This window comes from Mytilus edulis, chromosome 7 (assembly GCF_963676685.1).
Source record: "Mytilus edulis chromosome 7, xbMytEdul2.2, whole genome shotgun sequence".
Lineage (NCBI taxonomy): Eukaryota > Metazoa > Mollusca > Bivalvia > Mytilida > Mytilidae > Mytilus > Mytilus edulis.
This window is the reverse complement of record NC_092350.1, coordinates 78,771,088-78,843,176: the sequence shown is the minus strand read 5'-3', so window position 1 is coordinate 78,843,176 and position 72,089 is coordinate 78,771,088. Positions and strand designations below refer to the sequence as shown.

Sequence of the window (72,089 nt, the reverse complement as noted above, 5' to 3'; positions counted from 1 at the left end):
AACTAGCTAAACCTTTTATTTTTAAGTATTCATCAAACAAAACTATTGAAAACAAACATGTCCAGAGTTTCTTCTGGCTATCACCATTCTGGCACTTTGAGAAAGAAAACAAACATGTCCAGGGTTTCTGCTGGCTATCGCCATTCTGGCACTTTGAGAAAGAAAACAAATGGTTGTGATCTAATTCATTATTGTCGAAAGAAATATAACAATTCATTCATTACAATGCAGATTAAAACAAGAATGTGTCCATAGTACATGGATGCCCCACTTTCACTATCATTTGACATGTTCAGTGGACTGTGAAATTGGGGTCAATACTTTAATTTGGCCATTTAATTATAAAGATCATATCATAGGGAACATGTGAACTAAGTTTCAAGTTGATTGGACTTCAACTTCATCAAAAACTACCTTAACCAAAACTTTAACCTGAGCTTTGCACTCTTTTTTTCTTTGTTCAGTGGACCGTGAAATTGGGATCAAAACTTTAATTTGGCAATAAAATTAGAAAGATCATATCATGAAGAACATGTGTACTAAGTTTCAAGTTGATTGGACTTCAACTTCATCAAAAACTACCTTGACCAAAAACTTTAACCTGAAGCAGGACGAACAGACGAACGAACAGACGACCCAATGGAGGCACAGACCAGAAAACATAATGCCCTTCTACTATCGTAGGTGGGGCATAAAAAGGATATGTAAAATTATCATAGACAACAATGGCGCAAACTAATTATTTTTTTGCTAGAAAGAAGGAAAATTTTAAAGTAAAATATGTTGATGTTAGTTGTTAGTTGGTGAAAAATAAAAGTGAAAGTGACAAAACATATTTTGATTTGGGAATTGAGGTGGTGAAAAAAAGAAAATTGACCCCTGGGAAACCCTGAACATGTCACATGATATCATATGTCCTTCAGCACCTAAGCTGTACAGTACATTAAATACCTTGTAAAAGTTATTAATAGTTGACTGTCCAGTTTGTTGAGTGGCATAGTTATATCCAGCATATTTACTGACATAGTTTTCAAATATTGTTGTGTCTGTGATTAAACTTGGTATGTTGTAATAATTCCTCTCATCATCTGAAATATAAATTATTTCAATTCTGTTAAATATTAATAAAGAGCAAGGGCGATTCTATTGAAACATCCATGGTACCCAGGGAAGACACTTATGCAACAGGTGAATTATCTATAGAGGTCATTTAAGAATTTCTTTTACATTTTCACTTGAAAAAAATATATGAAATTATGAGATGATCCTTATTATGTTTGTATGGAACGGCCCCTAATCTATAAGCAGATTCATATATGTGAAGGTCAAATGTTTCTGATCTCTCAGAGTTGTGTTTTGTTTATTTTCTTACATACCAAGTTTGAAGGACCTATCATACGTTCAAATAATAGTGAATACATGTATAACAATTCATTTTATGTCTAACAATCTATTAAAAATATTCCAACCTTTTTTTTAATTAAAATTTCAGAAAATAAATTATTAGAACTATATTCAGAAATATTTTGCAATCTATTACAAAAAAAAATGAGACTGCCACTTGAAAAAGAGTGTGTTATGTAAATATTGTATGGATTTATGTACTTGCAGAGAAAAGGACATGCCCCAAAAATATAATAGAACTTATTTTAGAATTTTGTCCTGAATAAGCATGACATATTTGCAGCTATACACTAGCCTAATAATATTGAGAAGAATTTACATGTTTTCTACTAAATCAAAACTTACAATTATCGAAATATATACAGAACAATCCATCTTGTGTATAGTTCTTTGGAAATGGTGCATTCTCCAACAGCAAAATTTCTTTCTGTACACAGATTCTGTCGTCAACACTGTCAACCACAAAAAATGCAATAAAATGGTCAACAACCAGATAATTAATAGCATTTTTACAGTAATATTCCAGCCACTATCATACATGTATTTTCTATTTCCCTAGAGAGAGTACATTGGACTTATATTTAGGAATATACACTGTAATATTGATTATATGGCATTGTTGTTTCAGCTGTACTTGTGTTTTTCTACTTTTGACTGTTAATTATTTGTTTGTCCTTTTTGTTAGTCTATAGCTACTTTTCAAGTTTACAGGGAAGAGAGTTGGGATTTTCCGAGTTAAATGTAGTTTATCCCAACTTCATGTCTTTGTGTCCGTTCAAAGTCAGGATCATCTTTAGAGATTATCTTTTTTTCATGTTGGCATTGAAAACAGTTTTGTTATTGATTACGTTTATTTTTTTATAACTTTTCCCCCTGCTAATTATTGAAGACTATATTGATTTGACTGTGATATATAGTTTGGCTTTTTGTGTCATGGGTTGCTGTACAATTTGACATCGACTCTTTTTTTTATCTTTGGATTACTGTCATGTACTGTATACCAAACAAAATGCTTTTTTCCTTTCAGCTTGCATTGTTTATGCAGAAACCGGACAGCTAAAAATCTGCTTCATTTTTTCAATTTTTAGCAATACACCTGTCTGTCATAAATTTCTAATTCATAAATAAACGTAAAACTGAGTAACCCATTAATGTCTTAATACTTACTTTCCTGAGCTTTCTACACAGCCAGAAAATACTTCTCTATCATCTGATGTACAGTCCAAATCACAGCAACAATTAACATCACAAGCATTCCCAGTCAGATCACATGGACAAGGAGCGATATCTACAAAAAATAATAACCAGAAGTTATATCACATTGAAGACTGGTCTGTACGTTGCATCATTAAATTTCTGTTAAATAACAAGTCCTAACTCCTTTTTTAAGAATCCCATATTTTTATTGACCAGTCCAAGTATGAGTTATAAACTCTTAGTATAAGATGACTAATTTGATAATTGATGTATTTCTACTGGTGTGACACTGTGCTGTGAGAGATGTCACTAATACAATAAACAGTGTTGCTCACCTTGGTCTATGTGAATATTAAACAAAGGACGCAGATAGATTCATGACAAAATTGTGTTTTGGTGATGGTGATGTGTTTGTACATCTTACTTTACTGAACATTCTTGCTGCTTACAATTATCTCTATCTATAATGAACTTGGCCCAGTAGTTTCAGTGGAAAATGTAAGTAAAAATTTACAAATTTTAGGAAAATTGTTAAAAATTGACTATAAAGGGAAAAAAAATAACTCCTTAGGGGGTCAATTGACCATTTTGGTCATATTTGACTTATTTTAAGGTGTTACTTTGCTGTACATTATTGCTGTTTACAGTTTATCTCTATCTTTAATAATATTCAAAATAATAGCAAAAAACTGCAAATTTCCTTAAAATTACTAATTCAGGGGCAGCAACCTAACAACGAGTTGTCCGATCCATCTGAAAATTTCAGGGCAGATAGATCTTGACCTGATAAACAATTTAACCAGTCAGATTTGATCTAAATGCTTTGGTTTTTGAGTTATAAGCCAAAAACTACATTTTACCCCTATGTTCTATTTAGATACCCCAATGATGATTGTGGCCAAGTTTGGTTTAATGTGGCCCAGTAGTTTCAGAGGAAAAGTTTTTTGTAAAAGATAACTAAGATTTACGAAAAATGGTTAAAGATTGACTATAAAGGGCAATAACTCTTAAAGGGGTCAACTGACCATTTCGGGCATGTTGACTTATTTGTAAATCTTACTTTGCTGAACATTTTTGCTGTTTACAGTTTCTCTATCTATAATAATATTCATGATAATAACCAAAAACAGCATTTTACTCCTATGTTCTATACTTAGCCATGGCGGCCATCTTGGTTGGTTGATCGGGTCACCGGACACAATTTTTAAACTAGATACCCTAATAATGATTTTGGCCATGTTTGGTTAAATTTGGCCCAGTAGTTTCAGAGGAGAAGATTTTTGTAAAAGTTTACAGACGACGGACTCCAAGTGATGAGAAAAGCTAAAAAGGTAGCTGATTTACACAGAATTCAGAGGGAATACTCCGAAATATTTCAGAGAATTTAGTGAGGGATATAGTTGCTTGGTGTGACTCCTTGAATAATTAAAGGCATACTGTTTTGTTGTTCTGCTTTATTGTATTTGTAAATTGTAACTTTATATTGTCATATACATGTATGTATATATGCACTATGCCCATTGAGGGTACGTACCTCTTATCATTATGGAAATAAAAGATATTCTATTCTATTCTATTCTAAAGGCATGAAAGGCTGGTAATTTAATGATTTTTGATGTATTTGGACAAATCAAAAAAATATTATTTTGAAAATCATTTGAGAAATCCATACTTATTTTCAATGCTTTAATTGAAATTTACAAGTATTGTAATTATATATAATGAGACAAAATTTGATAGTTCTAAATCTGGCTAATACATATATACAGTCATAATCTGGAATAACACTCATGAATTAAAATTAGACAATAGAAATAAGAAACACACTAATGAGGACAAAGACAAAAAAAAGAAAACTAGAGGTTATCAAGAGCATGCGTCGCTCAATTTGGTCTATGGGCAAATCAAACATTAAGCACACTCTTCAACATTGTAGACGAAAAAATAGACTTCATGACAAAAATCATTCATCTCTATTTTGTTGATCTTTTATTACTGATCTTTCAGCCTGTTAGTTTCTTTGGCTTATTAATCATGTTAATAAATCTTGCCTTGCTGATCATTTTTTTTTTATTTAAAGTGTTTATTTTTCTATTATGTAAATCATATGAGGCATAACAATAAAAATATTTTTTAAATAAATGTTTTTCTCTAAAAATCATAGTTTTCATGATAATAGGCAAAAATTAAAAAAAACATTGACATTGATTTATGGGCCATAACTCCTGTAAGAATTTTTCCAACAGTTCTGACATATAAGGACAATTGGTAGAGCTCATTATTCTGAACATATTTGAATCACTTTAATTGTAATACAATATATATATATTTCATTGGTATATGAATCTGTTTTCATGTTCCCTTCCCTATGCTATTTTAAATTCAATATTAAATTTTGTGTTTTGTATAATTTGTGCTTGTATTGTAATTTATATTTCTGCTCCTTTGAGGCACTCATTTCAAAATAAAATCATTTGTAATGTATTTGTTCCTTTTAGATTTTCTCTAAATTCATAAAGGTTCAAAAAATTATAGACATAACTTGCATTTTACCCCCATGTTCTATTTTTAGCCACGACAGCCATGTTGGTTGATAATCAGGTCATATGACACATTTTTAACTAGATACCTTAATAATGATTGTGGCCAAGTTTTGATAATGAGTTATTCACTTGCAAGTAAATAATTCAACCTCATTAAATCCCTATTCATGTGAACTCCAATTTAACCCCTTACAAAGAGATAGTATAACGCATACATGGTCTGTGTATGGTTATTTAAAGGAAAAGAATGTCAACATTGAAAGTGAAACAAAGATAAATAATTTGAATAACTGATTCGATCCACCAAAAATTGTTCTTATAAAGTTAAAAACGACGATAAACATAAATTTTTAATCTATAATGTAAAATTTGACGGACCTATAAAAATCCAATTGCACGAGTTGCTTAATCTATTTATATCTTTGTTTATGTTTACATTGCTAATATGGTCATAGAAGGTCAACTTGATAGTTAATTAGATATTCACACGAAACGAAGCTAAATCTTATTACGACCATGTCCTGTAAATTATTTATTTAATACTTTTGATTGTTTTGAAAAATGTTTTACATTGTTATAAATAAAATATGAGAATTTGAGTCAAATCAGTGAACATGAATTTGGCAGCTAGTGCCCCTTTAAATTACAAATTATGGATTGACGCGAGATGGATCGACTTGGGACAAATCAACTTGGGGCCGGATCAGTTTGGGACAGAACAACCGGATACCGTTCAGCTGTGCTCAGTGGTGAAAAGACCAACCCAAAGTATAGTCCAGGATTACTCTGACGTCCAATGGCTGTTTTGCCAGAAAAGCTGGGCCAGTGGGACGTCAGAGCTCGTCCCATATCAAAAAGTGGATATTTGCCCGTCCAAAATAGATGCGCTGCTTCATCGCTTCATCGCTTCTGGTGCCAACAGACGGCCTTGGAATTATATAAATCGAGTATCAATTTGTTCATTTTTCATTTATCTCTTCACTTATGTAAGTTTCACCTACCTGCCACCCTTAATTTTCTCATATTGAGACAGTTTTTACACATGCTACAGTGACCCACCGATTCTCGCATTTTGACTTTCATTTTGAAAGATTGCCATGTGATCATGAGAAAAAAGTAAGGCACAATGGACTTTGAGAAATGATGTATGCAAATGACCCTACATTGTAGGTCAATATGAATATATAATCTAACACCTCACTCATTTACGATGCAAGCAATTTAAATATCCGTGCGCTTCCGATTGTTATCGTGGTAGGCACTAAATGCTAAATACCGATCTCCTGTAAAGGCGGTGAAAAATCGTGGTTGGCTACTGAATGTTAAATATCGATCTCCTATAAAGGAGGTAAAAAAAATATAAATATTTGCATATTTGAGTCTCGAGGTCTCGTAACTTGACGTCCATTTGAAAATAGAAGTAAAAATTTCTGAATCGATGGGTTCATGAAAACTGTGAGAAAATAAAGGGTGGCAGGTAAGACCAACCCAAAGTATAGTCATGGCAAACATGAAATCCCTTTCGGATACAAAATGATTAAACACCAGTGAAGATCTGGTAGCACACATTATGATCAATATATCTGTTTAAAACAAGAGAACACCTGTGACAGATGCAACTACAGTTGGTGGTAATGTAGGCAACTGTGTGGTGGTAGTTGTTGGGGCCTGTGTCGTGGCTGCTTCTGTAGTAACTGTCGTTTCTTCGACAGTAGTCTGCGCTCCAGTTGTTGTAACATCATTTGTTGTTGTTCCGATGCTAATTGGAGAAGTCTGACAGGAAACAAATAAGGAATGGTTAAGAAAAATTGTCAGAAGACAAGCCAAGACAAGAACCTGTTCGCCTTTTACCGCCATGATATATACAAACAATGAATTGTGGGTAAGAGGTGTAACTAAAAGTCGACACAATAGTCCGAACAACCACTCTAGAAAATGTTTCTAATGTGAGTAATTTAAGGCAAATATTAATATTAATATAACATTTTCTATGCATTCTAATCATTTGAATGATTTTAACAGTCTCAAAAATCATTCAAATGTAATATAAAATGTGAGATTGGTACTGTAGTACATCTTTTAAACCACTCTTACGGAAATTACCGAACTCTGACGATCATCGGCGCGTGAAATCAAAAGAAGCCGACAGACTACACAAACTGTAAACAAAGGTGGTATTTTATTGGTATAATTGCGTATTAAATGACATTGCATTTATGTAAACATCAAGTCAATTAAAAAATAAAACATTTGGAACCTGCCAAGTTACTTTTAGATGTCACCATATATCTATTGCTATTTTCGATTTAGAAAATTGCATGGTAGGTCACTACTACGACACTACAAATAATTTTGCCGGGTAAGAACCCCGATATACATGTACATTTGATGGCAAGATTTAACTCTTAATTACAACGAATTTTAGTCTAATTCATACAGCACCAGATAATATATAGCAGATACATGTCATCATGTACCTTCACCAACTTTCAGTCATACCTATAACTAAGTTGTGGGTCTCATTGGGGTCTAAGCGTGACGCGGGATTGACGATTTTTTTGTAGGCGGGACACGTGAAAGTCGAATTATTTTGCAGTGAAAACGGGAATGGAGTCTAGCGGGACCAAGGAAATTACAAAAAAAAAAGAGAATTGCTTAAGTACATAGTGAAAGCGGGATACGGGAATCTATCAAAACAGTAAGCGGGATCCGGGATCAGAACCCCCCAATGAGACCCCCTAAGTTATCATGATATTCTAAATGTCATAAACATATGCACATAAAACAGTTTGGGAAGAAATTAAAGCCTACAATGTACATATGGTGTTTCATACCTGTATAGTCCAAGGGATAATTATATAATCCTTCTATAAAGGGATAAAATGGTGTCACTATCGGGTCCAATCGCATCCAATACACTTTCGCACCCTAAATGTTCGTACCTCACATGTTTGCTCTCTAAATCCATTCACACCCAATTTGCTATTCAAATACTCGTTCATGAACATGATGAATAGTCCATTTGCCAATTACCGATTTGATTCTGTTATTACACACTTTTTAAACAAATTACTTCCCTTTGTCATTCGTAGACTGGTTCTAAACCGGACAAAATTGTTTTTTGCCAATGCAAAGCATGATAAGTTGAAAGTCATGTATTGGCAGTTTATCTTATTTTTAATGAAAAATAACTTATGGTGTCAAAAGTTGAAAAGTATATAGCTAAACAACAAAATTAATATAATTAAAAGATTTGAAAAACTTAAAGGTTACTCACATTACATATAGGTAAATTTGCTCTTTCCCCTAGCTCTCTATTGTCAATACAAATTTATGTCCCTCATAAGTAAGACAACTAAAAAGGGATCTCTGGCACATTACAGGATCAATTACGGGAATTGGCAAATTGTCTATTATTAGATATTTTCCGGACTAAAAATTGGGAACTATTGTCTAATGTTTTTTTTCTTTCAATTTTGATGATTAATTAAATGTTATTAATGTATGATTACTGCTAATTGGTATTATTATAATTGTTTGTGTTTGAAAATCATGATTGTTGTTTCAACTTGCTTTGATGTAAATACTGCATGTATTAACTATGAGCTTGGTTTGAGTAAAAAATTGATGATTTTAAATGAAAAACACAAAAGATAATTGTTTTTAACAGCTTGGCCCCTTTCATCTCGCTTTATTTTGAAACAATGAAAGAAAAAAAAATTCTAGCAATACACTAACCACAACCAAACATAATTTGAGATTTATACAGCACAAAAAAAAATGTTGTCAGAATCTCACTTTATTGAGAAACAGTGATTTTTTCATATATCCCACAATACACTAATTACATGAATTAACCAAAACATGGATAAGAGTTATCCAACACAAAAAGAAACGTCAGAATCTCACTTTTTTTTTAAACATTGAAAAATAAATATTTATAACAATACACTTAAAACTTGAATACAAAATTATTATAGACAAAACCAATAAAAACATGAAAAAGGTTGGGAATGTGTAGGATGTGAATGGACTTTGGGTGCAAATGTGAAAGGGGGTGAATGAACACGGATTGAATAAAATTATCCCTCTGTAGAGGAATATATTTGTTTAAACTGGATTCAAAGCAGGAAAATGGCAAAATATTAAATTAAAGTTGACACAATTCATTTATGTTCATAAGTTGGTCAGAATTTCATTATATGTGAATGGCATAACAATTTTAATATGTTTATGCTTATTTCATAGATTTTAGTCCCTACAAAGATTCTATATGAATTAATCAATGTATATATTTTATCTGCTTACAGATGCCTTTATCAGACTTTATATGGTCAGTGCAGACACACACCAATGGACTTAAAAGAAAGATTTCGGGAGATGCCTGTTCTCAACAATCTTTGGTGAAAAAACGTTTTAAATTCTTTAAAACATATATGCATGCACATGTATATATGTCATATTATCTTGTATACATTTGTACATGAAGCTTGCATTTTAAAGGGAACATTTTTAATCAGATTTTCTAAAGGACAAATCAGGTTAATGAAATGGTGAAATACTGCTAGAGGGAGGTTGCCAACAGTTTCTGTGTGCAATAACTGGTGTCTTCCTCCTATTCCCACTTTTTAAAAATACTATTCCTTCTATTCCCACTTGCAAATAACAATAGATGTTTTGATAAATAATTTGTTTTTAGAACAATCAGGGTTAATTAGAATTTCACCTAAGATTTACCTGTATTTTTTTAAAGCATAACATATTTGGTACACTGTTTAGGTATAATACCTTGTTTATTTGTAATATGTTTCATTTTTCATCAAATGAATACTTAAAAATAGAGAAAATTATGATAAATAGATTGGAGTTAGATTTATTTTGAAACTTTTGAATTTGTACTTAAAGATAAAGAAAAATTATGATAAATAGATTGGAGTCAGATTTATTTTTAAATTTTTGAATTCTGTACATTTTGGGAAATTCATTAAGTCATAAAAATTGAATGTGTTTGTTCTATTTCTATTGTAAAATGCAATACATTGTTTTCTACAATTATCGAAAGCTGAACAAATAAAAATGTAATGGTATTCATCACCAATGGCATCTGAATTACAAAATACACATTTTCTGTTTTCTCTTTCTATGTTTTGCCATCTTCCAGTTTCTATTGGAGATTTCATGTTCAAAGTTCCAAAGGAGTAGGTCCGGTAAGGACCGATTTTGGCCTCAAATTTCAGTTTCATCTGACGAAAGATTTTGACCACTTTTTAATCACCAAATGCTTTTCAAATATTTTATATATTGTTATTGATGAGAAAATAAGAAAACAGAGAATGATATCTACTGTTCAGGAGTTATGGTCCTTGATCTGTTAGAAAGGTTGGAAAACCAAATTAGTTTAGATTACAATACAAAGAAATACATAAGTTAATCATGCTCATGTACAACTATTGTTTGTAGTGAAATAGCTTAATACCTTGAGTCCCAAGTCAATGCAACATTTCTTTTATTACTAAAACTTAAGAGAACAAAGTTTCTTTTTGAACACATTGAAAAGGACTGAATGTTGGTCACTTTGTAGATAGGTACTTCAAGGTAATACATCTAATATAAGTTTATTGTACATCATGTACATAGACAGAACATTTCTGATTTCAACTTTTTAGCAGGAATTAGTCTTAGCCCCCTTAGTAGACAATGAAATTGTCAGATCACCATTTGAACCTTGCTTCTGCCATCTAAAAACAACTAAATATGTATGATATGAAAATAAGAAGATGTGGTATTCTAAAATAGAATGCATACAATTACAAATCTCAGATTTTGTATTTTAAAAGCAAATGAATATCCTACATATTCCCTTTAGTGATATTCACCTTCATTATTTTGTTCTTTTTCATGTATCTAAAAAAAATATCCAAATAATAATCTCATTATATCTCCTTTCAGGAACAACAGAGTAAAAAAAGCAGAGTTATTTCCCCTGCTGGTGATTTCAACGTATGTGAAATGGATGATGAAAATCATAACGAGATGTCATCACAGAACTTCAACAGCCAACTACACGTAAACATCAAAGATATAGATACTTTAGAAATTCTTGTCAAGCTCATATCTAGAAAAAATTAAATGTGCAGGATCTTTTTTCTCTTAACATATTTAGACCACAACAGTTTTTGACAGGTTATATATTCACTTGAAAAGAAAAATTCAAAAATTCAAAAGTCTGAAAAGGATAAATGCAATGATAAGCCTGAACAATGATCTAGTTATTAATATAAACATGTATGTCTCTAAGGAGATGACCAGGTATATGATCACTTGTAATCACAACCTGTACTCATATTCCTGATTTTGGAAATTACTGATTTTGACATTTATCAAAGTTGTTTCTCGATTGTGCAAAATGAACTTACATTTGAGGGAACTAAGTGTGATACATGAACTGCTTTCCCTACTTGAGCACTTAAAACCTCTTATGATTTCATGTTGATTGAATTGATCAATCTTAATTTCTCTGTGTAGTATTTTCTTCCACTTGTGGAGTTTGATTGACCTCTTTAATAGGACCTCTCGATTTCGTACTAACCATACAGTTTTGTACATTGTCTTATTTAAGTGCTTCAAACTCTGAACTCTAGGAAAACTTGATTCTCAAATCATACATGAACATTTTATTACCTTTCAGAATGACAGATCTGAGTCAGAATCACAAACTGTACCTAGACTTCAGGGACAGCAGCAATTGACATGTCCTAGTCTACTAGCATCTCAACCAGATGGTCAAGGATTTTTATCTCAACAACCATGTGGTCAAGGATTTTTATCTCAACCCTCTGATCAAGGGTTTTTAACTCAACAACCATTGCACCAGGGACTTTTATTACAACAGTCTAGTTCTAGCATTTTACCATATCAATCAAATCCTGATTATTTAAGTCAGACTGGACCATGTCTATCACTGCATGACCAACAGGTTAGAAATTTATATTTTAGAATTTATATTTTAGAATCTCAATACATAGATGTTTTGTGTAAAAGTGGAGATGAAATTGTCTATACACAACATAAAATTGAATATAGCTAAACATTAAAATATTATTGCTCCTGTGGTCAGCATTCAACAAAGTTTAAATTTTACTTTTAAACGTTTTGAAAATTGGTCAAAATCATGAAATCTATAATATATCGAGTCATGAGAATTGCTAATCATTTGTATGTTTCGAATATTAGTGTGGCATCCAGTATTGTTTGGGTCCAGCTGAAAAATCTTAAAGATCCAAGACTTATTATTTTGTACTCTCGACCTGTTTCTTTTTACTAACAAGTGACGTTGAATCACAATAGTTAAAGACCAAATCATTTACAAAGTTGGAAGAGCATAGACATGATCAATAGAGGACCCACAATTTCTGAAGGTTTTGCCAAAAAAACTGATAAATTCTATCTTTTATTTATGTATCATTAAAATAAGTTCAATTGCAAACAAAAGTGAACCAACGCCTGGTGAATCTGTAGTACGGTAGAGTTAAGTGGATACCTCGGGTATGCAGGGTCGTCATGATAAAAAACATAAAATGCAGAGAGTCTTATAACAACAACACTTGGGGACTGCTACAGAAATTTATTGAACATGTCGAATAAAATAAATTTCTGCAGCAGTCCCTAAAGTGTTGTTGTTATAAGACTCTCTACATTAAAATAAGTTGTTATCATTAAAATAAGTTGTTAAGGATGGACTTAGGTGAGGTTTTGAAATTTGTGTCAGAATTTTTTGAAATTTTTGGTGTTTTCCCATACGATACAAGGTAAAATATTTTGCCCCATAACACTCATTGATCTTTTCATATATGACTTAATAGCTATTAAGCTCATAAAAGTTCATTTAACAAAATTTAAGCCCATTCTTAGATATTTTTTCTTTTGATATGAGACCCAAATAATACCAATGTAAATTAAATTAAGGTAAAAGTCAGAGTAAGCCTTTTTCCACTATGTTTTAAAAATCAAATACATTTATCAGAAAAAGGAGTTGCATGACCTATCAATATTTTTAGCTTATTTCAATTCCTAACTAATGGTCTCCCAGCTTATAGTATCAATTTAAAATTCATGATTTATATAATTCACCTATTAAAGTACATCCTTAACCTATATGGCAGTCTACATTAAGACTTAACACTAACTTAACATTAACTTTGCAAGATCATTTGATTTACTATTATTAATTACAGAACAACATGATCATGAATATAAACGAAGAGATTTATTCTTGTACAAGTCTGTTGTCTGATGAAGAAATGGCATGTACCTCCATGGAATCAGACTTTGTACCTGATCAACAACAATATAATGCTAGAGACAGTTCTGTGTAAGTAAACATCATATCATTATCTACAATGTACCTATATCGACAAAAGTCTGGGGTGGTCTCCATATCTCGTTCTCCCAAAAAGTTATCATGATTATAGTTTTGAAAGAGTGAAATGAAAGTTTCTGTTCATAATTTATTTCTCTATGGGAAACTTCAAAGGGATAAACAGGTTGCACTTTGAAATAAGAGGTCCTTTTCCATTTGTTTCTTACTCTTATGTAAATTTTGTATCTTCAGATGCCCTTTATTTAGTGTTTTGTGGTATTATCTTTGGTGTTATTGTCCTAATATAGAGATTAATTTTTGAGAATAAATTAATTATGAAAAAGACAAAAATATTATTAGAATGGGAAAATCATTGCCTGTGTTTTAGGACTAAATACTGTGGATTCAACTATTTTCGTTGGTACCAATTTTCTTTGATTGAGGAAAAATTGTATTTGCTTGATAATTGATTTTATGATTTTACCAAAGTATTCATACAAACCTATGGAACATTAATGTTTCATTAAACATTACAGTTCATGGTTAACATATATATATATACCCAAATAGCACAAAATTAGTACCCAACAGATTGAATCCAAAGTATAACAAGGGCTATTTTAATATGAATGTGCATGAAAAGGGACTTCACAAAATCACATAACAACCCACATTTTTCCTTTTTAGTAATTTTGTGATTATTGAATAACTTGCTATAAAAGATTACACACAAGCTTAAGCTGTGTCAAAAAATCTTGATCTTTCTCTTGGAATAGCACTTAAATACACAAGTAAGTGTGTTTGTATAAAATATTTTTATATTTAATGCACATTGATTAAAAAGCAAATAAAACAATATTTTTGGTCATATTATTAAGTAGATTTTCTATCAAATAAGTTGTTTAATTTCAGTCATGGTTTGTGACGGCTCATTTCCTGTTGTAAGTCGTCTTATATCTTATAACCAGAGCAGTGTTCTCTCCAGACTGAAAGCATTGCACAAATCTATTTTTAGATAAAATGTTCAAAATTTGCACTATGTTTTTTAATTTCAGCTAGCATTACTTATATGCATTCATTTCTCTTAACAGATGAGCTAGCAATTTGTCACATTTTTTTCCAGGATTTGCAATTTTATGAACTTGTGTAGAAGAGACATATTAAACGAAGCTAAGTTTTATCCTCACCAAATTTGCCTGTAGAAAAATATTAATAAGAAGAATTCTCTCTTCAATATTGTTTTAAACCAAATAAAGAGTCCCAAGAATATAAGTACCACATGTAGCTTGGTGACTTACATTTCTGGGGAGGACACTGCTATTTCTAAATCAGTTGGAGTGGTTTTGATTTTAATATGTAATCAATTCATTCATCTCCATGCTAGCCATAGATTCTGTTTACAGGGATATATACAGATTTATAATATATATCTACACCTATATGCATACTATCTCTATAGTTAAAAAGTTTTACCAACAAGAAATCCTCCTAATCTTAATGTTCTAGATAGGCTTATTATACTAAATTAAAAGGTTGTTATTGTTCTATTGAGTTGAGTCATGGTTGGCTTGATTTTAGAGCTATTGTGTTAAATGTATTGGTGTTTATTAAGCAGTATTATAAGAACATTACAGGCTGTGTTGTGGCATTTAATTTATTCTTCTTTTTAACTTTTGATTGGTAGACAGCTACATGTATTTCATTGTCAATAACAGTTTCTCTCTTGTTTATTTCATTGCCAAATGTCGTATGTTTCTTTTTCTTTAATTACCGGTACTTTGAAATCAAGACTTTAACAATAATTAGTAATCTGATATTGTGTGCCTTTTAATCTTTGTACTTCCCAAGTAAAAATTGAGAACCTGAAGTTTTATGTGAACTTCCAACCATTACCATTGCAAACATATAGAAATATTTTGCCCATCTTGGATCGTACATAGATTAAAGTTAATAATTTTTCAAATCCACTGTCAATATTAACTAAAAAACCATGGAAAACTTAGCAATCTTAGTCAATACTTTTTATACGACCGCAAAATTTGAAAAAATTTTCGTCGTATATTGCTATCACGTTGGCGTCGTCGTCGTCGTCGTCCGAATACTTTTAGTTTTCGCACTCTAACTTTAGTAAAAGTGAATGGAAATCTATGAAATTTTAACACAGGATTATGACCACAAAAGGAAGGTTGGTATTGATTTTGGGAGTTTTGGTCCCAACATTTTAGGAATTAGGGGCCAAAAAGGGCCCAAATAAGCATTTTCTTGGTTTTCGCACTATAACTTTAGTTTAAGTTAATAGAAATCTATGAAATTTTGACACAAGGTTTATGACCACAAAAGAACGGTTGGGATTGATTTTGGGAGTTTTGGTTTCAACAATTTAGGAATTAGGGGCCAAAAAAGGGCCCAAATAAGCATTATTCTTGGTTTTCGCACAATAACTTTAGTTTAAGTAAATAGAAATCAATGAAATTTAAACACAATGTTAATGACTACAAAAGGAAGGTTGGTATTGATTTTGGGAGTTTAGGTCCCAACAGTTTAGGAATTAGGGGCCAAAAAGGGACCCAAATAAGCATTTTTCTTGGTTTTCGCACCATAACGTTAGTATAAGTAAATAGAAATCTATGAAATTTAAACACAAGGTTTATGACCATAAAAGGAAGGTTGGTATTGATTTTGGGAGTTTTGGTCCCAACAGAATAAGGGGCCCAAAGGGTCCAAAATTAAACTTTGTTTGATTTCATCAAAATTGAATAATTGGGGTTCTTTGATATGCCGAATCTAACTGTCATGACTGTGTATGTAGATTCTTAACTTTTGGTCCCGTTTTCAAATTGGTCTACATTAAGGTCCAAAGGGTCCAAAATTAAACTTAGTTTGATTTTGACAAAAAATGAATCAGTTAGGTTCTTTGATATGCTGAATCTAAAAATGTACTTAGATTCTTGATTATTGGCCCAGTTTTCAAGTTGGTCCAAATCGGGGTCCAAAATTAAACTTTGTTTGATTTCATCAAAAATTGAATAAATGGGGTTCTTTGATATACCAAATCTAACTGTGTATGTAGATTCTTCATTTTTGGTCCTGTTTTCAAATTGGTCTACACTTAAGTCCAAAGGGTCCAAAATTAAACTTAGTCTGATTTTAACAAAAATTGAAATCTTGGGGTTCTTTGATATGCTGAATCCAAAAATGTACTTAGATTTTTTATTATGGGCCCAGTTTTCAAGTTGGTCCAAATCAGGATCTAAAATTATTATATTAAGTATTGTGCAATAGCAAGTCTTTTCAATTGCACAGTATTGCGCAATGGCAAGAAATATCTAATTGCACAATATTGTGAAATAGCAATTTTTTTTTTAATTAGAGTTATCTTTCTTTGTCCAGAATAGTAAGCAAGAAATATCTAATTGCAAAATATTGTGCAATAGCAAGATTTTTTTTTAATTGGAGTTATCTTTCTTTGTCCAGGATCAACTTAAATCTTTGTTATATACAATATACAATGTATATTCACTTTTTACTACCAACTGATAAATTAAAATAATCTTTACCATTCAGTGATAACAAGCAGTTTTTTTACATCTTAATATTTTATGATGTATTTAAATGAGTAGTTATTGTTGCAAACTCCATTAGAAATTTTAATTGAGATTAGTTTTGGAATAAGGGAAAGGGGGATGTGATTAAAAAAATTGGGTTCAATTTTTCTCATTTGAAATTTCATAAATAAAAAAGAAAATTTCTTCAAACATTTTTTTGAGAGGATTAATATTCAACAGCATAGTGAATTGCTCTAAGAGAAAACAAAAATTTTAAGTTCATTAGAACACATTCATTCTGTGTCAGAAACCTATGCTGTGTCAACTATTTAATCACAATCCAAATTTAGAGCTGAATCCAGCTTGAATGTTGTGTCCATACTTGCCCCAACCGTTCAGGGTTCAACCTCTGCGGTCGTATAAAGCTATGCCCTGCGGAGCATCTGGTTAAATTTGTCATACTATCACCCATTGTAAGATTAAATTATATATAGTTTGTATTATTTTGCCACCCTTTGCCTGTAGCATGCAGCCTATTCCAGTTTATCTGATTATCCAGCACCTGTTTTGATAAATATTGACTACAACTAGTCATGTTATTAAATTGAAGCACTAGCAAAAACTAATAAAACCAATCTTATATGAGTATTATATGTTATAATGGAGGATTAGGCCAGACATGTGTTTTGTCTTCATTAGACACATCAGTGGCACTTGTGTCAACTTAAAATTATAGTCAAGTATTATTCAGCAAAAGCAAACATATTTCCATTTTATTCATGTTTCAGTTTATATGGTCAATTACATTTTTATACACGTTATAGGAAAACTTCTGGATTTTTTTCAATCCATTCAGGCATTTGATACTTGAAAAACCTTAATTTGACCTTTAGTATTTGGAAGTTAAATATTTGATAATAAAGAGAAGTTAATATATTAAAGATAAAAGAATTTGAAGTATTTAATTTAGTGGAAAAGAGAGTTCTTGACATAAGTTTGCATATGAAAAACCATAAGGTGAAGAATGTTTACTTTTATTGCTGTTTTCTTCATCTGAAAGTCATACCAAGGACTTCAACATAGAGCATAAAATCTTATATCATTAGAATTTCATGTTTCATGAAGCAAATACACACCTGAAACAAAAAGTAAAATAACAAAACTACCTACCTTTTATGAAAAGTCCTTCATAAGCAAATGGCAATATCAAAAGCTCATACACATCAAATAAATGGATAACAACTGTCATATACCTGACTAGTACAGACAAAATCTAGCTGAACATAGCATGTTTTTTGGTAATTCCATGTTTTCAATGAATTCAGAAAAAAAATGTTGCAGTTGGTCTTATCTACAATCTACAATTTGAGAAATTACATACAGTATAAAATGGTTAAATATCAAAATACATTGTAACTATTCCAATAGTATTGATAAAATAAAATAATGCAATAGTGTTGATACAATGAAATAATGCAGTAGGGTTTGGATTTTGTGGTTTATTCTTTTTGTATTTTTACAGGGTAGGAGATTCCACACCTACTATAGATCGTGTGAAGTGTTACTGTCGGCCATCATGGGAAGGCACCTTTGACATGAAACCATATGTGTCAGACTATTATTAATGAAGTTACCGTGGAAACGCAGCTGAATGTGGCAGACAACTATTGATGATCACGTGTTCATGATTTACTCCATACTTAAGTCTCATTTGCCATTATGTATTCACAATATTCTTGTTGCCAATATTTTGGTCATTTTTTATTCAAAATAAAAAAATTGTATTTGGCCAAAGGCCTATGGAAGCCTTCCGCAGTATACGTATTGTTAAGACTATTTTGTTGCAGGTTTATATTAGTTATTTTTAAAGTATTTTATTTTATACATATATCAACAATGTTTTTTCTTTGGTGAGGTTTAAATAATCTTTTAAAGTTGATAGAAGTACTTTACATAATAAAGATCACTGTCCTAATATTTTTTAAGCTAAAAAAGGGATAGTTGCTCAAACTTGAGGAACATAATAGAATTTTAAGTAATACCATAAATTCTAGTTCTCATTGAGTAAATTTTCAATAGATACTTGTACCTAGGTTTTTTTTTATCAGATTGTTTTAATGCAACAACTGTATTTTATCAGGATATTTCTGGTATTATGTTTCAGAAAATTTTTTTAACTTTTTTTTATTCATGTTTTTTTTTAAATTGAAAAGTTTAAATTATTTTTAATTTACGAATGAATGGTATAAAAGGGAATTTTATACATGATAAAATTGCAACTAAATTTTATATGTTTCCTGTCATTTAATAATGTCTTCTTCAAGGGAACACAGCTTTTGATATGTTCTAGTTGTCACATCCAATGAAGCTGTTCTATACTGAATCTGTATTTGCACTAAGCCATATTCATAGGGGCAGCTATATTTATAAATCATTGCTACATTGTGTTTAACATTATAATTATTGCTCATTTAAGCCTGATAGATTGAAGTTATATATTCATAGTGTGGTAAACAACAGATTTTATACATTTTCTTGTTGATTAAGAATTTCGTAAAGTTTGTTATGTCTTAATGTTAGATCTGTATATTGTTAGTGTTCTCATTGTAATTTTTTACGAAGTAAAGTTTTATATTGTCAACAGTTTTAGTTGCTTTTGAGAGAGCATTTGTCAGGCTGTATACTCAATTATGGTTGACAAATAAAAATGTCAGAACATAGCAGAAAAAAGTAAAATTGACATGGATTAGTCTTAGGGTAGCACAATACAAAGATTTTTCATCCCCAATCAGACATCTTTAAACTGATGTAATTCCACTCATCTTTCTTTAAATTTAATAAGTGAGGTACCAAAAGAAAGAAGAAGGAATACTCGTTAAAATTGTGATAATTTCATTATGACATAATTATTACATAATTAATTGTTATGTAATTAGTTGCCATATTTGGATGTACACACTTGAATGAATTTAGCTTCTTTGTTATTCATAGCATCCCAAAATATTTTATAGATTCTTTTACAACACAGTTTCACACATAGAAATCAAAAAGTTAAGGTAGGTTTAGAAGGGATGATTCAATTTTTCAATTTTCATATTTGGAAAATTCTGTTTTGTAAATCTTCTTCACTAAAAGTCACAACAAGCTTTTGTCATCATAAACTATTTCACTTACCATATATATTTTTCTCCCGATTTGATGACAATATGGGCTGGTATAATTATTTGCTAAATGGGACAATACATGCGACAAATAACTGTTTTAATGACAAATAAGATTTATACTTTTCTATTGCTACCTCAAAAGTGATAAAAAATATAAGGTATATGTAACCTGTAATCCTAACCTATTACTTCACATGAGTGATAATAAGGGTGTTTAGTTTATACTTTGTCAATTTATTTTAATTTCATCCTTGAAAAATCCCCTTTTTCAACCAGAATCATCTTAACTATACAAAACAAGAATGTATTCATAGTACACAGATGCCTCATCCACACTTTCATTTTCTATGTTTAGTGGACCATGAAAATGGGGTAAAAACTGTGACTGCCAATGATGGAACATATCAAAGGTATCAGAATAAGATGTGGTATGACTGTCAATGATGGAACATGTCAAATGTATCAGAATAAGATGTGGTATGACTGCCAATCATGGAACATGTCAAAGGTATCAGAATAAGATGTGGTATGACTCACTGCCAATGATGGAACATATCAAAGGTATCAGAATAAGATGTGGTATGACTGCCAATGATGGAACATGTCAAAGCTATCAGAATAAGATGTGGTATGACTGCCAATGATGGAACATGTCAAGGATATCAGAATAAGATGTGACATGACTGCCAATGATGGAACATGTCAAAGGTATCAGAATAAGATGTGGTATGACTGCCAATAACACCGATGGAACATGTCAAGGGTATCAGAATAAGATGTGGTATGACTGCCAATGATGGAACATGTCAAAGGTATCAGATTAAGATGTGGTATGACTGTCAATGATGGAACATGTCAAAGGTATCAGAATAAGATGTGGTATGACTCAATGATGGAACATGTCAAATGTATCAGAATAAGATGTGGTATGACTGCCAATGATGGAACATGTCAAAGCTATCAGAATAAGATGTGGTATGACTGTCAATGATGGAACATGTCAAATGTATCAGAATAAGATGTGGTATGACTGCCAATGATGGAACATGTCAAAGGTATCAGAATACGATGTGGTATGACTGCCAATGATGGAACGTGTGATAGGTATCAGAATAAGATGTGGTATGACTGCCAATGATGGAACATGTCAAATGTATCAGAATAAGATGTGGTATGACTGTCAATGATGGAACATGTCAAATGTATCAGAATAAGATGTGGTATGACTGCCAATGATGGAACGTGTGATAGGTATCAGAATAAGATGTGGTATGACTGCCAATGATGGAACATATCAATGGTATCAGAATAAGATGTGGTATGACTGCAAATGATGGAACGTGTGATAGGTATCAGAACAGATGTGGTATGACTGCCAATGATGGAACATGTCAAAGGTATCAGAATAAGATGTTACATGACTGCCAATAACACCGATGGAACATGTCAAAGGTATCAGAATACGATGTGGTATGACTGCCAATGATGGAACGTGTGATAGGTATCAGAATAAGATGTGGTATGACTGCAAATGATGGAACATGTCAAATGTATCAGAATAAGATGTGGTATGACTGTCAATGATGGAACATGTCAAATGTATCAGAATAAGATGTGGTATGACTGCCAATGATGGAACGTGTGATAGGTATCAGAATAAGATGTGGTATGACTGCCAATGATGGAACATGTCAAATGTATCAGAATAAGATGTGGTATGACTGCCAATGATGGAACATGTCAAAGGTATCAGAATAAGATGTTACATGACTGGCAATAACACCGATGGAACATGTCAAGGGTATCAGAATAAGATGTGGTATGACTGCCAATGATGGAACATGTCAAAGGTATCAGAACAGATGTGACATGACTGCCTATCATGGAACGTGTGATAGGTATCAGAATAAGATGTGGTATGACTGCCAATGATGGAACATATCAATGGTATCAGAATAAGATGTGGTATGACTGCCAATGATGTAACATGTCAAAGGTATCAGAATAAGATGTGGTATGACTGCCAATGATGGAACATGTCAAAGGTATCAGAATAAGATGTGGTATGACTGCCAATGATGGAACATGTCAAAGGTATCAGAATAAGATGTTACATGACTGTCAATGATGGAACTTGTCAAAGGTATCAGAATAAGATGTTACATGACTGTCAATGATGGAACATGTCAAGGATATCAGAATAAGATGTGACATGACTGTCAATGATGGAACATATCAAAGGTATCAGAATAAGATGTGGTATGACTGCCAATGATGGAACATGTCAAAGGTATCAGAATAAGATGTGGTATGACTGCCAATGATGGAACATATCAAAGGTATCAGAATAAGATGTGGTATGACTCACTGCCAATGATGGAACATATCAAGGATATCAGAATAAGATGTGACATGACTGCCAATGATGGAACATGTCAAGGATATCAGAATAAGATGTGGTATGACTGCCAATGATGGAACATGTCAAAGGTATCAGAATAAGATGTGGTATGACTGCCAATGATGGAACATATCAAAGGTATCAGAATAAGATGTGGTATGACTCACTGCCAATGATGGAACATATCAAGGATATCAGAATAAGATGTGACATGACTGTCAATGATGGAACATGTCAAGGATATCAGAATAAGATGTGGTATGACTGCCAATGATGGAACATGTCAAAGGTATCAGAATAAGATGTGGTATGACTGCCAATAACACCGATGGAACATGTCAAGGGTATCAGAATAAGATGTGGTATGACTGCCAATGATGGAACATGTCAAAGGTATCAGATTAAGATGTGGTATGACTGTCAATGATGGAACATGTCAAAGGTATTAGAATAAGATGTGGTATGACTCAATGATGGAACATGTCAAATGTATCAGAATAAGATGTGGTATGACTGCCAATGATGGAACATGTCAAAGCTATCAGAATAAGATGTGGTATGACTGTCAATGATGGAACATGTCAAATGTATCAGAATAAGATGTGGTATGACTGCCAATGATGGAACATGTCAAAGGTATCAGAATACGATGTGGTATGACTGCCAATGATGGAACGTGTGATAGGTATCAGAATAAGATGTGGTATGACTGCCAATGATGGAACATGTCAAATGTATCAGAATAAGATGTGGTATGACTGTCAATGATGGAACATGTCAAATGTATCAGAATAAGATGTGGTATGACTGCCAATGATGGAACGTGTGATAGGTATCAGAATAAGATGTGGTATGACTGCCAATGATGGAACATATCAATGGTATCCGAATAAGATGTGGTATGACTGCAAATGATGGAACGTGTGATAGGTATCAGAACAGATGTGGTATGACTGCCAATGATGGAACATGTCAAAGGTATCAGAATAAGATGTTACATGACTGCCAATAACACCGATGGAACATGTCAAAGGTATCAGAATAAGATGTGGTATGACTGCCAATGATGGAACATGTCAAAGGTATCAGAATAAGATGTGGTATGACTGCCAATGATGGAACATGTCAAATGTATCAGAATAAGATGTGGTATGACTGCCAATGATGGAACATGTCAAAGGTATCAGAATAAGATGTGGTATGACTGCCAATGATGGAACATGTCAAATGTATCAGAATAAGATGTGACATGACTGTCAATGATGGAACATGTCAAAGGTATCAGAATAAGATGTGGTATGACTGCCAATGATGGAACATATCAATGGTATCAGAATAAGATGTGGTATGACTGCCAATGATGGAACATGTCAAAGGTATGAGAATAAGATGTGGTATGACTGCCAATGATGGAACATGTCAAAGGTATGAGAATAAGATGTTACATGACTGTCAATGATGGAACGTGTCAAAGGTATCAGAATAAGATGTGGTATGACTGCCAATGATGGAACATGTCAAATGTATCAGAATAAGATGTGGTATGACTGTCAATGATGGAACATGTCAAGGATATGAGAATAAGATGTGACATGACTGTCAATGATGGAACATATCAAAGGTATCAGAATAAGATGTGGTATGACTGCCAATGATGGAACATGTCAAAGGTATCAGAATAAGATGTGGTATGACTGCCAATGATGGAACATATCAAAGGTATCAGAATAAGATGTGGTATGACTCACTGCCAATGATGGAACATATCAAGGATATCAGAATAAGATGTGACATGACTGTCAATGATGGAACATGTCAAGGATATCAGAATAAGATGTGGTATGACTGCCAATGATGGAACATATCAATGGTATCAGAATAAGATGTGGTATGACTGCAAATGATGGAATGTGTGATAGGTATCAGAACAGATGTGGTATGACTGCCAATGATGGAACATGTCAAAGGTATCAGAATAAGATGTTACATGACTGCCAATAACACCGATGGAACATGTCAAAGGTATCAGAATAAGATGTGGTATGACTGCAAATGATGGAATGTGTGATAGGTATCAGAACAGATGTGGTATGACTGCCAATGATGGAACATGTCAAAGGTATCAGAATAAGATGTTACATGACTGCCAATAACACCGATGGAACATGTCAAAGGTATCAGAATAAGATGTGGTATGACTGCCAATGATGGAACATGTCAAAGGTATCAGAATAAGATGTGGTATGACTGCCAATGATGGAACATGTCAAATGTATCAGAATAAGATGTGGTATGACTGCCAATGATGGAACATGTCAAAGGTATCAGAATAAGATGTGGTATGACTGCCAATGATGGAACATGTCAAATGTATCAGAATAAGATGTGACATGACTGTCAATGATGGAACATGTCAAAGGTATCAGAATAAGATGTGACATGACTGTCAATGATGGAACATGTCAAAGGTATCAGAATACGATGTGGTATGACTGTCAATGATGGAACATGTCAAGGATATCAGAATACGATGTGGTATGACTGCCAATGATGGAACGTGTGATAGGTATCAGAACAGATGTGGTATGACTGCCAATGATGGAACATATCAAAGGTATCAGGATACGATTTGGTATGACTGCCAATGATGGAACATATCAAAGGTATCAGAATAAGATGTGGTATGACTGCCAATGATGGAACGTGTGATAGGTATCAGAACAGATGTGGTATGACTGCCAATGATGGAACATGTCAAAGGTATCAGAATAAGATGTTACATGACTGTCAATGATGGAACATGTCAAAGATATCAGAATAAGATGTGGTATGACTGCCAATGATGGAACATGTCAAAGGTATCTGAATAAGATGTGGTATGACTGCCAATGATAGAACGTGTCAAAGATATGAGAATAAGATGTGGTATAACTGCCAATGAGACCGATGGAACATGTCAAAGGTATCAGAATAAGATGTGGTATGACTGCCAATGAGACCGATGGAAAATGTCAATAGTATCAGAATAAGATGTGGTATGACACCGATGAGACCTATGGAACATGTCAAAGGTATCAGAATAAGATGTGGTATGACTGCAAATGATGGAACGTGTGATAGGTATCAGAACAGATGTGGTATGACTGCCAATGATGGAACATGTTAAAGGTATCAGATTAAGATGTGGTATGACTGCCAATGAGACCGATGGAACATATCAAAGGTATCAAAATAAGATGTGGTATGACTGCCAATGATGGGACAAATCAAATGTATCAGAATAAAATGTGGTATGACTGCCAATGATTGAACATGTCAAAGGTATCAGAATAAGATGTGGTATTACTCACTGCCACTGATGGAACATATCAAAGGTATCAGAATAAGATGTGGTATGACTTCCAATGATAGAACGTGTCAAAGATATGAGAATAAGATGTGGTATGACTGCCAATGAGACCGATGAAACATGTCAAAGGTATCAAAATAAGATGTGGTATGACTGCCAATGAGACCGATGGAACATGTCAAAGGTATCAGAATAAGATGTGATATTACACCGATGGAACATGTCAAAGGTATCAGAATAAGATGTGATATGACACCGATGAGACCGATGGAACATGTCAAAGGTATCAGAATAAGATGTGGTATGACTGCCAATGATGGAACATATCAAAGGTATCAGAATACGATGTGGTATGACTGCCAATGATGGAACGTGTGATAGGTATCAGAATAAGATGTGGTATGACTGCCAATGATGGAACATGTCAAAGGTATCGAATAAGATGTGGTATGACTGCCAATGAGACCGATGAAACATGTCAAAGGTATCAGAATAAGATGTGGTATGACTGCCAATGATGGAACATATCAAAGGTATCAGAATACGATGTGGTATGACTGCCAATGATGGAACATATCAAAGGTATCAAAATAAGATGTGGTATGACTGCCAATGATGGGACAAATCAAATGTATCAGAATAAAATGTGGTATGACTGCCAATGATTGAACATATCAAAGGTATCAGAATAAGATGTGGTATGACTGCCAATGATAGAACGTGTCAAAGATATGAGAATAAGATGTGGTATGACTGCCAATGAGACCGATGGAATATGTCAAAGGTATAAAAATAAGATGTGGTATGACTGCCAATGAGACCGATGGAACATGTCAAAGGTATCAGAATAAGATGTGATATGACACCGATGAGACCTATGGAACATGTCAAAGGTATCAGAATAAGATGTGGTATGACTGCAAATGATGGAACGTGTGATAGGTATCAGAACAGATGTGGTATGACTGCCAATGATGGAACATGTTAAAGGTATCAGAATAAGATGTGGTATGACTGCCAATGAGACCGATGGAACATATCAAAGGTATCAAAATAAGATGTGGTATGACTGCCAATGATGGGACAAATCAAATGTATCAGAATAAAATGTGGTATGACTGCCAATGATTGAACATGTCAAAGGTATCAGAATAAGATGTGGTATTACTCACTGCCACTGATGGAACATATCAAAGGTATCAGAATAAGATGTGGTATGACTTCCAATGATAGAACGTGTCAAAGATATGAGAATAAGATGTGGTATGACTGCCAATGAGACCGATGAAACATGTCAAAGGTATCAAAATAAGATGTGGTATGACTGCCAATGAGACCGATGGAACATGTCAAAGGTATCAGAATAAGATGTGATATTACACCGATGGAACATGTCAAAGGTATCAGAATAAGATGTGATATGACACCGATGAGACCGATGGAACATGTCAAAGGTATCAGAATAAGATGTGGTATGACTGCCAATGATGGAACATATCAAAGGTATCAGAATACGATGTGGTATGACTGCCAATGATGGAACGTGTGATAGGTATCAGAATAAGATGTGGTATGACTGCCAATGATGGAACATGTCAAAGGTATCGAATAAGATGTGGTATGACTGCCAATGAGACCGATGAAACATGTCAAAGGTATCAGAATAAGATGTGGTATGACTGCCAATGATGGAACATATCAAAGGTATCAGAATACGATGTGGTATGACTGCTAATGATGGAACATATCAAAGGTATCAAAATAAGATGTGGTATGACTGCCAATGATGGGACAAATCAAATGTATCAGAATAAAATGTGGTATGACTGCCAATGATTGAACATATCAAAGGTATCAGAATAAGATGTGGTATGACTGCCAATGATAGAACGTGTCAAAGATATGAGAATAAGATGTGGTATGACTGCCAATGAGACCGATGGAACATGTCAAAGGTATAAAAATAAGATGTGGTATGACTGCCAATGAGACCGATGGAACATGTCAAAGGTATCAGAATAAGATGTGATATGACACCGATGAGACCGATGGAACATGTCAAAGGTATCAGAATAAGATGTTACATGACTGCCAATCATGGAACATGTCAAAGGTATCAGAATAAGATGTGGTATGACTGCAAATAATGGGACATATCAATGGTATCAGAATAAGATGTGGTATGACTGCCGATGATGTAACATGTCAAAGGTATCAGAATAAGATGTAGTATGACTGCCAATAACACCGATGGAACATGTCAAGGGTATCAGAATAAGATGTGGTATGACTGTCAATGATGGAACATATCAAAGGTATCAGAATAAGATGTGGTATGACTGCCAATGAGACCGATAGAACATGTCAAGGGTATCATAATAAGATGTTACATGACTGCCAATAACACCGATGGAACATGTCAAAGGTATCAGAATAAGATGTGGTATGACTGTCAATGATGGAACTTATCAAAGGTATCAGAATACGATGTGGAATGACTGCCAATGATGGAACATGTCAAAGGTATCAGAATAAGATGTGGTATGACTGTCAATGATGGAACATATCAAAGGTATCAGAATAAGATGTGGTATGACTGCCAATGATGGAACATATCAAAGGTATCAGAATAAGATGTGTTATGACTGCCAATGATGGAACATGTCAAAGGTATCAGAATAAGATGTGGTATTACTCACTGCCACTGATGGAACATGTCAAAGGTATCAGAATAAGATGTGGTATGACTGCCAATGATAGAACGTGTCAAAGATATGAGAATAAGATGTGGTATGACTGCCAATGAGACCGATGAAACATGTCAAAGGTATCAAAATAAGATGTGGTATGACTGCCAATGAGACCGATGGAACATGTCAAAGGTATCAGAATAAGATGTGGTATGACTGTCAATGATGGAACATATCAAAGGTATCAGAAAAAGATGTTACATGACTGCCAATGATGGAACATATCAAAGGTATCAGAATAAGATGTGGTATGACTGTCAATGATGTAACATGTCAAAGGTATCAGAATAAGATGTGGTATGACTGCAAATAATGGGACATATCAATGGTATCAGAATAAGATGTGGTATGACTGCCGATGATGGAACATGTCAAAGGTATCAGAATAAGATGTAGTATGACTGCCAATAACACCGATGGAATATGTCAAGGGTATCAGAATAAGATGTGGTATGACTGTCAATGATGGAACATATCAAAGGTATCAGAATAAGATGTGGTATGACTGCCAATGAGACCGATGGAACATGTCAAGGGTATCAGAATAAGATGTTACATGACTGCCAATGATGGAACATATCAAAGGTATCAGAATGAGATGTGGTATGACTGTCAATGATGGAACATATCAAAGGTATCAGAATACGATGTGGAATGACTGCCAATGATGGAACATGTCAAAGGTATCAGAATGAGATGTGGTATGACTGTCAACGATGGAACATATCAAAGGTATCAGAATAAGATGTGGTATGACTGCCAATGATGGAACATGTCAAAGGTATCAGAATAAGATGTGGTATGACTTCCAATGATAGAACGTGTCAAAGATATGAGAATAAGATGTGGTATGACTGCCAATGAGACCGATGAAACATGTCAAAGGTATCAAAATAAGATGTGGTATGACTGCCAATGAGACCGATGGAACATGTCAAAGGTATCAGAATAAGATGTGATATTACATCGATGGAACATGTCAAAGGTATCAGAATAAGATGTGATATGACACCGATGAGACCGATGGAACATGTCAAAGGTATCAGAATAAGATGTGGTATGACTGCCAATGATGGAACATATCAAAGGTATCAGAATACGATGTGGTATGACTGCCAATGATGGAACGTGTGATAGGTATCAGAATAAGATGTGGTATGACTGCCAATGATGGAACATGTCAAAGGTATCGAATAAGATGTGGTATGACTGCCAATGAGACCGATGAAACATGTCAAAGGTATCAGAATAAGATGTGGTATGACTGCCAATGATGGAACATATCAAAGGTATCAGAATACGATGTGGTATGACTGCCAATGATGGAACATATCAAAGGTATCAAAATAAGATGTGGTATGACTGCCAATGATGGGACAAATCAAATGTATCAGAATAAAATGTGGTATGACTGCCAATGATTGAACATATCAAAGGTATCAGAATAAGATGTGGTATGACTGCCAATGATAGAACGTGTCAAAGATATGAGAATAAGATGTGGTATGACTGCCAATGAGACCGATGGAACATGTCAAAGGTATAAAAATAAGATGTGGTATGACTGCCAATGAGACCGATGGAACATGTCAAAGGTATCAGAATAAGATGTGATATGACACCGATGAGACCTATGGAACATGTCAAAGGTATCAGAATAAGATGTGGTATGACTGCAAATGATGGAACGTGTGATAGGTATCAGAACAGATGTGTTATGACTGCCAATGATGGAACATGTTAAAGGTATCAGAATAAGATGTGGTATGACTGCCAATGAGACCGATGGAACATATCAAAGGTATCAAAATAAGATGTGGTATGACTGCCAATGATGGGACAAATCAAATGTATCAGAATAAAATGTGGTATGACTGCCAATGATTGAACATGTCAAAGGTATCAGAATAAGATGTGGTATTACTCACTGCCACTGATGGAACATATCAAAGGTATCAGAATAAGATGTGGTATGACTTCCAATGATAGAACGTGTCAAAGATATGAGAATAAGATGTGGTATGACTGCCAATGAGACCGATGAAACATGTCAAAGGTATCAAAATAAGATGTGGTATGACTGCCAATGAGACCGATGGAACATGTCAAAGGTATCAGAATAAGATGTGATATTACACCGATGGAACATGTCAAAGGTATCAGAATAAGATGTGATATGACACCGATGAGACCGATGGAACATGTCAAAGGTATCAGAATAAGATGTGGTATGACTGCCAATGATGGAACATATCAAAGGTATCAGAATACGATGTGGTATGACTGCCAATGATGGAACGTGTGATAGGTATCAGAATAAGATGTGGTATGACTGCCAATGATGGAACATGTCAAAGGTATCGAATAAGATGTGGTATGACTGTCAATGAGACCGATGAAACATGTCAAAGGTATCAGAATAAGATGTGGTATGACTGCCAATGATGGAACATATCAAAGGTATCAGAATACGATGTGGTATGACTGCCAATGATGGAACATATCAAAGGTATCAAAATAAGATGTGGTATGACTGCCAATGATGGGACAAATCAAATGTATCAGAATAAAATGTGGTATGACTGCCAATGATTGAACATATCAAAGGTATCAGAATAAGATGTGGTATGACTGCCAATGATAGAACGTGTCAAAGATATGAGAATAAGATGTGGTATGACTGCCAATGAGACCGATGGAACATGTCAAAGGTATAAAAATAAGATGTGGTATGACTGCCAATGAGACCGATGGAACATGTCAAAGGTATCAGAATAAGATGTGATATGACACCGATGAGACCGATGGAACATGTCAAAGGTATCAGAATAAGATGTTACATGACTGCCAATCATGGAACATGTCAAAGGTATCAGAATAAGATGTTACATGACTGCCAATGATGGAACATGTCAAAGGTATCAGAATAAGATGTGGTATGACTGCAAATAATGGGACATATCAATGGTATCAGAATAAGATGTGGTATGACTGCCGATGATGTAACATGTCAAAGGTATCAGAATAAGATGTAGTATGACTGCCAATAACACCGATGGAACATGTCAAGGGTATCAGAATAAGATGTGGTATGACTGTCAATGATGGAACATATCAAAGGTATCAGAATAAGATGTGGTATGACTGCCAATGAGACCGATAGAACATGTCAAGGGTATCATAATAAGATGTTACATGACTGCCAATAACACCGATGGAACATGTCAAAGGTATCAGAATAAGATGTGGTATGACTGTCAATGATGGAACTTATCAAAGGTATCAGAATACGATGTGGAATGACTGCCAATGATGGAACATGTCAAAGGTATCAGAATAAGATGTGGTATGACTGTCAATGATGGAACATATCAAAGGTATCAGAATAAGATGTGGTATGACTGCCAATGATGGAACATATCAAAGGTATCAGAATAAGATGTGTTATGACTGCCAATGATGGAACATGTCAAAGGTATCAGAATAAGATGTGGTATTACTCACTGCCACTGATGGAACATGTCAAAGGTATCAGAATAAGATGTGGTATGACTGCCAATGATAGAACGTGTCAAAGATATGAGAATAAGATGTGGTATGACTGCCAATGAGACCGATGAAACATGTCAAAGGTATCAAAATAAGATGTGGTATGACTGCCAATGAGACCGATGGAACATGTCAAAGGTATCAGAATAAGATGTGGTATGACTGTCAATGATGGAACATATCAAAGGTATCAGAAAAAGATGTTACATGACTGCCAATGATGGAACATATCAAAGGTATCAGAATAAGATGTGGTATGACTGTCAATGATGGAACATGTCAAAGGTATCAGAATAAGATGTGGTATGACTGCAAATAATGGGACATATCAATGGTATCAGAATAAGATGTGGTATGACTGCCGATGATGGAACATGTCAAAGGTATCAGAATAAGATGTAGTATGACTGCCAATAACACCGATGGAATATGTCAAGGGTATCAGAATAAGATGTGGTATGACTGTCAATGATGGAACATATCAAAGGTATCAGAATAAGATGTGGTATGACTGCCAATGAGACCGATGGAACATGTCAAGGGTATCAGAATAAGATGTTACATGACTGCCAATGATGGAACATATCAAAGGTATCAGAATGAGATGTGGTATGACTGTCAATGATGGAACATATCAAAGGTATCAGAATACGATGTGGAATGACTGCCAATGATGGAACATGTCAAAGGTATCAGAATGAGATGTGGTATGACTGTCAACGATGGAACATATCAAAGGTATCAGAATAAGATGTGGTATGACTGCCAATGATGGAACATGTCAAAGGTATCAGAATAAGATGTGGTATGACTTCCAATGATAGAACGTGTCAAAGATATGAGAATAAGATGTGGTATGACTGCCAATGAGACCGATGAAACATGTCAAAGGTATCAAAATAAGATGTGGTATGACTGCCAATGAGACCGATGGAACATGTCAAAGGTATCAGAATAAGATGTGATATTACACCGATGGAACATGTCAAAGGTATCAGAATAAGATGTGATATGACACCGATGAGACCGATGGAACATGTCAAAGGTATCAGAATAAGATGTGGTATGACTGCCAATGATGGAACATATCAAAGGTATCAGAATACGATGTGGTATGACTGCCAATGATGGAACGTGTGATAGGTATCAGAATAAGATGTGGTATGACTGCCAATGATGGAACATGTCAAAGGTATCGAATAAGATGTGGTATGACTGCCAATGAGACCGATGAAACATGTCAAAGGTATCAGAATAAGATGTGGTATGACTGCCAATGATGGAACATATCAAAGGTATCAGAATACGATGTGGTATGACTGCCAATGATGGAACATATCAAAGGTATCAAAATAAGATGTGGTATGACTGCCAATGATGGGACAAATCAAATGTATCAGAATAAAATGTGGTATGACTGCCAATGATTGAACATATCAAAGGTATCAGAATAAGATGTGGTATGACTGCCAATGATAGAACGTGTCAAAGATATGAGAATAAGATGTGGTATGACTGCCAATGAGACCGATGGAACATGTCAAAGGTATAAAAATAAGATGTGGTATGACTGCCAATGAGACCGATGGAACATGTCAAAGGTATCAGAATAAGATGTGATATGACACCGATGAGACCTATGGAACATGTCAAAGGTATCAGAATAAGATGTGGTATGACTGCAAATGATGGAACGTGTGATAGGTATCAGAACAGATGTGGTATGACTGCCAATGATGGAACATGTTAAAGGTATCAGAATAAGATGTGGTATGACTGCCAATGAGACCGATGGAACATATCAAAGGTATCAAAATAAGATGTGGTATGACTGCCAATGATGGGACAAATCAAATGTATCAGAATAAAATGTGGTATGACTGCCAATGATTGAACATGTCAAAGGTATCAGAATAAGATGTGGTATTACTCACTGCCACTGATGGAACATATCAAAGGTATCAGAATAAGATGTGGTATGACTTCCAATGATAGAACGTGTCAAAGATATGAGAATAAGATGTGGTATGACTGCCAATGAGACCGATGAAACATGTCAAAGGTATCAAAATAAGATGTGGTATGACTGCCAATGAGACCGATGGAACATGTCAAAGGTATCAGAATAAGATGTGATATTACACCGATGGAACATGTCAAAGGTATCAGAATAAGATGTGATATGACACCGATGAGACCGATGGAACATGTCAAAGGTATCAGAATAAGATGTGGTATGACTGCCAATGATGGAACATATCAAAGGTATCAGAATACGATGTGGTATGACTGCCAATGATGGAACGTGTGATAGGTATCAGAATAAGATGTGGTATGACTGCCAATGATGGAACATGTCAAAGGTATCGAATAAGATGTGGTATGACTGTCAATGAGACCGATGAAACATGTCAAAGGTATCAGAATAAGATGTGGTATGACTGCCAATGATGGAACATATCAAAGGTATCAGAATACGATGTGGTATGACTGCCAATGATGGAACATATCAAAGGTATCAAAATAAGATGTGGTATGACTGCCAATGATGGGACAAATCAAATGTATCAGAATAAAATGTGGTATGACTGCCAATGATTGAACATATCAAAGGTATCAGAATAAGATGTGGTATGACTGCCAATGATAGAACGTGTCAAAGATATGAGAATAAGATGTGGTATGACTGCCAATGAGACCGATGGAACATGTCAAAGGTATAAAAATAAGATGTGGTATGACTGCAAATGAGACCGATGGAACATGTCAAAGGTATCAGAATAAGATGTGATATGACACCGATGAGACCGATGGAACATGTCAAAGGTATCAGAATAAGATGTTACATGACTGCCAATCATGGAACATGTCAAAGGTATCAGAATAAGATGTTACATGACTGCCAATGATGGAACATGTCAAAGGTATCAGAATAAGATGTGGTATGACTGCAAATAATGGGACATATCAATGGTATCAGAATAAGATGTGGTATGACTGCCGATGATGTAACATGTCAAAGGTATCAGAATAAGATGTAGTATGACTGCCAATAACACCGATGGAACATGTCAAGGGTATCAGAATAAGATGTGGTATGACTGTCAATGATGGAACATATCAAAGGTATCATAATAAGATGTGGTATGACTGCCAATGAGACCGATAGAACATGTCAAGGGTATCATAATAAGATGTTACATGACTGCCAATAACACCGATGGAACATGTCAAAGGTATCAGAATAAGATGTGGTATGACTGTCAATGATGGAACTTATCAAAGGTATCAGAATACGATGTGGAATGACTGCCAATGATGGAACATGTCAAAGGTATCAGAATAAGATGTGGTATGACTGTCAATGATGGAACATATCAAAGGTATCAGAATAAGATGTGGTATGACTGCCAATGATGGAACATATCAAAGGTATCAGAATAAGATGTGTTATGACTGCCAATGATGGAACATGTCAAAGGTATCAGAATAAGATGTGGTATTACTCACTGCCACTGATGGAACATGTCAAAGGTATCAGAATAAGATGTGGTATGACTGCCAATGATAGAACGTGTCAAAGATATGAGAATAAGATGTGGTATGACTGCCAATGAGACCGATGAAACATGTCAAAGGTATCAAAATAAGATGTGGTATGACTGCCAATGAGACCGATGGAACATGTCAAAGGTATCAGAATAAGATGTGATATGACACCGATGAGACCGATGGAACATGTCAAAGGTATCAGAATAAGATGTGGTATGACTGTCAATGATGGAACATATCAAAGGTATCAGAAAAAGATGTTACATGACTGCCAATGATGGAACATATCAAAGGTATCAGAATAAGATGTGGTATGACTGTCAATGATGGAACATGTCAAAGGTATCAGAATAAGATGTAGTATGACTGCCAATAACACCGATGGAATATGTCAAGGGTATCAGAATAAGATGTGGTATGACTGTCAATGATGGAACATATCAAAGGTATCAGAATAAGATGTGGTATGACTGCCAATGAGACCGATGGAACATGTCAAGGGTATCAGAATAAGATGTTACATGACTGCCAATGATGGAACATATCAAAGGTATCAGAATGAGATGTGGTATGACTGTCAATGATGGAACATATCAAAGGTATCAGAATACGATGTGGAATGACTGCCAATGATGGAACATGTCAAAGGTATCAGAATGAGATGTGGTATGACTGTCAACGATGGAACATATCAAAGGTATCAGAATAAGATGTGGTATGACTGCCAATGATGGAACATGTCAAAGGTATCAGAATAAGATGTGGTATTACTCACTGCCACTGATAGAACATATCAAAGATATGAGAATAAGATGTGGTATGACTGCCAATGATAGAACGTGTTAAAGGTATCAGAATAAGATGTGGTATGACTGCCAATGAGACCGATGGAACATGTCAAAGGTATCAGAATAAGATGTGATATGACACAGATGAGACCGATGGAACATGTCAAAGGTATCAGAATAAGATGTGATATGACACCGATGAGACCGATGGAACATGTCAAAGGTATCAGAATAAGATGTTACATGTCTGCCAATGATGGAACATGTCAAAGGTATCAGAATAATATGTTACATGACTGCCAATGATGGAACATGTCAAAGGTATCAGAATAAGATGTGATATGACTGCAAATAATGTGACATATCAATGGTATCAGAATAAGATGTGGTATGACTGCCGATGATGGAACATGTCAAAGGTATCAGAATAAGATGTAGTATGACTGCCAATAACACCGATGGAACATGTCAAGGGTATCAGAATAAGATGTGGTATGACTGTCAATGATGGAACATATCAAAGGTATCAGAATAAGATGTGGTATGACTGCCAATGAGACCGATGGAACATGTCAAGGGTATCAGAATAAGATGTTACATGACTGCCAATGATGGAACATATCAAATGTATCAGAATAAGATGTGGTATGACTGTCAATGATGGAACATGTCAAAGGTATCAGAATACGATGTGGAATGACTGCCAATGATGGAACATGTCAAAGGTATCAGAATAAGATGTGGTATGACTGCCAATGATGGAACATATCAAAGGTATCAGAATACGATGTGGTATGACTGCCAATGATGGAACGTGTGATAGGTATCAGAATAAGATGTGGTATGACTGCCAATGATGGAACATGTCAAAGGTATCGAATAAGATGTGGTATGACTGCCAATGAGACCGATGAAACATGTCAAAGGTATCAGAATAAGATGTGGTATGACTGCCAATGATGGAACATATCAAAGGTATCAGAATACGATGTGGTATGACTGCCAATGATGGAACATATCAAAGGTATCAAAATAAGATGTGGTATGACTGCCAATGATGGGACAAATCAAATGTATCAGAATAAAATGTGGTATGACTGCCAATGATTGAACATATCAAAGGTATCAGAATAAGATGTGGTATGACTGCCAATGATAGAACGTGTCAAAGATATGAGAATAAGATGTGGTATGACTGCCAATGAGACCGATGGAACATGTCAAAGGTATAAAAATAAGATGTGGTATGACTGCCAATGAGACCGATGGAACATGTCAAAGGTATCAGAATAAGATGTGATATGACACCGATGAGACCTATGGAACATGTCAAAGGTATCAGAATAAGATGTGGTATGACTGCAAATGATGGAACGTGTGATAGGTATCAGAACAGATGTGGTATGACTGCCAATGATGGAACATGTTAAAGGTATCAGAATAAGATGTGGTATGACTGCCAATGAGACCGATGGAACATATCAAAGGTATCAAAATAAGATGTGGTATGACTGCCAATGATGGGACAAATCAAATGTATCAGAATAAAATGTGGTATGACTGCCAATGATTGAACATGTCAAAGGTATCAGAATAAGATGTGGTATTACTCACTGCCACTGATGGAACATATCAAAGGTATCAGAATAAGATGTGGTATGACTTCCAATGATAGAACGTGTCAAAGATATGAGAATAAGATGTGGTATGACTGCCAATGAGACCGATGAAACATGTCAAAGGTATCAAAATAAGATGTGGTATGACTGCCAATGAGACCGATGGAACATGTCAAAGGTATCAGAATAAGATGTGATATTACACCGATGGAACATGTCAAAGGTATCAGAATAAGATGTGATATGACACCGATGAGACCGATGGAACATGTCAAAGGTATCAGAATAAGATGTGGTATGACTGCCAATGATGGAACATATCAAAGGTATCAGAATACGATGTGGTATGACTGCCAATGATGGAACGTGTGATAGGTATCAGAATAAGATGTGGTATGACTGCCAATGATGGAACATGTCAAAGGTATCGAATAAGATGTGGTATGACTGTCAATGAGACCGATGAAACATGTCAAAGGTATCAGAATAAGATGTGGTATGACTGCCAATGATGGAACATATCAAAGGTATCAGAATACGATGTGGTATGACTGCCAATGATGGAACATATCAAAGGTATCAAAATAAGATGTGGTATGACTGCCAATGATGGGACAAATCAAATGTATCAGAATAAAATGTGGTATGACTGCCAATGATTGAACATATCAAAGGTATCAGAATAAGATGTGGTATGACTGCCAATGATAGAACGTGTCAAAGATATGAGAATAAGATGTGGTATGACTGCCAATGAGACCGATGGAACATGTCAAAGGTATAAAAATAAGATGTGGTATGACTGCCAATGAGACCGATGGAACATGTCAAAGGTATCAGAATAAGATGTGATATGACACCGATGAGACCGATGGAACATGTCAAAGGTATCAGAATAAGATGTTACATGACTGCCAATCATGGAACATGTCAAAGGTATCAGAATAAGATGTTACATGACTGCCAATGATGGAACATGTCAAAGGTATCAGAATAAGATGTGGTATGACTGCAAATAATGGGACATATCAATGGTATCAGAATAAGATGTGGTATGACTGCCGATGATGTAACATGTCAAAGGTATCAGAATAAGATGTAGTATGACTGCCAATAACACCGATGGAACATGTCAAGGGTATCAGAATAAGATGTGGTATGACTGTCAATGATGGAACATATCAAAGGTATCATAATAAGATGTGGTATGACTGCCAATGAGACCGATAGAACATGTCAAGGGTATCATAATAAGATGTTACATGACTGCCAATAACACCGATGGAACATGTCAAAGGTATCAGAATAAGATGTGGTATGACTGTCAATGATGGAACTTATCAAAGGTATCAGAATACGATGTGGAATGACTGCCAATGATGGAACATGTCAAAGGTATCAGAATAAGATGTGGTATGACTGTCAATGATGGAACATATCAAAGGTATCAGAATAAGATGTGGTATGACTGCCAATGATGGAACATATCAAAGGTATCAGAATAAGATGTGTTATGACTGCCAATGATGGAACATGTCAAAGGTATCAGAATAAGATGTGGTATTACTCACTGCCACTGATGGAACATGTCAAAGGTATCAGAATAAGATGTGGTATGACTGCCAATGATAGAACGTGTCAAAGATATGAGAATAAGATGTGGTATGACTGCCAATGAGACCGATGAAACATGTCAAAGGTATCAAAATAAGATGTGGTATGACTGCCAATGAGACCGATGGAACATGTCAAAGGTATCAGAATAAGATGTGATATGACACCGATGAGACCGATGGAACATGTCAAAGGTATCAGAATAAGATGTGGTATGACTGTCAATGATGGAACATATCAAAGGTATCAGAAAAAGATGTTACATGACTGCCAATGATGGAACATATCAAAGGTATCAGAATAAGATGTGGTATGACTGTCAATGATGGAACATGTCAAAGGTATCAGAATAAGATGTGGTATGACTGCAAATAATGGGACATATCAATGGTATCAGAATAAGATGTGGTATGACTGCCGATGATGGAACATGTCAAAGGTATCAGAATAAGATGTAGTATGACTGCCAATAACACCGATGGAATATGTCAAGGGTATCAGAATAAGATGTGGTATGACTGTCAATGATGGAACATATCAAAGGTATCAGAATAAGATGTGGTATGACTGCCAATGAGACCGATGGAACATGTCAAGGGTATCAGAATAAGATGTTACATGACTGCCAATGATGGAACATATCAAAGGTATCAGAATGAGATGTGGTATGACTGTCAATGATGGAACATATCAAAGGTATCAGAATACGATGTGGAATGACTGCCAATGATGGAACATGTCAAAGGTATCAGAATGAGATGTGGTATGACTGTCAACGATGGAACATATCAAAGGTATCAGAATAAGATGTGGTATGACTGCCAATGATGGAACATGTCAAAGGTATCAGAATAAGATGTGGTATTACTCACTGCCACTGATAGAACATATCAAAGATATGAGAATAAGATGTGGTATGACTGCCAATGATAGAACGTGTTAAAGGTATCAGAATAAGATGTGGTATGACTGCCAATGAGACCGATGGAACATGTCAAAGGTATCAGAATAAGATGTGATATGACACAGATGAGACCGATGGAACATGTCAAAGGTATCAGAATAAGATGTGATATGACACCGATGAGACCGATGGAACATGTCAAAGGTATCAGAATAAGATGTTACATGTCTGCCAATGATGGAACATGTCAAAGGTATCAGAATAATATGTTACATGACTGCCAATGATGGAACATGTCAAAGGTATCAGAATAAGATGTGATATGACTGCAAATAATGTGACATATCAATGGTATCAGAATAAGATGTGGTATGACTGCCGATGATGGAACATGTCAAAGGTATCAGAATAAGATGTAGTATGACTGCCAATAACACCGATGGAACATGTCAAGGGTATCAGAATAAGATGTGGTATGACTGTCAATGATGGAACATATCAAAGGTATCAGAATAAGATGTGGTATGACTGCCAATGAGACCGATGGAACATGTCAAGGGTATCAGAATAAGATGTTACATGACTGCCAATGATGGAACATATCAAATGTATCAGAATAAGATGTGGTATGACTGTCAATGATGGAACATGTCAAAGGTATCAGAATACGATGTGGAATGACTGCCAATGATGGAACATGTCAAAGGTATCAGAATAAGATGTGGTATGACTGCCAATGATGGAACGTGTCAAAGGTATCAGAATACGATGTGGAATGACTGCCAATGATGGAACATGTCAAAGGTATCAGAATAAGATGTGGTATGACTGCCAATGATGGAACATATCAAAGGTATCAGAATACGATGTGGTATGACTGCCAATGATGGAACATGTCAAGGGTATCAGAATAAGATGTTACATGACTGTCAATGATGGAACATGTCAAGGATATCAGAATAAGATGTGGTATGACTGCCAATGATGGAACATGTCAAAGGTATCAGAATAAGATGTGGTATTACTCACTGCCACTGATGGAACATATCAAAGGTATCAGAATAAGATGTGGTATTACTCACTGCCACTGATAGAACATATCAAAGATATGAGAATAAGATGTGGTATGACTGCCAATGATAGAACGTGTTAAAGGTATCAGAATAAGATGTGGTATGACTGCCAATGAGACCGATGGAACATGTTAAAGGTATCAGAATAAGATGTGATATGACTGCCAATGACACCGATGGAACATGTCAAAGGTATCAGAATACGATGTGGTATGACTGCCAATGATGGAACATATCAAAGATATCAGAATAAGATGTGGTATGACTGCCAATGATGGGACAAATCAAAAATATCAGAATAAAATGTGGTATGACTGCCAATGATGGAACATATCAAAATATCAGAATAAAATGTGGTATGACTGCCAATGATGGAACATATAAAAAATATAAGAATAAGATGTGGTATGACTGCCAATGATGGAACATATCAAAAATATCAGAATAAAATGTGGTATGACTGCCAATGATGGAACATATAAAAAATATCAGAATAAAATTTGGTATGACTGCCAATGATGGAACATATCAAAAATATCAGAATAAAATTTGGTATGACTGCCAATGAGACTGATAGGAACATATCAAAGGTATCAGAATAAGATGTGGACTGTCAATGAGGCAACTCTCCATCAGAGACAAAATAACATTGTTATTGATGTTGAGGACTGTAGGTCATTGCTTTCAACAACGAGCTTAACACATACCACCTTATGGCATAGAGAAAGCCCTGAAAGGCCCAAAATTTAAAACAAGTTAAATAGAAAAAATAACAAAGACTTCTTTTTTATCAGATAAAAAAAAAGTTCAATGGTGTGTAATGCAGTGTAAATCTGTGAATACCAATGCATCAAGTCTTACACAACACATGTAAATAAAGCTAAACCACTGCGACAGGATAATCTTCACTAGAGATATCAATGTACAAAGAAGATACATGAGGTATATTTTACTAAAGTTTCAGAAAAGCTTTAACTATCAGCAGTATAAACTATCAACTGAGAGTGTACAATGTTATTAAAAATCTGACATCTATAAGCAGTTACACGAACAAGCTTTTTGTCACGATGGTTTATTGACTTGTATTGGGCAAAATTAAACCAAACTCTGCCTGAATTATCTAATTTAAAAATAGGTAACAATTCTCATCAGATCAAGATCTATCTGCCCTGAAATTTTCAGACACACCAGACAATCTGTTGTTTGGGAACTGCCCCTGAATTTTGCAGTTTTGGATTTTTGTCTGAAATATGATTATAGAAATCATTTGTAAACAGCAATAAGGTTCAGCAAAGTAAGATCTACAAATAAGTCAAATGCTAAAAATTGACTCCTTTAGGAGTTATTGTCCTGTCTAGTAAATTTTTCAGTGACACTCAGCTCAAAATAGTTATAAAGCCAAACCAAAACAAAGTTGAAGAGCATTGAGGACCCAAAGTTCCCAAAATTTTGTGCACAATACAGCTAAGGTAATCTATGCCTGGGATAAGAAAATCCTCAGTATTTCGAAAAAAAATCATACTTTGGTAAACAGGAAATTTATAAAAATGACCATTTAATTGATATATATGTCAACACCGAAGTGCTGACTACTTGGCTGGTGATACCATCGGGGACGAAACGCCAACCAATAGTAGCATCGACCCAGATGTGTAAATGGTTATCAAAGGTATCAGGCTTATAACTTAATACGGCAGAACACATTTTAACAGAATCGTTCAGTAATCATGGACACATAGTATCTCCTCCAAACAGTATTGAACATTAATACTAAATATTGAATAAACGACACTGCTTATTTTTATTTTTGGTACAAGTCTGATATTACGAATGGCTGTCACAGTTGAACATAGTTTAAACATATAACCCTAAAAGAGAAAAAAAACCAAAAGAAAATTGTTTTTGTCAGAAAACATTGTAATTCTTCCAAACGCATACTAACCACACTCATCGGTACTCACACTTGTATAATAACACATAAAGAAAGAGAGTACTCTCTATATATGATATGCATGTATGTGTTTTTTTTAACTTGTACATTTTTATTAAACATATACATGATAATATTAACATAAGTCTTTTTAAACGTTTGTTTTTTCTTAACACATAGAAGTAACCACATAATATATTTGTTTAATGTACTAATTATTACTTGCAATGTTTTGACATTATTATTTTTTTATTGTGAATGTTAAAGTTTTGTAACGCTTTGTGTTTTCATTACTTTTGTGATTTTCTAAACTAAATCGAACTTGCAACAATTCAAAAGATTTAATGAGTAGAGCCGGATTCAATTAGGAGATAACTGTATTGTATTTTAAGCTCCGACGGCATCAATTGGTGATTTGATGGTCGCAAATTAAGTTTACTGGCGACGCGTTAGTAATGAAACTGACAGAAAACAACGTTAAAACATGTATTTAAAATCTGTCATATGCCGTCTGCGCTTGCGCGTATGTCCCATAGCATCAATTGTCAATTGATGCCATGTAAGAAAGTGACGTAATCCAATCAAAATGAACGTTACAAACGTTGTTGCATTAGAATATGTCTTCTTTGTACTGGACCAATGAACTTACATCAAAAATGATTTTTTTATAGAGCTAGCACATTGGAATAACTGTCACCACTGAGTAAGATGGAAATTTTGACAATTCTTATTTGTGTTTGCGTATGTGCGTGCTTGTAGTGAAAATGTATTCGAAACTCTGGGTGGGATTATTGCTGGTTTCCTAGTGATTATTGCACTTGATTCACATTTTATTTTGACTCTCTTTGTATTTAACCCTGTCACTCTTTGACTTTACTATAACCCATACTCTTTGTATTAAACCCTGTCACTCTTTGACTTTACTATAACCCACACTCTTTGTATTAAACCCTGTCACTCTTTGACTTTACTATAACCCATACTTTTTGTATTAAACCCTGTAACTCTTTGGCTTTACTATAACCTATACTCTTTGTATTAAACCCTGTCACTCTTTGGCTTTACTATAACCCGTACTCTTTGTATTAAACCCTGTCACTCTTTGACTTTACTATAACCCATACTCTTTGTATTTAACCCTGTCACTCTTTGACTTTACTATAACCCATACTCTTTGTATTAAACCCTGTCACTCTTTGACTTTACTATAATCCACACTCTTTGTATTAAACCCTGTCACTCTTTGACTTTACTATAATCCACACTCTTTGTATTAAACCCTGTCACTCTTTGACTTTACTATAACCCATACTCTTTGTATTAAACCCTGTCACTCTTTGACTTTACTATAATCCACACTCTTTGTATTAAACCCTGTCACTCTTTGACTTTACTATAACCCATACTCTTTGTATTAAACCCTGTCACTCTTTGACTTTACTATAACCCATACTCTTTGTATTAAACCCTGTCACTCTTTGACTTTACTATAACCCATACTCTTTGTATTAAACCCTGTCACTCTTTGACTTTACTATAACCCATACTCTTTGTATTTAACCCTGTCACTCTTTGACTTTACTATAACCCATACTCTTTGTATTAAACCCTGTCACTCTTTGACTTTACTATAACCCATACTCTTTGTATTAAACCCTGTCACTCTTTGACTTTACTATAACCCATACTCTTTGTATTTAACCCTGTCACTCTTTGACTTTACTATAACCCATACTCTTTGTATTAAACCCTGTCACTCTTTGACTTTACTATAACCCATACTCTTTGTATTAAACCCTGTCACTCTTTGACTTTACTATAACCCATACTCTTTGTATTAAACCCTGTCACTCTTTGACTTTACTATAACCCATACTCTTTGTATTAAACCCTGTCACTCTTTGACTTTACTATAACCCATACTCTTTGTATTAAACCCTGTCACTCTTTGACTTTACTATAACCCATACTCTTTGTATTAAACCCTGTCACTCTTTGACTTTACTATAACCCATACTCTTTGTATTAAACCCTGTCACTCTTTGACTTTACTATAACCCATACTCTTTGTATTAAACCCTGTCACTCTTTGACTTTACTATAACCCATACTCTTTGTATTTAACCCTGTCACTCTTTGACTTTACTATAACCCATACTCTTTGTATTAAACCCTGTCACTCTTTGACTTTACTATAACCCATACTCTTTGTATTAAACCCTGTCACTCTTTGACTTTACTATAACCCATACTCTTTGTATTAAACCCTGTCACTCTTTGGCTTTACTATAACCCATACTCTTTGTATTAAACCCTGTCACTCTTTGACTTTACTATAACCCATACTCTTTGTATTAAACCCTGTCACTCTTTGGCTTTACTATAACCCATACTCTTTGTATTAAACCCTGTCTCTCTTTGACTTTACTATAACCCATACTCTTTGTATTAAACCCTGTCACTCTTTGGCTTTACTATAACCCATACTCTTTGTATTAAACCCTGTCACTCTTTGACTTTACTATAACCCATACTCTTTGTATTAAACCCTGTCACTCTTTGACTTTACTATAACCCATACTCTTTGTATTAAACCCTGTCACTCTTTGACTTTACTATAACCCATACTCTTTGTATTAAACCCTGTCACTCTTTGACTTTACTATAACCCATACTCTTTGTATTTAACCCTGTCACTCTTTGACTTTACTATAACCCATACTCTTTGTATTAAACCCTGTCACTCTTTGACTTTACTATAACCCATACTCTTTGTATTAAACCCTGTCACTCTTTGACTTTACTATAACCCATACTCTTTGTATTAAACCCTGTCACTCTTTGGCTTTACTATAACCCATACTCTTTGTATTAAACCCTGTCACTCTTTGACTTTACTATAACCCATACTCTTTGTATTAAACCCTGTCACTCTTTGGCTTTACTATAACCCATACTCTTTGTATTAAACCCTGTCACTCTTTGGCTTTACTATAACCCATACTCTTTGTATTAAACCCTGTCACTCTTTGGCTTTACTATAACCCATACTCTTTGTATTTAACCCTGTCACTCTTTGACTTTACTATAACCCATACTCTTTGTATTAAACCCTGTCACTCTTTGACTTTACTATAACCCATACTCTTTGTATTAAACCCTGTCACTCTTTGACTTTACTATAACCCATACTCTTTGTATTAAACCCTGTCACTCTTTGACTTTACTATAACCCATACTCTTTGTATTAAACCCTGTCACTCTTTGGCTTTACTATAACCCATACTCTTTGTATTAAACCCTGTCACTCTTTGACTTTACTATAACCCATACTCTTTGTATTAAACCCTGTCACTCTTTGGCTTTACTATAACCCATACTCTTTGTATTAAACCCTGTCTCTCTTTGACTTTACTATAACCCATACTCTTTGTATTAAACCCTGTCACTCTTTGACTTTACTATAACCCATACTCTTTGTATTTAACCCTGTCACTCTTTGACTTTACTATAACTCATACTCTTTGTATTAAACCCTGTCACTCTTTGACTTTACTATAACCCATACTCTTTGTATTAAACCCTGTCACTCTTTGACTTTACTATAACCCATACTCTTTGTATTAAACCCTGTCACTCTTTGGCTTTACTATAACCCATACTCTTTGTATTAAACCCTGTCTCTCTTTGACTTTACTATAACCCATACTCTTTGTATTAAACCCTGTCACTCTTTGGCTTTACTATAACCCATACTCTTTGTATTAAACCCTGTCACTCTTTGACTTTACTATAACCCATACTCTTTGTATTAAACCCTGTCACTCTTTGACTTTACTATAACCCATACTCTTTGTATTAAACCCTGTCACTCTTTGACTTTACTATAACCCATACTCTTTGTATTAAACCCTGTCACTCTTTGACTTTACTATAACCCATACTCTTTGTATTAAACCCTGTCACTCTTTGACTTTACTATAACCCATACTCTTTGTATTTAACCCTGTCACTCTTTGACTTTACTATAACCCATACTCTTTGTATTAAACCCTGTCACTCTTTGACTTTACTATAACCCATACTCTTTGTATTAAACCCTGTCACTCTTTGACTTTACTATAACCCATACTCTTTGTATTAAACCCTGTCACTCTTTGGCTTTACTATAACCCATACTCTTTGTATTAAACCCTGTCACTCTTTGACTTTACTATAACCCATACTCTTTGTATTAAACCCTGTCACTCTTTGGCTTTACTATAACCCATACTCTTTGTATTAAACCCTGTCACTCTTTGACTTTACTATAACCCATACTCTTTGTATTAAACCCTGTCACTCTTTGGCTTTACTATAACCCATACTCTTTGTATTTAACCCTGTCACTCTTTGACTTTACTATAACCCATACTCTTTGTATTAAACCCTGTCACTCTTTGACTTTACTATAACCCATACTCTTTGTATTAAACCCTGTCACTCTTTGACTTTACTATAACCCATACTCTTTGTATTAAACCCTGTCACTCTTTGACTTTACTATAACCCATACTCTTTGTATTAAACCCTGTCACTCTTTGGCTTTACTATAACCCATACTCTTTGTATTAAACCCTGTCACTCTTTGACTTTACTATAACCCATACTCTTTGTATTAAACCCTGTCACTCTTTGGCTTTACTATAACCCATACTCTTTGTATTAAACCCTGTCTCTCTTTGACTTTACTATAACCCATACTCTTTGTATTAAACCCTGTCACTCTTTGGCTTTACTATAACCCATACTCTTTGTATTAAACCCTGTCACTCTTTGACTTTACTATAACCCATACTCTTTGTATTAAACCCTGTCACTCTTTGGCTTTACTATAACCCATACTCTTTGTATTAAACCCTGTCACTCTTTGACTTTACTATAACCCATCTATCGTAGAATTTAGAGGTCATAAATGTCAACACTTTTCACATAACTAGAACATTTCGTCTCATTAATGCGAAACTACGTGTACGTTGTATCGATACTTACATGTATCGGAAATTATCTGCCAGTGATAGGACAATGATAGGAAGCTGCTACTACATACGGTAGCCTGTATCTATAACGCAATATCAAATGTTAAGGTCAACATCATTATATATAGGCTTTTTATTTACTAAAACGATCACAGTTTAACCATTTTAAGGTAAGCGTTTTTTTTATTTTCTTATAAATAAAGAAATAATCTTTATTTCAAGAGGATAATCCCATTAGTTAAACAAATCTTCATGAGAGTCAAATAATAATAAAATATTTATAGAGCACAATATTATACATTTTATCATGATATATACAGAAAATACAATTGTTTATAGATAGTAATGATTATGTTGAGCATAGAAAGCATAAAGCACTCCTATACTTACTGGTATTTCACACAGTCACACACATGAAATGAAAATTAACTGCTGAAAACATTAATTATAAACGAAATAAGATTCCATTATTCTTTAAATATTTAAATGAACTGTTTATCAAGAAGTCACTTGTTTTACTCAGAGGTACCTTGGATAATGAATGCTCTTCTTTTTTTTTATCAATTGGTTTTTTTTTGTTTTTTTTTTGTTTTTTTTTTTAAATATTTCAAATTATTTTTAGAAGTACCTTATATTTCTAAGAACTTGCAATGATATGTAAATCGTATGAATAACAGAAGGAACACAATTATATATGCAAACAATTTGAAATAAGAAGAAGTTTGATTTCAAAAATTATATTTCAAATTCAAAGAAAAAAGTAAAAAGGTGTATGCCAAAATCGCCTATGTTTTTTTTTTCACTCTCGAACGAAAAATAATAAATGATGAAATACCGATATGGTCATATGGTCAAGCATATGCTTAAATTCGATTATTTTCACCTTGATTTTGGGCCATACAATGCAGTAATTCAGGAGCAGATACGAGACTAATTTCACAAAAATATTACAAGAAAAAATACTCGTAAGTCATGAACACTTCAGTTTTACTTTCGAACAATTTTTGTGGTACGTCTTTATTAAAATAGCCACAGAACAGTACGAATCTTATTCCTGAGCGTAAACTAATTTTGTAGCTGAATGTAATTGCTGACTCAGGATGTTAATCAAGACCCGTTATTACCTGATGACCTTGAGCTTAGAGGTGTATGTGTAAATGACATCTATATTGCGTTATAATTTGATATAAAACAGGTACTTAGAAAAATAGGAAAGAGAAACGAGAAAGGAGAACTTTAAATCGCGTTCTTAATTTCTTATTCACGGAGACGAATATTAATCAAGCTGTCTCCAAACCGAGGTGATGTTAATTAATTAGCTAAGGAAGTGAAATTCATATGGAAAATTAAATACTGTACAATGTTTTATACAGCTTAATAAGTCTTCATTTGTATTGAATTATATTTTGTAGATTTTTTTTAAAAGCAAAGAAAGACGAAAACATGGTTTCTACAACTCTTTTGATAATGTCAATTACTTTGGTATTTCTTGGAGTCAGTGAAGCACTTAAAGGTTCGTAGAATCATCATTTTTCAAACAATTTATGTCCTTTGTAGAAAGATAGATCAAAATTGTCTAACAATGAGAACAATTCGAGATATACAAAAATATGTTCAAAACCTGTTTTTGTGGTTGTTTTTTTTTTTGGATGTTTTTGCAAACTTCAGATAAGGATTATTCGTTTCGATTCACGTTGTTATATTATATGACGATTTTAATATTAAACACATTTTGTAGTTTAAGTAAATGATTTCCTAATCAGCTTTTGCTTTAATTGTTTTAATTCTAGCATTTGTCATGCTTAAAACCGAACGCAAGTCTACGAGGGACCTAAAATTCGAAATTTCACAACGTTTAGATATAATTTAAACTTGTCTTCCTTAATATATTGATGTAGAATCGTTAATCCAAATATAATACAGAACTTTTGGGATACCCATTTTATAGAACTGATAGGACATTTGCATGTTGTAATTCTCGTTCATTTATAGGTCATAGGTATTTTCTGTTATGTTAACTACGAATGTTTGTGAACAGCTTGGTATCTTTGATATAAAACAGTCCGGATGCCGAGGCTATAACTGGAATTTAAATGAAACAACAATACTACTTTAATATTCTTTAGTGATTCAAATCTCCCCAAATTGCTCTCGAAAGAAACATATAAGTGTAAAACCATGTCGTAGAATAATTCCTTTGAAAATCATTTTAAGGAAGCAAAGACTAATCAAACAACAGGTAAAGGATTCAATGATCAACGTTTTTTTTTAACTGATGAATACACTCAAATATAATCAATTTCGATATTGCAGAAAGTAGTAAATTCAACGTCATTGACTTTGTGACGATAATAACTATACTATTAAACGAGAAGACCTCATTTTGTGTGTCGCTTCTTTTCTTTCCACAATAAATCATTCATCATGCGCATGTGTTCTATAGGTACCATGCATAGTCGCATTTGTCATCCTCGCTTATGAATATTCAGTTTGGGTTATTTTGTGAGAAAACCGAAAATAAAGGCGTCCGAGTATTGTATCCGTCATCGGACGAACTTTTAAGACAGACAGGAGTGTTTGAAATTAGTGAGCTACCATTTGAATTTTATGAGGGGTTATAGGATGAAATCTGAGTAGAACAAAAGTATTGAGTAAAAACGGCATGATGAGCAACTTTGCAAAAATAGGCAGGATGACAATTTTATTTTTAAAAAACTAGGCTAAAATGATAAAAAAAGAGGCATGACCGAATAATATTTTTCCTCCTACCCACACCCCCAAATAAAAAAAAACCCATTAAAATTAAATGGTAGCTTCCTTACACAGAATTTATATAATTATAATTGACTTATTCTGTGTAATTTCAATCAGTCCTACACAGAAGTATCGCAATATTCCAAGATATAGAATTATAAGGATTAAACTTTTTTCTAATTGGACTGTCCGCTCACAAACTAACTGAAAAATGTTTAATCCTATACATAATATATGACATTTTATACCCCCATTACGCATATATAAATGTGTTCTCGGTTACCAGACCAACTCTATTTCAGGCATACTAACTTAAATTTAAATTTAAATGTGTGTTTTCAGTTACCCGATCAACTCTTTCTAAGATAGTTCTAGTATATGTATATTTATTTATAAATCAATGCCCATCAGTTAATGCTGATTAGATGCCCTACTTGAAAATATATATACGTTGGCTCGAAATCGGTTGATAACAATATAAATACATGAACATATATAGATGTTTAATTCAATATTAATGTTCGAGTTTGTTGCAAAACAAGCAAAGATCTGTAATTTACCAGTTTGTGTAGCATACTGATAACAGTTACAACAGCGAAATTGGCAAATTTGAACTAATGGCAGTATACGGAAGTTCGAACTGACGTAACTGACAACACGATACCCCAAAAGATAACGTCCAGAGGCCCTTACATGTGGCATAATGTGTTCATGAGTTGATAACACTGGTAATGAATTTCATAAAATTAGCTTTAATTGGGAATGCGATGAACTCGAAAGAACCGTTGTTCTTCTTGTATTCTTGAACTAGAATCACTCCATTAAATTAATTCACTCCATTAATTCAACACTCCTGTGTTGACTTGAGTTACCATTGATATGTTCATATTATAAATTAACTGTTAAAACTTTGAATTTTTGAAAAACTAAGGCTTTTTTACCTCAGGAATAGATTACCTTGGCTGTATTTGGCAAAACATTTAGGAATTGTTGGTACTCAATGCTCTTCAACTTCGTAATGTATTTGGCCTTTTAAACATTTTTTGATTCGAGCGTCACTGATTAGGCAGTGGCGGATCCAGGGGGAGGGTTCCGGGGGTTGGACCCCCCTTTTTTGGACGACAAATGCGTTTGAATGGGGACATATAGTTGGAACCCCCCCCCCCCTTTTTGTCCTGGGTTGGGAACCCCCCTATCATAAAGTGGGTGATAGAAATAAAAGACGTCTTGACTATTTGATAGATGTATTAGAAAAGCATAGTAACACGTCAAGGTGACGTGACGTTACATAAAGCGCGGTACATAGTAAACGTCCAGTGTGCGGTATTTTTACTGGGTGATGTGGTATGTAATGCAGCTTGATATTTAGATTGATTTCTTCGTTATCAACTCTCTCAATGAACCCTCGCTTTTCCTGCTCATCAATTATTTCTCCGTATTTTAAAAGTAATTTTGGTTCCTTTTGTAAACGTTTAATGACACTCTCAGTCCTTCTAAAAGCATGGCAAAGAACAGAGTAGCACCTCTGAAACAACTGACAATACCAAGATTAGAATTGATGGCTGCCGTAATTGGAAGCAGACTTTTAGCACACATAAGGAACACTTTGCAGATAACCCGTGCAGTTTTATGGAGTGATAGCCAGATAGTTTTGACCTGGTTAAGTTCAAAGAAACCTTTAAAACCGTTCATTTCAAACCGCGTTAAGGAAATAACAGAGCTAACAGAAGAGTTAACTTGGCGATACTGTCCAAGTGAGTCAAATCCTGCTGACTTACTGTCAAGAGGGATAACCGTTGATAAATTCAAAGACAACCGACTTTGGATGCATGGCCCAGATTGGCTCACACTTGAAGATAATTGGCCAGAATGGAACAGAGATGAAGCACAAATCTTATCCACTATTGCGCACCAAGAAGTCGCGGTAGATACCGTACAAGCTACACAGAACAAATTTACTATACACATGATACAAGGGATCGGAAATGTCATCGATTTGAATAGATTCAACTCATTCAAGAAACTTCTTCGAATTACCGCTTACGTGAGAAGATTTATTACCAACTGTAGAAAACGAGCTATACACACAGGTATGTTAAACACGATCGAAATACAAAACGCATCTTTAACGTGGATAATATACATACAGAAAAAGCATTATTCAGAAATCATTCAAGATTTGCAAACAGGAGAGGGGAAAAAACACAACCTTGTCAAACAACTTAAATTATACATAGCTCAAGACAAATTAATTCGCTGTGACGGACGCATTCATAATGCACCTCTTGAAGAAAATACAAAATTCCCGATATTGCTACCCGCAAAGGACAAATTGACACAACTTATCATAATGGACGCACATGTAACTCATTTTCATTCAGGATTATCGAGTACCGTAACATTACTACGCCAAACCTATTGGATACCATCGATACGACAAGTTATCAAGAGCATTATACATAAATGCGTGATCTGCAAGAAAGTTGCTGGTCGACCGTATTCGGCTCCAGATCCACCTCCTTTGCCTAAAGACCGACTAACAGAGGCACCCCCGTTTACAGTAACCGGGGTAGATTTTACTGGCGCTTTGAATGTTAAAACCACAGATGGACTTACCAGTAAAGTATACGTTTGTCTCTTTACTTGCGCAAACACTCGTGCTGTACATTTAGAAGTAGTGATGAATTTATCTGAAGAAACATTCATATTAGCGTTTCGAAGATTTGCTAGTAGAAAATCATTACCAAAAACTATGATTTCTGACAACGGAACAACATTCATCGCAGCCGCCAAGCAATTAACAAGATCATCAGCTGTTATAGAAAAACTGAACAACTTCGGCACTACATGGAAGTTTATACCAAAAAGAGCCCCGTGGTATGGTGGATTTTGGGAGAGGCTTATAGGACTAACGAAGGACTCTATCAAAAAGGTATTAGGGCGTTCATTGATTCAGATTGAACTATTAAGAACCATTGTTACGGAAGTTGAAGCTATACTCAACGACAGACCTTTAACATACGTATCATCCGACCCGTTAGATGAACCGCTCACCCCGTCCCACTTACTTTACGGACGTAGAATTACATCACTACCTTACCCTACGAATCAGGAATTGGAACATTCACTAAATGATATGACACATAAATCTACGAATAAACTGTTTAAAATGAAATCACAGATTATTCAAAGTTTTTGGTATAAATGGAAACACGATTATTTAACAGCTCTACGAGAATATCATCGCAATACAGGAAACAATAAACAGCTGATCACCATTGGAGACGTGGTACAAATCTATGAAGATTCGCCGAGGATCAAATGGACACTAGCCGTTGTCGAAAAACTCAACGTAGGAGGAGACGGACTAGCAAGATCTGCCGTCATACGGACCAAAAATGGACTAACATCGCGTCCAATCACAAAACTGTACCCACTTGAAGTTAGTTTGAATAGCGATGATGACAATACAGACTGTGCAATTAAAACATGTCGCAAAGCTTAAATGGTTGCCATGGAGAAGATAAAGAAATGGACTAAGTGAATTATAAAAAGACTTTAAATGTGTTAATAGCGAGATTCAATTTAGTTTTTCATGGACATTAACTCATTTGAGAAATGCTTAAAGTTTTCAGATATTTTATTTTCTTAATAGTTTTAAATTCAATGTTTTTTGGTAATTTCACTTTTGTGCGGCCCCCAGTATATCGTAAATACCGCACACTGGACGTTTACTATGTACCGCGCTTTATGTAACGTCACGTCACCTTGACGTGTTACTATGCTTTTCTTGCTGTGAAATATTTAAAATTTTCTTTGAACTTAACCAGGTCAAAACTATCTGGCTATCACTCCATAAAACTGCACGGGTTATCTGCAAAGTGTTCCTTATGTGTGCTAAAAGTCTGCTTCCAATTACGGCAGCCATCAATTCTAATCTTGGTATTGTCAGTTGTTTCAGAGGTGCTACTCTGTTCTTTGCCATTATTAAGGAACTTTTTCCATTTGCGATAATGTACGCGCATGCGCCGTAGGCTTTCATGCTAGAGTCCGTGAATACATGTATTACGTTGTCGTTGATTGTGTCTGGACTTTCATCAAAGTAATGTCGGGGTACAACTGTCTTTGTGGCTTCCTGTATATCCTTTCTGATATTCACCCATTCTGTGATCGTTGAGTCGGGTAGTAATTCGTCCCAGTTGAAGTTTTTCTCCCATATGTTCTGCATTAACATTTTACTGCGGACGGTTATAGGGCTTATAATTACAGCCCCTCTGGTCATGTTATAACTGGGGATCTAAACATAATTCAACATGAAAATCTCCGAAAGGTGATTTCTCATGGTCCTAAGTTTAGAGAACCCCAACACATCAATTGGAACCATAACTTCAAAATAATTATGGATTCCATTGAGGACTACGCCAGAGCATGGGCTAAGCGAGAAGAAGTTGAACTGGACACTTTGTCAGAATGGGTTAAAACTATCAGGTCTCTGATAAAGCGTCGCGTTCACAAGTTGAAAAACTGTGTGAACGATCGACCAAAGTCCGTTTTCAGAGACAAAGAGGCCATGAAATGTCTATCAACTCTTCATGATAAGTATGTTGTTGTTCCTGCGGACAAAGCTTCAAATAATATTGTCTTTGTATGTAAATCGTATTACTACGAATGTCTTGTAAAAGAATTGGGTATAAAGGAGCACTCAGGTAATCCCACATACAAAGACATATCATTTGACAAGGATGAGATTTTAGCAAATCATAAGTCCTTCATGGCTTCAATAAACATTGCATTGAACACCAAATCGGAGGACTTACCTTGTTTGTATTGGATACCAAAGCTTCATAAAATTCCGTACAAACAACGGTATATTGCTGGCTCATCTTCATGTTCTACTAAAGAATTGTCCATTAGATTGACTAAAATTCTGTCCGCAGTGAAAGAGGGTCTTCAGAAATACTGTGAAACTGTTTACTCGCGTAGTGGTATTAACCATATGTGGATTCTTAAAAATTCTAAAGAACTTCTAGACAATTTTAAATCTCGGTCTTTTTCTGAAATTAGTTCCATCAAAACTTTTGATTTTTCAACCCTGTATACCACCATTCCCCATGTGAAATTGAAAAATCGCCTTAAAGAAATAATCCACAATGCCTTTCAACATAAAAATGGTAGCATACGCTATAAATTTATTACTTTGGGATTTCATAAGGCATATTTCGTAAATAGTGACAAACAAAAAGGTAAGATATGCTACACAGAAGAACAAGTGGTCAGTATGCTGGAGTTTCTTATCGACAACATATTTGTTGAGTTTGGAGGTAGACTTTTCCAACAAATTGTCGGCATTCCTATGGGAACAAACTGTGCGCCTCTTCTTGCCGACCTCTTCTTATTTTCATATGAATCGGAGTTCCTCCAGACACTTGTAAAAAACAAGAGAATCAAAGAAGCCAGATTATTTAATTTCACTTTCAGATATATTGATGATGTTCTTTCCATAAACAATCCGAACTTTTCTGATTGGGTTCCATTAATATATCCCCCAGAACTAGAGATTAAAGAAACAACAGACACGGCTTCATCCGCCTCATTTTTAGACTTATATCTCGAATTTGACTTACACAGTCATCTCAGTACCAGAATCTATGACAAACGAGACGATTTTAATTTTGAAATCATAAATTTCCCCCACCTTAGTAGCAATATACCAACTTCACCTGCATATGGGATATATATTTCCCAACTTATTCGATATTCAAGAGCTTGCAGCTCCTACTCAGACTTTGTAATACGTCATCAGTGTCTGAGTAGAAAGTTGATGAAACAGGGGTATGTCAAAGAACGTCTCGTTCTTTTTCTAAAAAAGTTCATCGGAAGGTACCAAGACCTTGTTGATAAATATTCCGTATCAACTTCTCAAATAATACACGATGGTCTTGATGTATAGATTCTTCGTACTGACGTTGTTTATCATCTTAACAACGTGTTTTATAGTTCTTTCATTTGTCTTTGTTCTATTATTAATATTACTTTTACTGTTAAATGGTTTCATGTGATATCCGTTTCACGTGGCTCGGTACTTATACATCTCGTCAATGTGTTTGTATTGGCTTTCATTTTTTTGTGGTTTGTTTTGTATTTGCGACTTTTTGTATTTCTTTTGTTCTTATAACGTGGCTCTGTACTTTAAAAGATCCCGTCAGTATGATATTGTTCTATTATATGTCATTATGATATATTTCTATTATGAATTACAATATACGTTGAACCACAAACGTCAAAATCATTCAATCGCGTAGTGGTATTAACTATTTTTGGATTCTTATAAATTCTATATATAACTTTTGGACTAGTTTAAATCTCGGTCTATTTCTTAAATTTATTCTTACATACTTTTGATTTTTTAACCCTGTATGCTAACATTCCCAGGAAAATTTTAAAATTGTTTGTACGCACATTGAACGACAAATTTATGTGACGTATAAAATTTTCTGACGTCAGACACTCAATAAATGTGTTCGTAGATAGTAGATGTTTTTGTGTTCTGTTAAATTGTTCCTTTTAAAATTGTTAAACGATGATGACTGATGTACCCATATTTTGACTATTATATTTATTGTGTCTGTTTATTTAACGCATCAATGTAAAAATATCGGAAATTGATGAGACTGTCATTACAAAAGTGAGAGGGTTAGCGCTATAGAACCAGGTTTAATCCACCATTTTCTACATTTGAAAATGCCTGTACCAAGTCAGGAATATGACAGTTCTTGTCCATTCGTTTTTGATGCGTTTTGTTATTTGATTTTGCCATGTGATTATGGACTTTCCCAATTGATCTTCCTCTAAGTTCAGTATTTTTGTGATTTTACTTTTTAGTATTCCTAGCGGGTCATAAATCCTTGATGATTGTCTTAGTACTTCGCGTTTTGTTATTAGTTCTGATGTATCTAGATTAGGCGTAACGAATCCTAATGTGTCACTGGCTGTATCCCATCGTAATCCTAAGATTTTAACTAGTTGATCTTTGTCCATAACGTTTTCGGTTCTTGCTAATACTTGTAGTAGTTGACTGTTCGAGGCCCATGAGCGCAAATTAAATCCTCCATCTGCAAATAAACTACGAACGAGTTTAAAGTATTTCAACAGTTCTTCTTCTGATTCAAAGCTTGATACAATGTTATCTACATATAAATCTTTGGTAAGTTTATCCGTGAAATCAACTGGATGGTTATTCAAGTGCTTTGATAATACGGCGTTCAATATAAATGGCGAGCATGTAGCACCAAATAGTACGGACTTGAATCTGTATGTTGTTAAATCGCTGTTTGGGTCTGTTGGTTTACTCAACCAGAAAAACCTAGTTACGTCCCGGTCCTCAATGTCCAGTCCAACATTTAGAAACGCCTTTTCGATGTCTGTAGATACTGCATACTTATTCAAGCGGAATCTGAGTAATATGGCAGTGACTTCATTTAACTTAGGCGCTACATTCAGTAAGCAGTCATTCAAGCTAGCACTATCTGGTGTCTGTTTGCAACTACAATCATATACGATCCTGATTGGGGTCGTGACTGAATCCTTTTTTACTGGGTGATGTGGTATGTAATGCAGCTTGATATTTAGATTGATTTCTTCGTTATCAACTCTCTCAATGAACCCTCGCTTTTCCTGCTCATCAATTATTTCTCCGTATTTTAAAAGTAATTTTGGTTCCTTTTGTAAACGTTTAATGACACTCTCAGTCCTTCTAAAAGCAACAGCTTTGTTTGTTGGTAGCGGTGGATGTTCTGCTTTCCACGGAAGTTTGGCTATATACCTGTTGTTATTGAAAGATATTGCTGTTTCTTCGTACATTTTCTGAAATTCGTCGTTTTCAGTATTTCCGGTCTTATCTTCAACTCCAAGCGATTCAATCTCCCAGAATTTCTCTAGGTTTAATTCCTCTGTCTTGTGTGATACTATAACATTAAGAATAGAGCTCCTACTTGTAGTACATGTACTTGTCATTGTTGGTCCTGATAGGAGGTATCCAAGCCTGGATTCAACGGCGGTTGGTCCTTCACCTCTAATAATGTCATCTCCAACTATACTCCAATAATAATCTGCTCCGATTAGTATTTCAATTTCGAACATGTCATCGTCCGAAACAGGATGTGCTAATTTTAGTCCTCGTAAGTGTCTCATGTTAGTAACGGATCTCACGTGAATTTGTAGTGGCATTGCAATTTTAGGAATAATTAGTACATTTAGTGGTATATTTTCGCCTTCATCTGTTTGAATATAAACTGTTGCCGATTTCATGTGTCTTACTTGTCTATTTTGTTCTCCGAAACCGGAAAGGTGTACTACTTCGTTTCCGCTTGAAACTAAATCCAACTTCTCTGCAAGTGTCTCTGTTATGAAGGACCTCTGCGCACCTTCATCTAACAAAATATTTGCTTCTGTACTTTGTTTTTTCGAACTAACAGTAGCTACGGCTGTCTTTAACAGTACATTTGTTGTTCTTTGTGTTAGGGACGAATGTAATACCGTATTTTCGGTTTCATTGGCTGGCGGTTTGCTCGATTCCTCAGATTTCTCATCTTTACTACATATGCTAGTGTGATGACGTTTGTTACAATTTCGGCAGTTACTTTTTGATTTACAATCAGCTAGTTTGTGGTGACCTAGGCAGTTTAAACACAATCGTTCACTTTTGACTATATTCATCCGCGTGTAAGCGGTTGTGACTTCAGTGCAGTTGATGGGTGTGTGTCCGATTTCGTGACAAAATGCGCATTGCTTTGTGTTTATCTTTTTATCCGAATACGACCTTTCGTTCTTGTTGAATGATGATTTTGTACGTGATTTTGCGTTGGTCAAGAATGTAGCGGTAGCGAGTGGGCTTTCTACTTTTTCCGGTAATTTGCCGGCTTCCATAATATTAAGTTCTTCGAGAAGCGCTTTGCGTAAATCATGTAGGGTCCAGTTTGTGGATCTGTGTTCTCGTGCTAAATGTTGACGTATCTCTGCGGGTAATTTATTTAGAATTACAGGGACTAGTAGTGATCCATACGTATCGTCTGTCTGTCCGAGTGACTCGAGACCTCTTACATACGTTTCTGTCTTATCGTAGTAGTTACGGAGACTAGTAATTGTATTAATTGGAGCATGTAAATCAAGTAAGGCCTGCATGTAGGTTTGGACGATTTTATGAGTTTGCCCGTATCTTTCCTGGAGTAATGAAATTGCTTTGTCGTAATTTGTGTTCGTCATGGAAAAACCTGCTATAGTTTGTAACGCTTCGCTTTGTAGAAGGGACTTTAGGTAGTTGAATTTTTGTGCATCACTCAGTGTAGGATTAGTGTGGATCGAGGTTTCATAGGAATCCCAAAACGATTGCCAGTCTAGTATATCTCCGGTAAATATAGGTAAGTTTAACTTTGGTAGCTTGTGATACTCGCTGTTTGCGCTAGACGATGAGCGTGAATTTGAGCTATGCGTATATTGTTGGTTTGCTGATGTTGAAGGTTGACTAATAAATGTAGATGGAACTGATTGTATAAAACTATCGGCATGAGGGTTCAAATTCAATGAAATTGGTTCATTTGCGGTTATACTCTGATTTTGAACTGACTTTGACAATTTTGTAATTTGCCGTAATTTATATTCTAAGTTGAACATGTACTCATCTGATTCCTGTATTTCCACTGCTACATCTTCATCCGAAGTTTGCTCCAAGATCTTCTCGTTGATGTTCTCTAAAGTTCTTTTCTTCTGAGTGACTACTTCTAATAATGTTGAAATTTCCTCGTAATCCGCTTCGGAACTTTGTTGAATTTCTTCAAATTTCTTCAGCAGTTTCGTTACTGCACCTTTGTGTCCCGCTCGTACGGCTTTCATCTTCGTATCCATTTTCCCTTTTGGTTACGGCACCATAATATCATAAAGTGGGTGATAGAAATAAAAGACGTCTTGACTATTTGATAGATGTATTAGAAAAGCATAGTAACACGTCAAGGTGACGTGACGTTACATAAAGCGCGGTACATAGTAAACGTCCAGTGTGCGGTATTTACGATACCCCCTTTTTAAAATGGCTGGATCCGCCCATGTGATGAGTCTTTTGTAGACGAAACGCGCGTCTGGCGTAGAAATAAATTTTAATCCTGATATCTATGAATGAGTTTATTTACATGTCAAGTTTTTTTTACTAATTAGGAAATGAAGCAGTGGCGCAGGACTTGTCAAGTCTTAAGTTAGAAAAGAAGAAGGCGATAGAGTTTCTCCGAAGATCCAAACGTTATGGTTCGTCAGAGTATTTTAGAGAAGGAAGGGAAACTAACAGTGAGGTCGAAGAGAGAAATGATGAAGGTCGCGTACACAAATGGTAAAATGAAACACTTTGAAGCATTAACTATTTATTGATCTGTTAAAATTGTAAAAAGACTAAGCTATTTGTAGTTATTCGGGCAAACCATTTTTTTTTTTTATTAATTCCTGTATTTTTCAATGTTTTTGTGTATGTTAAAATCTTCGCATAGGTAAGAGAACACTAAAGATGGTTTATTATATGTTTTATATATTTGTAATAAAGAGTTACATGTATAAAAGATTACTACTGGCTTTTAAGTATCGATTTTTAAATGACAATAAACTAGACTAATCAAACTTACATGCAAGTGTTGACCAATTATGTACTTAACTAATCATGTATAAGTTTTCTAAATTATTGGAAAGATTATAGGAAAAAAAATCAGATAAAGATAAACTCTTGACTTATTTTGCAATTGATAAAGAAAATTGTTAGGAAGTAAAATATTGTTTAGACACACAGGCGCCTACTTTGCAAGATCAGAATAATTTCGAAATGTTAAACACAATTTTTAAGTGTCAATTTCAATAGCCTTTTCAAAAAGACTTAAGGGTATTGAAAAAATATTGCAATTTATAGAATAATACGTTTTAAACTCAAAAAACTATTTATATAGTACAGCTATGAAGAATATATGTAACATACTAAGAATATTTGCCTCTTTATATTATATGTAATATGTTTTACATTCTTTAAATTTAGTTGATTTTATTCATTTGTATGATCAACAAAGTTATTCGTGTCAAATATACAAATTATTGTAATAAATTTCTTTGCTCTTCATCTTTGCTCTTCATTGTCCGTTTAACTGGAATAACAATATCTTATCTTATGTTATCTTATCTTATATTTTCAAAGTGTAATAAATAAAAATGACGAGCACCAAAGAACAAATGCATGTTCGTTTAATATAAAATTAACAAATACATTTTTAGTTCGAATAACATGAACTATCACACATGCTGTTATGGAATCATGTTCTCCTCTAATCGAGGTATTAAAAATAGAAAATTGGAAATCATTCAACAATTGATAAAGGAAGAAGTAGGAAGATATCAGAGAGTAGAAAAATGAAAGATACGATCAAGTAATTATTTGTGACTTTCCTTGTTTTTTTTGGTTATTTTGGAGTGGTGTGTCTTTTTTTCTACAGTTTTTGACTGGTGATATAGATTCCCAAAAGGTGCTAAAATTCAATGTTGTTTAAAAGTAGGTTTGTAATATTTCTGCAGAAAGATATTGAATTGTATATTTAAGCTGTATGTAAAGGTGTCAAATATGATAAACATCAAGTGATCTATCCATATGTTCTTACATTAAACACTTGTGGGATTTCTAGCATTTTACATCGAGCTCTTTTTATGTGATATAAAAAAGAAGATGTGGTATGATTGCCAATGAGACAACTATCCACAAAAAAACAAAATGACACAGACATTAATAACTATAGGTCACCGTACGGCCTTCAATACCTTTTCGTGCCATTCACAAGTATATCACATTAATTGGGAAAACGGTATCTGTGCAGTCTATTCAATCATTATAAATATGGCAAGCCGTTGTGGAATTTATTCCCTATTTATTAATATTAAAAAATCATTTATTAATATTAATAAATGATTTTTTAATATTAAAAAATGATTTTTTAATATTAAAAAATCATTTTTTAATATTAATAAATCGAATTTTTAATATTAAATAATACGCTGATTTTTTAATATTAATAAATGAATATTTAATATTAAAAAATCATTTATTAATATTAAAAAATCATTTTTTAATATTAAATATTCAGTCTGATTTTTTAATATTAATAAATGAATTTTTAATATTAAATAATACGCTGATTTTTTAATATTAAAAAATCATTTATTAATATTAAAAAATCAACATCAATGTAACCTTAGCGTTTATTATAAGGCAAATCAATCATTATCTGTCAAACGCTTTAATGATGATTATTAGACAAGTCGGTCCGTAGAAATTTTGGAGACTAGTCTATGTTAAGTTAACTCGGACCATCTTATATCGGCCCTGACAAGTATTTTAGGAAAGTTTGAACTATTTAATGATTATAAACTATTAAATATTAAATGTTTAATCCTTTTAATAGTTTCTGAACTTGCCAAAATAAAAGCGTTTTAGGGACAAAACAAATTGACAATGACCGATATTTGGCAAACATACCACAGTACCGTGGTTAAATATTCTGCATTGCCCACTGTGGCATTGCCCCTACCAGAGCTTTGAAAAAATCTATTCATATCAATATTTAAGTTCATGAAAAAATCAAAACATAATTAATGTCACATTCAAGTGTACCACTGACTAAATTCTCGATCAATTTATTTACTTGGGTCGACAATTCGACATAAGCGATTACTAAAAAAAAAAGCATGTATACACTAGTAAGCATTAGTGAATGGAGTATTGGATATAATAATATGTCATCATATCCCCCTTTATATAGAAAATATAACTAGAACTTTCGTTCAGATCATTACGCTTTCTATCAACAAATGCCCTCTCTGGAACGCGGCGTAAATTTAATTTTTACGTAAGGACTTATTGAAACCTCAATTACACACATGATTTTTTGTTAATTAGTTGCTGGTTTTCAATTAGCTTCCCACTTGGTCTTCATTCTACCTATATAAAACCGTGCCAAAGTTGGGCGTCCGTTTGGCTGTACAGGATGTATACAGACGCAGTCAATTCAGGCAAAATGGTGATGTTAAATCGGATGCATGATGGAGAGAGAATGCCACGCTCTCTACACGTTAAGAAACTTTCAACAACTCTTTGAGGGGTTCGTAGGTGGTCTACTGAAATTCTAAATTTCTGTTCCTATTCATTAAACCCTCATTTGCCAATGCATGGGATTTCCAAATTCCCAGACCTTCGTCCTTAACGACCCCTATTACAGGACCTAGCTTCCTGTTATATTTATCATAATTTGGATTTTGTCCTGAACATGCATGAACTATTTGCCACTGGACGTTAAACAATCCATCAATCAATCAAGCTTTCTTTGAATTTCTTAAATTTTGTTCGAAAGTATGAACAAAACTTCTGCGCGAGGCATTGACTGTGTGTATATCATTAGTAAGTGTTTGTGTAGCCAGGGTCAAGATCGTCAACATACATGTACTTTCAATTGACGTATATTATTGATTCACAATCAGAAAGTAATAGATGTGAAAATACTGTATAAGTTATGCTGCTTAATAAAGGGCTTATATTAATAAAGAAAATGTTGTATGATAACCAATGAGACAACTCTCCATAATTGTAAAAATGAAGATGTGGTGTAATTGCCAATGAAACAACTCCCCACAAGAGACCAAATGACACAGGAAGTAACAACCATAGGTCACCGTATGGCTTTCAACAATGAGCAAAGCCCATACTGCATAGTCAGCTACCCGCACTGGGCAACACATATTGTAGAAATGTTTATTGCACTGGCTACATCTAAATTACAAAAACATTATTGTTACATTGGAGACTACCAGTAGTTGCCGGAATAAATGGTTGGGTAGGGATCTGAATAATTACAAATGTAACATATTTTATAGGTCTATGGCTACCATGTTACATTGCGTTTACATTGCGTTATTGTTACATTAATGCACTTCAATGTAACAATAATTTGTATACGACCGCAAAAATATTTTGCAGTCGTATTGTGGTATCACGTCGTCGTCGTTTGCGTCGTCCGAAGACACTTAGTTTCCAGACAATAATTTTAAGTAAATGGATCTCTATGAAACCCCAAAAAGAAGGTTGTGATTGATTTTGGGGGTTAGGGAGCTACCATTTGAATTTTAGGGGGGGGGGGGGGGGGGGGGGCTAGGATGAAATTTGAAAAAAAAAGGCAGGACAGGAGTTTTGAGTAAAAAAAAAGTCAGGATGAGACACTTGCAAAAAAATAGTCAGGACGACAATTTAGGTAAAAAAAGTCAGGATAAACTAAAAAAAAAAAGGCAGGACCGAACAGAGTGAAAAATAAAAAGGCAGGACAGAGATTACAGCTAAAAAAAAATGCAGGACAAAATTATTCATCCTAGCCCCCCCCAAATAGAAATCAAATGGTGGCTCCCTTATGGTCACAAGTTTAAGAATTTTAAAAGGACCTAAAAAGCGGTCCAAATAAGCATTTTTTGAGTTTCCAGACACTAACTTGTGTGTAAGTGTAAATATCTTTCTGATATTGTACCATAAGGTTCCATACCGGAAGAGGAAGGTTGGAATGCATTTTGGCGGTTATGGCCCTAACTGTTTAGGAATTAGGGGCCAATAAGGGTACAGACACAATTAATTTCTAATACTATGTATAAATTGCTTATTTCATGACAAAATATCGTAGTAGGTACTTGTTGAATTCCATCTAGTTATATCAGGTGTTTGTTGAATGTCCTATAGGTATATCAGGTACTTGTTGAATGTCCTAATGGTATAGTAAGTCCTTGTTGAATATCCTACAGTATGATAGGTACTTGTTGAATGTCCTACAGTATGTTATGTACTTGTTGGATATCCTATTGGTATAGAATGTTCTTGTTGAATGTCCTACATAATAGTAGGTTCTTGTTGAATGTCCTACAGTATGTTCGGTACTTGTTGAATGTCCTAATGGTATAGTAGGTTCTTGTTGAATGTCCAACAGTATGATAGGTACTTGTTGAATGTCCTACAGTATGACAGATACTTGTTGAATATCCTTTTGGTATAGTAGGTTCTTGTTGAATATCCTACAGTATCATAGATACTTGTTGAATATCCTATTGGTACAGAAGTTTCTTGTTGAATATCCTTTTGGTATAGTAGGTTCTTGTTGAATATCCTACAGTATGATAGATACTTGTTGAATATCCTACAGTATGATAGATACTTGTTGAATATCCTACAGTATGATAGATACTTGTTGAATATCCTATTGGTACAGAAGGTTCTTGTTGAATGTCCTATTGGAATATTAGGTTCTTGTTAACTGTCCTAATGGTATAGTAGGTTCGTGTTAAATGTCCTACAGTATGACAGGTTCTTGTTGAATGTCCTACAGTATGGTGGTTCTTTTTGAATGTCATAAAGTATGACAGGTACTTGTTGGATATCCTATTGGTATAGTAGGTTCTTGTTGAATGTCCTACAGTATGAAAGGTACTTGTTAAATGTCCTACAGTATGACAGATTCTTGTTGAATGTCGTATTGGTATAGTAGGTTCTTGTTGAATGTCCTACAGCATGACATGTTTTTGTTTGATATCCTATTGGTATAGCAGGTTCCTGTTGAATGCCCTACAGTATGCTAGGTACTTGTTGAATGTCCTACAGTATGACAGGTTCTTGTTGAATGTCCGATATGTATATTAGGCTCTTATTGAATGTCCTACAGTATGACATATACTTGATGAATGTCCTACAGTATGACATATACTTGTTGAATGTCCTACAGTATGACAGGTTCTTGTTGGATGTCCTACCATATGTTAGGTACTTGTTAAATGTCCTAATGGTATAGTAGGTTCTTGTTGAATGTCCTACAGAATGACAGGTACTTGTTGAATGTCTTACAGTATGACATAAACATGTTGAATGTCCTACAGTATGACATATACTTGTTGAATGTCCTACAGTATGACATATACGTGTTGAATGTCCTACAGTATGACAGGTTCTTGTTGGATATCCTACCATATGTAAGGTACTTGTTAAATGTCCTAATGGTATAGTAGGTTCTTGTTGAATGTCCTACAGAATGACAATTACTTGTTGAATGTCGTATTGGTTTAGTAGGTTCTTGTTGAATGTCCTACAGTATGACAGGTACTTGTTGTTTATCCTATTGGTATAGTAGGTTCTTATTGATTGTCCTACAGTATGGTGGTTCTTGTTGAATGTCATACAGTATGACAGGTACTTGTTGGATATCTATTGGTATAGTTGGTTCTTGTTGTTTGCCCTTCAGTATGACAATCACTTGTTGAATGTCGTATTGGTTTAGTAGGTTCTTGTTGAATGTCCTACAGTCCGACAGGTACTTGTTGGATATCTATTGGTGTAGTTGGTTCTTGTTGTTTGCCCTTCAGTATGACAATCACTTGTTGAATGTCGTATTGGTTTAGTAGGTTCTTGTTGAATGTCCTACAGTCCGACAGGTACTTGTTGTATATCCTATTGGTATAGTAGGTTCTTATTGAATGTCCTACAGTATGATATGTACTTGTTGAATGTCCTACAGTATGACAGGTTCTTGTTGAATGTCCGATTGGTAACAAGCTATTGTTGAATGTCCTACAGTATGACATATACTGGTTGAATGTCCTACAGTATGACATATACTTGTTGAATGTCCTACAGTATGACATATACTTGTTGAATGTCCTACAGTATGACATATACTTGTTGAATGTCCTACAGTATGACAGGTACTTGTTGGATATCCTATTGGTATAGTAGGTTCTTGTTGAATGTCCTACAGTATGAAAGGTACTTGTTGAATGTCCTACAGTATGACAGATTCTTGTTGAATGTTCGATTTGTATATTAGGCTTTTATTGAATGTCCTACAGTATGACATATTCTTGTTGAATGTTCTACAGTATGACATATACTTGTTGAATGTCTTACAGTATGACATATACTTGTTGAATGTCTTACAGTATGACATATACTTGTTGAATGTCCTACAGTATGACATATACTTGTTGAATGTCCTACAGTATGACATTTACTTGTTGAATGTCCTACAGTATGACATATACTTGTTGAATGTCCTACAGTATGACAGGTTCTTGTTGGATGTCCTACCATATGTAAGGTACTTGTTAAATGTCCTAATGGTAAAGTAGGTTCTTGTTGAATGTCGTACAGAATGACAGGTACTTGTTGGATATCTATTAATATAGTAGGTTCTTGTTGATTGCCCTTTAGTATGACAATTACTTGTTGAATGTCGTATTGGTTTAGTAGGTTCTTGTTGAATGTCCTACAGTATGACAGGTACTTGTTGTATATCCTATTGGTAAAGTAGGTTCTTATTGAATGTCCTACAGTATGATAGGTACTTGTTGAATGTCTTACAGTATGACAGGTTCTTGTTGAATGTCCGATTGGTATATTAAGCTATTGTTGAATGTCCTACAGTATGACATATACTTGTTGAATGTCCTACAGTATGACATATACTTGTTGAATGTCCTACAGTATGACATATACTTATTGAATGTCCTACAGTATGACATATACTTGTTGAATGTCCTACAGTATGACATGTATTTGTTGGATATCATATTGGTATAGCAGGTTCTTGTTGAATGCCCTACAGTACGAAAGGTACTTGTTGAATGTCCTACAGTATGACATATACTTGTTGAATGTCCTACAGTATGACATATACTTATTGAATGTCCTACAGTATGACATATACTTGTTGAATGTCCTACAGTATGACATGTATTTGTTGGATATAATATTGGTATAGCAGGTTCTTGTTGAATGCCCTACAGTACGAAAGGTACTTGTTGAATGTCCTACAGTATGACAGGTACTTGTTGGATATCCTATTGGTATAATAGGTTCGTATTTAATGTCCTACAGTACGATAGGTACTTGTTGAATGTCCTACAGCATGACATGTATTTGTTTGATATCCTATTGGTATAGCCGGTTCTTGCTGAATGCCCTACAGTATGATAGGTACTTGTTGAATGTCCTATAGTATGACAAGTTTTTGTTGAATGTCCGATTGGTATATTAGGCTCTTGTTGAATGTCCTACAGTATGACATATACTTGTTGAATGTCCTACAGGATGACATATACTTGTTGAATGTCCTTCAGTATGATATATACTTGTTGAATGTCTTACAGTATGACATGTTTTTGTTGGATGTCCTACCGTATGTTAGGTACTTGTTAAATGTCCTAATGGTATAGTAGGTTCTTTTTCAATGTCCTACAGTATGACAGGTACTTGTTGGATATCCTATTGGTATAGTAGGTTCTTGTTGAAAGTCTTATAGTATGAAAGGTACTTGTTGAATGTCCTACAGTATAGTAGGTTCTTTTTGAATGCCCTATAGTATAGTAGGTTCTTGTTAAATGTCCAACAGTATGACAGGTACTTGTTGGATATCTATTGGTATAGAAGGTTCTTGTTGATTGCCCTTCAGTATGACAGTTACTTGTTGAATGTCGTATTGGTATAGTAGGTTCTTGTTGAATGTCTTACAGTATGACAATTACTTGTTGGATACCCTATTGGTATAGTAGGTTCTTGTTGAATGTCCTACAGTATAACAGGTACTTGTTGAAAGTCCTACAGTATGACAGGTTCTTGTTGAATGTCATATTGGTATAGTAGGTACTTGTTGAATGTCCTACAGTATGACAGGTACTTGTTGGATGTCCTACCGTATGTTATGTACTTGTTAAATGTCCTAATGGTATAGTAGGTTCTTGTTGAATGTCCTACAGTATGACAGGTACTTGTTGGATATCCTATTGGTGTAGTAGGTTCTTGTTGAAAGTCTTATAGTATGAAAGGTACTTGTTGAATGTCCAACAGTATGACAGGTACTTGTTGGATATCTATTGGTGTAGTAGGTTCTTGTTGATTGCCCTTCAGTATGACAGTTACTTGTTGAATGTCGTATTGGTATAGTAGGTTCTTGTTGAATGTCTTACAGGATGACAATTACTTGTTGGATACCCTATTGGTATAGTAGGTTCTTGTTGAATGTCCTACAGTATGATAGGTACTTGTTGAAAGTCCTACAGTATGACAGGTTCTTGTTGAATGTCATATTGGTATAGTAGGTACTTGTTGAATGTCTTTCAGTATGACAGGTACTTGTTGGCTATCCTATTGGTATAGTAGGTTCTTGTTGAATGTCCTACAGTATGATAGGTACTTGTTGAATATCCTACAGTATGACAGGTTCTTGTTGAATGTCCTATTGGTATAGTAGGTTTTTGTTGAATGTCCTACAGTATGACAGGTATTTGTTGGATATCCTATTGATATAGTAGGTTCGTATTTAATGGCCTACAGTACGATTGGTACTTGTTGAATGTCCAACAGTATGACAGATTCTTGTTGAATGTCCTATTGGTATAGTAGGTTCTTGTTGAATATCCTACAGTATGACAGGTTCTTGTTGAATGTCCTATTGGTATAGTAGGTTTTTGTTGAATGTCCTACAGTATGACAGGTACTTGTTGGATATCCTATTGATATAGTAGGTTCGTATTTAATGGCCTACAGTACGATTGGTACTTGTTGAGTGTCCAACAGTATGACAGGTTCTTGTTGAATGTCCTATTGGTATAGTAAGTTCTTGTTGAATGTCCAACAGTATGACAGGTTCTTGTTGAATGTCCTATTGGTATTTGATATTGCCTGCTTACTAAACTAAGAGATTTTCTACGCAGGCCATTGTAATAGAGGTAGAAGTTGGCATGTTCCAAAGCAATTAAAGCTTAGACACATACATGTATATCAGCAAAGAATGGTGGTTTTGGGTATCCTGGTATGGCAAATATAACTTTCCTATTTACAACCAAGATATTTTTCATGTGTCCCATGTTTAGTTTAAACATCTTTATTTATAGTAAATTGGGAAACAAGTTATTGCAACTAATATTTATACCTTTTCACTTTGCAGGTGCGAGTGCTCGTTTAAATATTTTTATTAATGCAATAAATCAGCAAGTTTTCTTGACAATTGTTTGAATATTTAAGAGAAATATCTTGGAATATTTACTTTTTATACGCCCGTCAAAATGTTGACGCGACGTATTATGGTATACAAATGTCCGGTGTCTGTCAGTCTGTGCGTTCGTCCGTCTGTCCGGCGTAAACATGTCGCACCGTAACTTGAGAACGACTTATCAAAATTTCATGAAACTTAACATAGTTGTTGCTTATGATGGTCAAATGATGTGTATACTTTTTTGTGAAAATAAGATTAAAACTTTTTGAGTTACGGCACTTTGTAACTAAAACAAGGGTGTGTTTTTTTCACATGTCGCATCGTTTCTCAAAAACGATTCTTGACTATGGCTTAAAACTTTAAATACTTCTTAGTTATATTAATCTTAATATCTGTATACTTTTTGGTGATGATTCAAAATTTCATTTTTGAGTTATTGAGTATTTTGTAAAAAAGGGGGGGGGGGGGTACATGTTGTGCCGTATCTCAAAAACAATT

General features: G+C 34.4%; 2 protein-coding genes and 1 long non-coding RNA gene across 5 annotated transcripts in view; 2 read left to right on the top strand and 1 right to left on the bottom strand.

Annotated features, from left to right (window-relative positions):
- The window catches only part of LOC139482340 (tectonic-1-like), a gene marked incomplete in the record, with an annotated part of 27,836 nt that extends 20,819 nt beyond the window's left edge, over window positions 1–7,017 (bottom strand). The window contains 4 exon segments of the mRNA XM_071266185.1: window positions 952–1,088; window positions 1,750–1,856; window positions 2,572–2,692; window positions 6,749–7,017. Coding sequence (XP_071122286.1) covers window positions 952–1,088; window positions 1,750–1,856; window positions 2,572–2,692; window positions 6,749–7,001 — 618 coding nt within the window.
- Window positions 7,018–7,230: 213 nt separating this feature from the next.
- On the top strand, window positions 7,231–19,689 carry LOC139482339 (uncharacterized). Of its 2 annotated transcripts, XM_071266183.1 has the most exons (7): window positions 7,231–7,315; window positions 9,455–9,547; window positions 11,094–11,210; window positions 11,833–12,120; window positions 13,379–13,515; window positions 14,416–14,444; window positions 18,571–19,689. In XM_071266183.1, the coding sequence occupies exons 2-6, from the start codon at window positions 9,455–9,457 to the stop codon at window positions 14,426–14,428; spliced, it is 648 nt and encodes a 215-aa protein (XP_071122284.1). In that variant the 5' UTR covers window positions 7,231–7,315; the 3' UTR covers window positions 14,429–14,444; window positions 18,571–19,689. The 2 variants fall into 2 exon arrangements, with proteins under 2 accessions (XP_071122284.1, XP_071122283.1); XM_071266182.1 differs by lacking the exon at window positions 14,416–14,444 and having other exon boundaries at window positions 7,239–7,315.
- Window positions 19,690–48,751: 29,062 nt separating this feature from the next.
- LOC139482279 (uncharacterized) lies at window positions 48,752–62,656 on the top strand. Of its 2 annotated transcripts, none has more exons than XR_011654822.1 (3): window positions 48,752–48,929; window positions 50,172–50,272; window positions 61,720–62,656. It is a non-coding gene; the product is annotated as an uncharacterized lncRNA (long non-coding RNA). The 2 variants fall into 2 exon arrangements; XR_011654823.1 differs by lacking the exon at window positions 48,752–48,929 and adding an exon at window positions 49,830–49,954.
- Window positions 62,657–72,089: the final 9,433 nt, after the last annotated feature.

Coding starts and splice junctions, on each gene's coding strand:
- LOC139482339 (XM_071266182.1), top strand. CDS start 9,455: ATGCCTTTATCAGACTTTATATGGTCAGTGCAGACACACACCAATGGA. Junction 9,548..11,093: donor CCTGTTCTCAACAATCTTTG/GTGAAAAAACGT, acceptor ATCTCCTTTCAG/GAACAACAGAGTAAAAAAAG. Junction 13,516..18,570: donor AATGCTAGAGACAGTTCTGT/GTAAGTAAACAT, acceptor GTATTTTTACAG/GGTAGGAGATTCCACACCTA.